This window comes from Pseudophryne corroboree, chromosome 6, assembly GCF_028390025.1.
Source record: "Pseudophryne corroboree isolate aPseCor3 chromosome 6, aPseCor3.hap2, whole genome shotgun sequence".
NCBI lineage: Eukaryota > Metazoa > Chordata > Amphibia > Anura > Myobatrachidae > Pseudophryne > Pseudophryne corroboree.
Genome location: NC_086449.1, coordinates 453,455,909 through 453,527,997, shown reverse-complemented (window position 1 = coordinate 453,527,997; position 72,089 = coordinate 453,455,909).

Genomic DNA, 72,089 nt, shown 5'->3' with positions numbered 1-72,089 from the left:
TAGTACAGGTGTGTTCACAGAACTGCATGCTATGCATAGTTGCAGTTTTACAGATATACAAACAATTTGCACTTGCTAAAGGGTAGGTGCAAGTTCAAAATGATGATGATTATGATGATAATGATGATGATGATAAAGACAAATAGACACCAATATTTGTAGGTGGTTGTTTTCCTAAACTACAGCTGAATGTATTGCTGTCATTAAACAGATCTATAATATTTGAGAAGTGTACAGAGGAGCAAAAGGTTATGCCAAATACTTATGGTCAGAAGTGCAATATAACTTGCCAATTATACTAATAAAATTGACTAATTCCACAAGCAGAAAAAAACACAAATTGCACTCAATGAATTTTCTGGAAATTGGACAAAATACATTTCTATAATGTAGAGTTAGTAAATACATTTAAAGCCGTTTTCGTATAAAGTAATAAACCATTTGCCAAAGACATGCAGTGTATCAAAGGTCTTTTGTCCACAAAGATCTAACACCTCCTTTGGATGTGAGAATGAACAAATTAAATCAATACTCTACTATCAGTCACAAATCCTCTTGAATCTTAACCCCATGTGTATAATTTACTAAGCTAGGATGTTTATTATTAAAACACTTCTACCTAAGCAAGATTTTATTTGTGTGATAACAATGTGGTTGGTTAGGAAGCATCTCTGAAAATAAGCTCTTTGCTGAACAGTGTTTTTCTGTTCTCCAGACTAGATGAAATCCAGGATTTAAGAAGGATTGTTTGTGAACATGAAGTCCCCATTTACACAACAATAAATCAAGAGTAGGGTTACAACTATTGCTATATCTTCCTGACACACCTCCTGCAACAGAGAACATCATGCACTGTTCTGTAAATCATGTTTCCAAATCATACTAGAGTAATGGGCCTATGAACTGTATGGCCAAAACAGCCTGAAAATTAATAATCAGAAATGTGCATTGTTCTATTGTATTAAATAGGGTAAACATCCCATAGGGCATACGTCAGTCCAGTATGTAACAATACCACTCTTTAGTCTTGACCTACTATATGCACTTCTGCCAATAATAAACTAAATCCCAAGATTATTACCTTGTTTGCTGTAAAGAACATTTCTTTCTCATGAAGATAATCTATTAAGTGTGTTTTTAAAGAAGTTTATGCAAATACAGTATTATGGCCCTCATTCCGAGTTGTTCGCTCGCAAGCTGCTTTTAGCAGCATTGCACACGCTAAGCCGCCGCCTACTGGGAGTGAATCTTAGCTTAGCAAAATTGCGAACGAAAGATTCGCAATATTGCGAAAAGACTTCTCTGTGCAGTTTCTGAGTAGCTCGAGACTTACTCTTCCAGTGCGATCAGTTCAGTGCTTGTCGTTCCTGGTTTGACGTCACAAACACACCCAGCGTTCGGCCAGACACTCCTCCGTTTCTCCAGCCACTCCCGCGTTTTTCCCAGAAACGGTAGCGTTTTTTCACACACACCCATAAAACGGCCAGTTTCCGTCCAGAAACACCCACTTCCTGTCAATCACATTATGAACACCAGAACAAGGAAAAAACCTTGTAATGCCGTGAGTAAAATACCAAACTTCATAGCAAATTTACTTGGCGCAGTCGCAGTGTGAACATTGCGCATGCGCAATTAGCGGAAAATCGCTGCGATGCGAAGAAAATTACCGAGCGAACAATTCGGAATGACCACCTATATGCAGAGGTGTAGCTAGATGCCATGGTGCCCGGAGCAAGGGTATGTTTCGGCACCCTCTACTAAATTGGGTGCATGTTGCATTTGAAAAGAAAAAATATGTAAAAATCCTAAATTGGTGACTGGGCCGGTTCTAGACCTTGTAGAGCTCAGTGCAAAAGTTTGCTTTGGGTGCCCCATTTTCAAAATAGGGACAGTGTGTGCAGGAGGCGCACAACATAAATATAGGGGCGTGGCTTCATGGGGAAGGGGTACAGCCACAGAATAGTACCAATTCAGATTACTGCACAGTATTGTCTGTTATTCAAATTACTCCGCACAGTGGGGGTCATTCTGAGTTGATCGCTCGCTAGCAGTTTTTAGCAGCCGTGCAAACGCATAGTCGCCGCCCACTGGGGAGTGTATTTTCGCTATGCAGAAGTGCGAACGCCTGTGCAGCAGAGCGCCTGTAAAAACATTTTGTGCAAAACAAGACCAGCCCTGGACTTACTCTTCGTGTGCGTTGATTCGAACGTTGGAGGGTTGGCTTTTGACGTCTCACACCCGCCCAGCGTTCGCCCAGCCACGCCTGCATTTTCCTGGCACACCTGCGTTTTTCTAAGCACTCCCTGAAAACGGTCAGTTGACACCCAGAAACGCCCCCTTCCTGTCAATCTTCTTGCAGCCGCCAGTGCGAATTAAAACGTTGCTAGAACCTGTGCACAACCACAAAGGACTTTGTACCCATACGTCGCGCGTGCGCATTGCGGAGCATACGCATGTGCAGAAATGCCGATTTTTAGCCTGATCGCTGCGCTGCGAACAATGGCAGCTAGCGATCAACTCGGAATGACCCACAGTATTGTCTGTTATTTACATTACACCACACAGTAGTACCCCTTATACACTTTATGCCACATAACAGAGCCCCTTATACACGTTACAACACAGTAGGGCCGCTTATACACATTACACCACAGTAGAGCCATTTATAAAATTTATGCCACAGTTGAGCCGCTTATAAATGTTACTCTACAGCTTCTAATACAGTCAGAGGTGCTGCAGCAGCAGCTGGGGCAGAGTGAGGTGCTGCAGCATCAATGTAGAGAGAGGTGCTATAGCAGCCGGGGCAGAGAGAGGTGCTCCAGCAGCTGAGGCAAAAAGAGGTGCTGCAGCATTCGGGGCAGAGAGAGGGGCTGCAGAAGCCAGGACACAAAGAGGTGCTGCAGCAGCGGGGGCAGAGAGTCATATAGTAGGACAGAAGTAACCCTGCTGCACAGCTACAAGCAGACAGTGAGACATTTAAAGAGGACGGCAGAGCTTCGACACGATGGCTGTCAGTGTCTCCTGCTGTCGCCTCTGGCCTGCCCTGTTCCCTACCTAGTCTGAGTCAGTGTGCTCCTCCTCCCTTGTAGCTGCCTGTACAGCAGCCCGCAGTATAGTGGGTGGAGGGTGGATGGCAGCGCGCCCTCTAACTTTTCTGGCACGAGGAGCTTGCGCTCCACTGAAGCCACCCATGCTACACCCCTGATTATATGTAGTATATAATGGCAATTCAGAATGATCGCTTCCCCATGAAAACCATGCACTGTACATGTACCACCACTATCCTCTGAGCGCTATTGCCATCTCACTTTCAGGGCCAGATCAATAGGGCGAATGGAGTTCCAGCTGCAGGCCTCCAGATAAAAATGACACCCATCATAATGACAGCATTGTGCCCCTTCTCACCTTTTGTGTTGCTGCTGCTTGTAGCCTGGAGCATGGGCTGCTATAATTGTTTTAGCAGGAAGTATACCAAGTATGGTGGGATTGTGTGCACCTAGTATTAGATGTGATTATTCTCCTGTTCCCATTGTGAGGGTGTCTGCTACTCCACCTCCAAAAAGTGTTCTTCTCTGTCCCATGTCACTGCAAATACTCTTTCCTGGTGACTGTCTTTATTACCTGCCTCCTCAGTATTGCCATGCCATAGATCATTTACACCCAGTTAGTGGAGTTACCCTCTGTTCATCCTCCATTGCCCTGCCAGTAAGATTTCCTTAATATTTATCCCTGACATTGCTTTGTGTCTGTTCAGTGTGTCATTACCTGGTACAACCAACATTACTAACTCTGTTTACATGCATCCTCTAGTGATACCTCATACCTCTCTCACATCACCTCACATTCTGCCTCATATCATGTAATAGCCCCTACCTTTGTCTCATTCACACTCTGCATTTATTCACCTACCACTGGCATCAGTTCGTCATTGGGGTCAGTAACACTCGATGCGCAGGTTTACTGCTGAAAAGCAGTGGCATGATCTCATAGGAAGGTTGTGGCCTTGCGGCCCAACCCTATATTCATCACTCCAGGGTTGTGCCCAGCATTTCTAGAGCTAATGGGCTGCTCTGTAGACTTGTCTGTCTGCACTGCAGGCTTCTACACTGTGACAGGGCCGAGTGCTGCACCTGGGTCCCTGTTACTGAGGAGGCTTCAGCATTTTGGTGTCATCCCTCACATGCCTATTACCTACGCCCTTACTTACACTGTCATAATGACCCCTGTTCTACAGAATCTTGTGGCTGACTCTTGCTAAGCCTACCCAAGACCACCCTCTCTTACTACTGCTAACAACAGTCCACACATCTAAGCCCTGCCACCAACCTATGCATCATACCCCCCCGTCAATCAATTTACTTATATCACCATACTACCCCCTAGCTAGTTTTCATGACCCTCTGGTAGCAATTGACACTGTGACCCTCATTCAGCATTGATCGTATTTGCGGCAGCTTTGCAAATGCGACCACTAAAAATGCAAATGCAATAGGAGGTGTTAAACACCTCCTTGCTGCATTTGCGATCCCAGCACTGTGACCAGCATTGTAACCTGGGATCAACATCATGACCTGTTATCCTTTTCCTTCTGTGCCATGTGTTTGCCTGTGCCCCCCTGTGCTTTGCATTAACCTGTGCCACCTAGTGTTATGTGTTACTCTGTGCCCCCCTGTGCAATGTATTACTCTGTGCCATGTGTTACCCTCTGCCACTCTGTGCTATGCATTACACTGTGCCCTCCTGTGCTATATATTACTCTGTCACATGTGTTACCCTGTACCCCCTTGTGTCATTTGTTACTTCACATGGAACAGGAGAAGAGGTTTCTCAGGTTTGTTGAATTTGTGAGTAATAAATGAGTAAATGCCAGTTGTTGGGTTGTCTTTATTTAATAAAATATTCTGATATTCATTTTTTGTGTCATCTATTTTTTGAAAAAATATTTTAGAAATGGACTACAGGTGCGAGCGGGGTCCTTGATGCCCGGGCATGCTAAGACTTGTGTTTCTCCATGTGACATCAGGCTTGCTGGCACCTACCTGTAAAGAACAATATCACATTATTGCATTATTTATTAACTGTTATTAAAATAATACACACGTATTACACAGCACTTTGTCAATTGGGATGTAGTCAGCATGCAGGCATTTGAGATCTCAGTGGTCAGGATGCCGGCGCTGGAATCACAACACCTGTCGGAATGCCGGCACCAGAATCCTGACCGCTGGGATCGCGAATGTAAGTATGCCGAGGAGGGTTAGGATTAGGCTGTGGGGAGTGGGTTAGGCTGTGGGGGAATGGGGTGGGTGGGTTAGGTTTAGGCTGGGAGGAGGGGAGGGTAAGGCTGCAGAAAGAGAGGGTTAGGGGAGGGGTTAGGATTAGGGTTTCTTTACTGCGTGCCATTGTCGGGATTAAGACAAATCATGATGCCGGGGTCGGTATTCTGCCCACCGACATCTTAACTACCAGTCTTCCATGCCCAACCCTGTTAGTTCATGCCCCAAAGGAAATTACAATGTATATTTTATACCACATATACACTAGGGTGACTGTTTTATCAGAAGTAAACTAACCTACGAGTATGTTTTTAAATTGTGACAGAAACTGGTGTACAGAGAAAATGTATATGAACACCGGTAGATCATACAAAGTTCACACAGGACACTATGCTATAAGGCAGGAAAGCTACCCATTGTGCCACTTTGCAGTCCAAAAAATTATCATTCATGTTTTCTCTATTCTCAATTTCGTTATAGGGACAGTTTATATTTGAAATCATTGAATTATTTAAAAAAAAACTAATTGGCCTAATTAATGCTATGTTCCAAAATAATAATAATAATAATAATAATAATAATAATAATAATAATCCTGCAAGATCCCAATTATTTTGACTTGCAATTGTAGTCATTGCAGTTACTGTAGTAAATCAATTTCTACTAGAGGTTCATTTTTGTGCCATTTTATGAGTCATAGTGCCTAGTAATTATAAAGTGAAACTTCTCAGTTTACTATACTTTTCATTATTATGTGGGAGTGGCATGTTATTGTTGTTGATGCTTGATCTCATATGTACAGGCAATGTCAGGTGTTTTACATATTAGGGCATGTGTGGACTCGGATCCCAGTTTCATACACCCATCCTGTATTAATCATTTGTGTATGTTCATCTTTTACTAGCCAAACAAATTGTTTGCCTATTGCTATATATAGTTGCTGTGTCTTACACAGAAACTAGGAGTAAGGCTAACAACTCCCTTTTCTGTAAAGTAGTTTTAGAGTCATTCATTACAAGCCAAAGCTTGCAGTCTTGTCTTCCTGCCAAAGAATAACTTGTGGGAAATTGCTTGATAAATTGCATAGCAGTAATCATCTAATTTTTTTTGTAAATTAAACTAAAATACTTTATATTTTCTGACCATTTGACACTGAAATAAGTGAGTATAAATACTGGTATCTACTAGTTATACCTGTACTCTCTATGGTTCCGTTTCAACACAAAAATAATCTTATTTGTTGACATTGCACCCTCTAACATGACCTTTTCCATCAGGTACAAAATAGTTCACTCCCACATTTCCCACTTACTGTAGATGAGAATTCAATAAGTCCCGAAAATTTTTCAAAAACTGACTTCTACCGCAATTTTTTGGCCGATGTTTTTTTTTCAGGCAGTTACATTTTCAGGCAAAAACACATAGGAACCGGCATAAGTTCTCGCAAAAACAGGACACTCATGAAGGATTTTTTTTCAGGACCGCAGCAGGTCCCAAAAAAATATCCTGTTAAGTGCTGGCATCAGGCTTCCTTGGTGGCTAATTGGATAGCGCCGGGGGATCAATTAGCCTGCTGTAAATTACAGCAGGCAATTGAATTTCCCCCTTAAGGGGGGTACACACGGAGAGATACGTGCTTAAATTCTAAGCAATCTGACCAGATTGCTTAGAAGTTAAGCACGGATCTCTCCATGTGTATGCCCAGAGCGATAGCGATGCGCGGCCCCGTGCGGCGCTATCGCTGACTCTAGATTTGGCATGCATGCATGCCAAATCTAGTAGATCGCTTACTTCACTGCTGTGTGAAGTGAGTGCCCCCCCCCCCCCCCTCACTCAGCACACATCGCACTGTGCTGTGTGCTGGGCGGGAAGAGAGATGTGTGCTGAGCGGTCTGTGCTAGATCGCTCAGTACACATGTCCCTGTGTGTATGGAGCTTTACTGTGCTAATCAATTTATAAATTATTTACACGTAACTGCAACAGAAAATTAAGTGGGGAGTTTGGAGCAGAGGATTGTGCTAGTTGGAAGGAGTTATATTGGAGGGCCTATGACATTATGGTCAATGCGGTCTAGTTGGCTTATGCATAAAATAGTCACTCCTACGTGAATTATCTTAATATACAGACAGTGCATGTTTCAAAATCTACATTTGTATATTGACTTTAAAAAAAAAAGAAATTAAAGATTTATAAGTTGATTTGAAAACGACCAAGGCAGTTCAGCATACATTTGAAGCAAAGTTCACACATCCAATTTGTTTAAAAATAGTATTTGTGACCTCACAATGTTTTCTATTGTGAGGTCACAGGACAGGACAGGAAAATGTGACACATACATTGTCATTTTACAATTTATGTAAATAAAAAAATACACCTAATGAAAAAGTTGGTTTCATTTAATATGCTCACTCAATTAGCACGGGATATTCCAGACTTAAATGCAGACCAGAGTTTTCCAAATAATAGTAAATTGCATAATGGAGTACTCTATGTTTTATAGTCAGTAATATGAGTGGGACGCAGTTAATTTCCCTACTGTCGGGATCCCAGCGGTCGAAACACCGGCGTCGGAATCCCGATACCTATTGAAATGCCGGCGGTCGGGATTCCACGCCACCACCCGAGGGGGAATAGATTAGTGTCACCACCGTGCCCGAAGCATGGTGAGCGCAGTGAGCCTGCTAGTGGACATGCTGCACTCAAGGTCGGAAACTCCGACTGTCGCGATTCCGGTGTTGGTATTTCGACCGCTGGGATCCTGAAAGTTGGGATTTCATACCGAGTCCATATGAGCGTGACATTTAGATCCTCAGTCACTCAAAATATGACTTTATATAGTTTCATCATTAAACCTTAAGGTTCTGTATACACTTTGAAAAATAGGTGTACTACAAATGGCCGGCTGTCGGGATCCCGGTACCCAGCATACCGGCGCCGGGATCCCTCCAGCCGAAAAGCCGGCAGCAGGGTTAGCACAAAAGAGCCCGTTGCGGGCTCGCTATGCTGCGGGCACAGTGGCGCAAATAGATTCTCCCTCCAGGGGTGTCGTGGACACACCAAGAGGGAGAATAGTTGTCGGTATACCGGTGGTCAGGATCCCGGCGCCGGTATTCTAAGCGCCGGGATCCCGACAGCCGGTATATCGCATACCACCCTTGAAAAACAATGCCTGTTAAGCCTTATCTCTTTGTTCTGACTTTTAACAGAGCATTGAAAGTGTGATTTAGCAAACTGCAGATCCTCTGTGTTTTTAATACTAAAATGGGAAAGGATATGTAGCATGCACCGGCGCTCCGACTTACAGATGCATCCCTTAAATCAATTGGGGATGTATGTACCAACAAGATCAGTAAAACAAATAATTTATTCCATATAAGAATATGTTTATTTTGACAACTGAATTTACTGACATATAACATACATAAAGTGCAATAGTGAACCTGATCGCAATGACCAATGTAAAGTGACCGTGCAGTAGGTAAAACAAGGGTCTCTCACCATATAGTGGAATTGCGGTGGGCTAGCTTTAAACAAAGCATTATGGGTCCGAGGCTGAAATTAGCCCGGCACCACCGCAATAAGCTTTATTCAGCGTGAAAGTCCTTCCACTTGCTCCACTGCTCCATGTCACAACACTCCTCCGTCCAAGAACAACGCGTTTCGGTCATGTAGCTATGACCTTTCTCAAGTATTGGATGGAGGATCCTCTTCCTGGGAGTGTATTTATCCCACTTTAGATGATTCCAATTGTTTACACCTGTTAGTAAAGGGTCCATAGTTACCAGGCGTTCTATCCCGGAAATGCCGCGGTTTGCGTTCCAGCCGCGACCGGAAGTGACATACCGTGCGTTCCAGCGCTAGCCGGAAGTGGGATAGTTTACATTCCATTTCGACGCTGGCATTATAGACATAGCGGTTCTAATTCTAACTACTCCCACTTGATTGGATGTAGGATGCATCCCTCTTTTCATTAGCTCCAAATGTATATTAAGTACATAATAGAGTGGGTGGATCAATCACTCAAACCGAGGCCCTCTCCGCCATCTTTAAAGAGGGAAAAAAGCCATCCAATACTTGAGAAAGGTCATAGCTACATGACCGAAATGCGTTGTTCTTGGACGGAGGAGTGTTGTGACAAGGAGCAGTGGAGCAAGTGGAAGAACTTTCACGCTGAATAAAGCTTATTGCGGTGGTGCCGGGCTAATTTCAGCCTCGGCCCCATATTGCTTTGTTTAAAGCTAGCCCACCGCAATTCCACTATATGGTGAGAGACCCTTGTTTTACCTACTGCACGGTCACTTTACATTGGTCATTGCGATCAGGTTCACTATTGCACTTTATGTATGTTATATGTCAGTAAGTTCAGTTGTCAAAATAAACATATTCTTTTATGGAATAAATTATTTGTTTTACTGATCTTGTTGGTACATACATCCCCAATTGATTTAAGGGATGCATCTGTAAGTCGGAGCGCCGGTGCATGCTACATATCCTTTCCCATATCTGAATTTCAGGGAATTCATGTGTTTTTCCCTTTTTATGTAGAAGCTAGGCTGCCTTGACTTATTTATTGCGCACCTACTGTTGTTGTACACCCTTCATTGCTTTAATACTAAAATGTAAAACACCAAAAATTACGCTATTTTTTTTTGTTTTGTGTTTCTTGTTTAAATATCAATGCCATGTTCAACAATGTGGTAAAACATGCTGAGAAGTTTAGCCTTGCAAAAACCTCCACTTAATAAATTTACCCCCTGATGTCAATGTCCATGTGTGCAAGCCCAAATGGTAATTTTTTATAATGAAACCTCATAGTGGCTTTAGATTAATAACCTTTTATACAACAATGACTTTACCAGTTACTAGAATGTCAAATTCTACATATAGCATGTTGTTTCACAGGTATCACAGGGTTTTCAAATATCCAGTGTGAAATGCTTCAAGGGTGGAAGTCCAGGGGACTTTTCCAAAGGGTGTTGTGCATAAACTAAGTGTCCAGGGGACTTTTCCAAAGGGTGTAGTGCACAAAATAAGGTCTAAACAAATAAAGTGTCACATAGGAAATTAATTTGCACATCAGGATCTCTGAGTCGGCCACATGCCTTGAAATGGAGGAAAGAGAAAAGCACCTACTAGTACCCATCTAAATATACACTGCTCAAAAAAATAAAGGGAACACTAAAATAACACATCCTAGATCTGAATGAATGAAATATTCTTATTAAATACTTTGTTCTTTACATAGTTGAATGTGCTGACAACAAAATCACACAAAAATTATCAATGGAAATCAAATTTATTAACCCATGGAGGTCTGGATTTGGAGTCACCCTCAAAATTAAAGTGGAAAAACACACTACAGGCTAATCCAACTTTGATGTAATGTCCTTAAAACAAGTCAAAATGAGGCTCAGTAGTGTATGTGGCCTCCACGTGCCTGTATGACCTCCCTACAACCCACACAAGTGGCTCAGGTAGTGCAGCTCATCCAGGATGGCACATCAATGCGAGCTGTGGCAAGAAGGTTTGGTGTGTCTGTCAGCGTAGTGTCCAGAGCATGGAGGCGCTACCAGGAGACAGGCCAGTACATCAGGAGATGTGGAGGACGCTGTAGGAGGGCAACAACCCAGCAGCAGGACCGCTACCTCCGCCTTTGTGCAAGAAGGAACAGGAGGAGCACTGCCAGAGCCCTGCAAAATGACCTCCAGCAAGCCACAAATGTGCATGTGTCTACTCAAATTATCAGAAACAGACTCCAGGAGGGTGGTATGAGGGCCCGACGTCCACAGGTGGGGGTTGTGCTTACAGCGCAACACCGTGCAGGACGTTTGGCATTTGCCAGAGAACACCAAGATTGGCAAATTCGCCACTGGTGCCCTGTGCTCTTCACAGATGAAAGCAGGTTCTCACTGAGCACATGTGACAGATGGGATAGAGTCTGGAGACGCCAAGGAGAACGTTCTGCTGCCTGCAACATCCTCCAGCATGACCGGTTTGGCAGTGGGTCAGTAATGGTGTGGGGTGGCATTTCTTCGGGGTGCCGCACAGCACTCCATGTGCTCGCCAGAGGTAGCCTGACTGCCATTAGGTACCGAGATGAGATCCTCAGAACCCTTATGAGACCATATGCTGGTGCGGATGGCCCTGGGTTCCTCCTAATGCAAGACAATGCTAGACCTCATGTGCTGGAGTGTGTCAGCAGTTCCTGCAAGACGAAGGCATTGATGCTATGGACTGGCCCGCCCGTTCCCCAGACCTGAATCCAATTGAGCACATCTGGGACATCATATCTCACTCCATCCACCAATGCCACGTTGTACCACAGACTGTCCAGGAGTTGGCGGATGCTTTAGTCCAGGTCTGGGAGGAGATCCCTCAGGAGACCATCCACCACCTCATCAGGAGCATGCCCAGGCATTGTAGGGAGGTCATACAGGCACGTGGAAGCCACACACACTACTGAGCCTAATTTTGACTTGTTTTAAGGACACTACATCAAAGTTGGATCAGCCTGTAGTGTGTTTTTCCACTTTAAATTTGAGGGTGACTCCAAATCCAGACCTCCATGAGTTAATAAATTTGATTTCCATTGATAATTTTTGTGTGATTTTGTTGTCAGCACATTCAACTATGTAAAGAACAAAGTATTTAATAAGAATATTTCATTCATTCAGATCTAGGATGTGTTATTTTAGTGTTCCCTTTATTTTTTTGAGCAGTGTATATAACCTCTTATACATTTTATGTATTGTGTGTGCAAATTTCCTATTTTTAAATGCAATTAAAATAGTTTTATACACTATCAGCTGTGATATGTATGTTATTTGTAGGATGACTTTAGATTTGTATGGAGGTCATTAATAAGACGTAGCATCAAACAGGAAATAAAAAGCCCCTGTAAAGAGAATATGGATAATAACTTATGTTAACATTTTGGTATGAGATTCATCACTAATGGTCTTTGTAAAAAAGTAATTGGACGCCTGAAACACCCAACCGTGCACACAAGTAATAAGGTGTGGTCCGGCAGCAGGTGCTTATTTGTGAATGTATAAAACGGGTACAAGAGCACTGATTAGATGATTTGCTAATGAAATGGCTTGCCGGAAGGAGTTAAGCGAGTTTGAAAAGGGGATCATCGTGGGATGTACAATGTCATGTTTCCAGGGCAAAGCTGTACTGGTACACAGAAAATTTGGTAACCCAGATGGACTGGCCAGCTCTGAGTCCAGATCTTAACCCCATTGAGAACTTCTGGGATGAATTGGAGCAACAAGTACATTCTATACCTACTCGACCTTCTTAGTGTCGTAGTTGGTCACTGTACTTAAGGTGGAATGGCAAAACATACTACCTGCTGTTGTCTAGGAACTTGTGGACAGTTTGCCAAGAAGGGTGTCTGCAGTAATCGCTACACATGGTGGACCTACAAAGTACTGACGTCAATAAAATCTCGTTGATCTATTTGCTGTCAGTGTTCATTCACTTTTGTCAACACAGTGTATATACATATACAATGTTCAAAGTAGGTCCATAATAATAATTTTGCATTTGTTCTGTCACCAGTTTACCATTGGTTTAGCAGGTACTAAGGAACTATGACACTGAACATTTTTTTTTGTAAATTACAGTCAAATTCCTCTTACTATATTTGTTAGAAACTGATTTATGATTTTTTTTGGGATGTAAATGGAATACCCAGATGATGAAAAAGCTATTCTGTGAAAAAGAAATGTAAAAAAATCTTTTGCACACCATTCTATAGCAAATCTCTTCTATATTTCTATAAACTGTATGCTATTACTTATCCAATGCATTTATATACTCCACCCTCCCCAAATGAAGCTAATCCCAGCACTGTTTAATATCATACATTGCCTGCAGGGATCCACCTGTCTATCATTAAAGATCCTCTATTATGAAAAACAGGAGAGCGGGAATGTGTTGCTAGTAAACAGCATTTAAAGTAGCAGATAATATAGACGTTAAACTTGGTTTATTATGTGACCAATAATGAAAAATGATAACAAAACGTTTATGAGGACATAAATGAAGTTAGGTCAAATCCAATTTATTTGTATTAAACTACAAAAGAGAAGTTTAAGTTCTGGCTAATTTTAAACACTTAAAAAAAACAGTTTGTCTGGACTAAAAAAATGTCAATGGTTCACATAACTTAACAAACAGCAATATTACAATGTTACATTCACCTTCATATTATTTTCCATCAGATATGTAAGAATGCTTGCAGAATTTGCAAGAAAGTATTATCAATGATGATGCAAATTACATTTCTGTATTTCTTTGTGAATGTCTCATTTGGACGCTTTACAGTTAATAAAAAGGCTTGCTTGTTAGTAGCTGACATTTTGTTGTTAACAAACAAACCATGATAGCCAAGAAATACCTCCATGGCAGATTTCATTACCACTCAAAGTACAGTCAAGTATTAACAAACATAGGAAAAATAATGGTATTGTTAGTATAGAACATTAATATGCACTATAAATTACAGAAGTTAAAATAAGAATTTACTTACCGATAATTCTATTTCTCGTAGTCCGTAGTGGATGCTGGGAACTCCGTAAGGACCATGGGGAATAGCGGCTCCGCAGGAGACTGGGCACAAAAGTAAAGCTTTAGGACTACCTGGTGTGCACTGGCTCCTCCCCCTATGACCCTCCTCCAAGCCTCAGTTAGGATACTGTGCCCGGACGAGCGTACACAATAAGGAAGGATTTTGAATCCCGGGTAAGACTCATACCAGCCACACCAATCACACCGTACAACCTGTGATCTGAACCCAGTTAACAGCATGATAACAGCGGAGCCTCTGAAAAGATGTCTCACAACAACAAAAACCCGATTTTTGTAACAGCAACTATGTACAAGTATTGCAGACAATCCGCACTTGGGATGGGCGCCCAGCATCCACTACGGACTACGAGAAATAGAATTATCGGTAAGTAAATTCTTATTTTCTCTGACGTCCTAGTGGATGCTGGGAACTCCGTAAGGACCATGGGGATTATACCAAAGCTCCCAAACGGGCGGGAGAGTGCGGATGACTCTGCAGCACCGAATGAGAGAACTGCAGGTCCTCCTCAGCCAGGGTATCAAATTTGTAGAATTTAGCAAACGTGTTTGCCCCTGACCAAGTAGCTGCTCGGCAAAGTTGTAAAGCCGAGACCCCTCGGGCAGCCGCCCAAGATGAGCCCACCTTCCTTGTGGAATGGGCTTTTACAGATTTAGGCTGTGGCAGGCCTGCCACAGAATGTGCAAGCTGAATTGTACTACAAATCCAACGAGCAATAGTCTGCTTAGAAGCAGGAGCACCCAGCTTGTTGGGTGCATACAGGAACAGCGAGTCAGATTTTCTGACTCCAGCCGTCCTGGAAACATATATTTTCAGGGCCCTGACTACATCCAGCAACTTGGAGTCCTCCAAGTCCCTAGTAGCCGCAGGTACCACAATAGGCTGGTTCAGGTGAAACGCTGAAACAACCTTAGGGAGAAATTGAGGACGAGTCCTCAATTCTGCCCTGTCCGTATGAAAAATTAGGTAAGGGCTTTTATAGGATAAAGCCGCCAATTCTGACACACGCCTGGCCGAAGCCAGGGCCAACAGCATTACCACTTTCCATGTGAGATATTTTAAGTCCACAGTGGTGAGTGGTTCAAACCAATGTGATTTTAGGAACCCCAAAACTACATTGAGATCCCAAGGTGCCACTGGAGGCACAAAAGGAGGCTGTATATGCAGTACCCCCTTGACAAACGTCTGAACTTCAGGAACTGAAGCCAGTTCTTTCTGGAAGAAAATCGACAGGGCTGAAATTTGAACCTTAATGGACCCTAATTTTAGGCCCATAGACAGTCCTGTTTGCAGGAAATGCAGGAAACGACCCAGTTGAAATTCTTCTGTAGGGGCCTTCCTGGCCTCGCACCACGCAACATATTTACGCCAAACACGGTGATAATGTTGTGCGGTTACATCCTTCCTGGCTTTGAGCAGGGTAGGGATGACTTCATCCGGAATGCCTTTTTCCTTCAGGATCCGGCGTTCAACCGCCATGCCGTCAAACGCAGTCGCGGTAAGTCTTGGAACAGACAGGGTCCCTGCTGGAGCAGGTCCCTTCTTAGAGGTAGAGGCCACGGGTCCTCTGTGAGCATCTCTTGAAGTTCCGGGTACCAAGTCCTACTTGGCCAATCCGGAGCCACGAGTATAGTTCTTACTCCTCTCCGTCTTATAATTCTCAGTACCTTGGGTATGAGAGGCAGAGGAGGGAACACATACACTGACTGGTACACCCATGGTGTTACCAGAGCGTCCACAGCTATTGCCTGAGGGTCCCTTGACCTGGCGCAATACCTGTCTAGTTTTTTGTTGAGGCGGGACGCCATCATGTCCACCTTTGGTTTTTCCCAACGGTTCACAATCATGTGGAAGACTTCTGGATGAAGTCCCCACTCTCCCGGGTGGAGGTCGTGCCTGCTGAGGAAGTCTGCTTCCCAGTTGTCCACTCCCGGAATGAACACTGCTGACAGTGCTATCACATGATTTTCCGCCCAGCGAAGAATCCTTGCAGCTTCTGCCATTGCCCTCCTGCTTCTTGTGCCGCCCTGTCTGTTTACGTGGGCGACTGCCGTGATGTTGTCTGACTGGATCAGCACCGGCTGACCTTGAAGCAGAGGTCTTGCTAGGCTTAGAGCATTGTAGATGGCCCTTAGCTCCAGGATATTTATGTGAAGTGATGTCTCCAGGCTTGACCACAAGCCCTGGAAATTTCTTCCCTGTGTGACTGCTCCCCAGCCTCTCAGGCTGGCATCCGTGGTCACCAGGACCCAGTCCTGAATGCCGAATCTGCGGCCCTCTGGAAGATGAGCACGCTGCAACCACCACAGGAGAGACACCCTTGTCTTTGGTGACAAGATTATCCGCTGATGCATCTGAAGATGCGACCCGGACCATTTGTCTAGCAGATCCCACTGGAAGGTTCTTGCGTGGAATCTGCCGAATGGGATTGCTTCGTAGGAAGCCACCATTTTTCCCAGGACCCTTGTGCATTGATGCACTGAGACTTGGCCTGGTTTTAGGAGATTTCTGACTAGCTCGGATAACTCCCTGGCTTTCTCCTCCGGGAGAAAAACCTTTTTCTGGACTGTGTCCAGGATCATCCCTAGGAATAGAAGGCGTGTCGTCGGGATCAGCTGCGATTTTGGAATATTGAGAATCCAACCGTGCTGCCGCAACACTATCTGAGATAGTGCTACCCTGACTTCCAACTGTTCCCTGGATCTTGCCCTTATCAGGAGATCGTCCAAGTAAGGGATAACTAAAACTCCCTTCCTTCGAAGGAGTATCATCATTTCGGCCAATACCTTGGTAAAGACCCGGGGTGCCGTGGACAAGCCAAACGGCAGCGTCTGAAACGGATAGTGACAATTCTGTACCACAAACCTGAGGTACCCTTGGTGAGAAGGGTAAATTGGGACATGTAGGTAAGCATCTTTGATGTCCAGAGACACCATATAATCCCCTTCTTCCAGGTTCGCTATCACTGCTCTGAGTGACTCCATCTTGAATTTGAACCTCTGTATGTAAGTGTTCAAGGATTTTAGATTTAAAATTGGTCTCACCGAGCCGTCCGGCTTCGGTACCACAAACAGTGTGGAATAATACCCCTTTCCCTGTTGCAGGAGGGGTACCTTGATTATCACCTGCTGGGAATACAGCTTGTGAATGGCTTGCAATACTGCCTCCCTGTCTGAGGGAGACGTCGGTAAAGCAGACTTTAGGAAACGGCGAGGGGGAGACGTCTCGAATTCCAATTTGTACCCCTGAGATACCACCTGAAAAATCCAGGGGTCCACTTGCGAGTGGGCCCACTGCGCGCTGAGCTTCTTGAGACGGGCCCCCACCGTGCCTGAGTCCGCTTGTAAAGCCCCAGCGTCATGCTGAGGACTTTGCGGAGGCGGGAGAGGGCTTCTGTTCCTGGGAACTGGCTGTGTGCTGCAGCCTTTTTCCTCTCCCTCTGCCACGGGGCAGAAATGAGGAGCCTTTTGCCCGCTTGCCCTTATGGGGCCGAAAGGACTGCGCCTGATAATACGGCGTCTTCTTATGTTGAGAGGCTACCTGGGGTAAAAATGTGGATTTTCCAGCAGTTGCCGTGGCTACCAGGTCTGATAGACCTACCCCAAATAACTCCTCCCCCTTATAAGGCAATACTTCCATGTGCCTTTTGGAATCCGCATCACCTGACCACTGCTGCGTCCATAACCCTCTTCTTGCAGAAATGGACAGCGCGCTAACTCTTGATGCCAGTCGGCAAATATCCCTCTGCGCATCACGCATATATAAAAATGCATCTTTTAAATGCTCTATAGTCAGTAATATACTGTCCCTATCTAGGGTATCAATATTTTCAGTCAGGGAATCCGACCACGCCACCCCAGCACTGCACATCCAGGCTGAGGCGATTGCCGGTCGCAGTATAACACCCGTGTGAGTGTATATACATTTTAGGATATTCTCCTGCTTTCTGTCGGCAGGTTCCTTTAGGGCGGCCGTATCAGGAGAGGGTAGTGCCACCTGTTTAGACAAGCGTGTGAGCGCTTTATCCACCCTAGGGGGTGTTTCCCAACGTGCCCTATCCTCTGGCAGGAAAGGGTATGATGCCAATAACCTTTTAGGAATTATCAGTTTTTTATCGGGGGAAACCCACGCCTCATCACACACTTCATTTAATTCCTCGGATACAGGAAAAACTACAGGCAGTTTTTTCTCACCAAACATAATACCCTTTTTAGTGGTACTTGTATTATCAGAAATATGCAAAACATTTTTCATTGCCTCAATCATGTAACGTGTGGCCCTACTGGAAGTTACATTTGTCTCATCATCGTCGACACTGGAGTCAGTATCCGTGTCTGTGTCTGCCATCTGAGGTAACGGGCGTTTTAGAGCCCCTGATGGCGTTTGAGACCCCTGGACAGGCACAAGCTGAGTAGCCGGCTGTCTCATATCATCAACTGTCTTTCGTAAAGAGCTGACATTGTCACGCAATTCCTTCCATAAGCTCATCCACTCAGGTGTCGACTCCCTAGGGGGTGACAACTCTATTATAGGCAATTGCTCCGCCTCCATCTCATTTTCCTCCTCAAACATGTCGACACAATCGTACCGACACACCGCACACACACAGGGAATGCTCTGATAGAGGACAGGACCCCACTAGCCCTTTGGGGAGACAGAGGGAGAGTATGCCAGCACACACCAGAGCGCTATATATAGACAGGAATACCACTATATAACGTGCTTTTCCCTTTATAGCTGCTGTTATTATCAAAACTGCGCCAAATTAGTGCCCCCCCTCTCTTTTTTACCCTTTTCTGTAGTGCAGGACTGCAGGGGAGAGTCAGGGAGACGTCCTTCCAGCGGAGCTGTGATGGAAAATGGCGCCCGTGTGCTGAGGAGATAGGCTCCGCCCCCTTCTCGGCGGCCTTTTCTCCCGCTTTTTGGTGAATTCTGGCAGGGGTTAAAATACATCCATATAGCCCTGGGGGTTATATGTGGTGTATTTTCGCCAGCCAAGGTGTTTTACATTGCTGCTCAGGGCGCCCCCCCCCCCTAGCGCCCTACACCCTCAGTGACCGGAGTGTGAAGTGTGCCTGAGGAGCAATGGCGCACAGCTGCAGTGCTATGCGCTACCTTGTTGAAGACTGATGTCTTCTGCCGCCGATTTTTCCGGACCTCTTCTTGCTTTTGGCTCTGTAAGGGGGCCGGCGGCGCGGCTCTGGGACCGGACTCCGAGGCTGGGCCTGTGTTCGGTCCCTCTGGAGCTAATGGTGTCCAGTAGCCTAAGAAGCCCAAGCTGGCTGCAAGCAGGCAGGTTCGCTTCTTCTCCCCTTAGTCCCTCGATGCAGTGAGCCTGTTGCCAGCAGGTCTCACTGAAAATAAAAAACCTAAAACTAAACTTTCACTAAGAAGCTCAGGAGAGCCCCTAGTGTGCACCCTTCTCGGCCGGGCACAAAAATCTAACTGAGGCTTGGAGGAGTGCCATAGGGGGAGGAGCCAGTGCACACCAGGTAGTCCTAAAGCTTTACTTTTGTGCCCAGTCTCCTGCGGAGCCGCTATTCCCCATGGTCCTTACGGAGTTCCCAGCATCCACTAGGACGTCAGAGAAATATAATTATACTTAATATTATTAACTAGTCGTTAATTAGGATATTAATATGTGTATGAAGTCCTGTAAATAATATGCATATAAAGCTGAGCTGTGATGAAATCATTCCAAGAATTATCAGAAAAACACCTGCATTAAAGGGAATAATACATCCCTACATGCAGAGATATTCAGAATATTAGATGTCATCTCAATTTTATGTAATCCATGTATTAGCACCCAGACTACAGCCACATGCTTTTTGATAGAGATGAGCATCCAGATTCCCAGGAATCTGGACCGCTCCGAACTCTGGGATCTGAGTTCACCTGAGCTGCTGCTCGGGTGTTACTGCCAGATTTGGATTCCATCTTGACGCCGAACTTCATCATCATGGCGTTGGATTCTCGAGGGACATGGACTTTATAAAAGGCACCGCGGCCAGGATTCTGCACCATTTCACACTAAAGCATGCTACCGTTTGATGCTGTACTTTGCAGTATTAGCTCTGCTGTGTCCACAAGTGGCTATGCTTTAGTGACTGTATACAGGGGCACACTGACTGTATTCTGCTGTATGCTGCACTATATTCTGCTGTATTAGCTGTGCTGTGTTTCTAAGTGGATGTGTTCTATAGTGACTTTATATAGGGCACACTTTACGTTGCTGTATGCTGCATTGCACTCTGCTGTAAATTGTACTGTTTGGTGTGCTTTACCCTAGTGCGCTTTATTCATGTGCATCTATAAGCCCTGTGAGTCTTTGAACCGATCTGCAAGTAAGAAAAACAGAAAAATAAGAAAATATATATATCTATTGTTCGTACTGTTTGGTGCACTTTGTTCACGTGCATCTATAAGCCCTGTGATCCACGCAGTTTGAACCAAGCTGAGAGTTTAAAAAAGAAAAAGAAAATCTATAGATCTGTTGTTTGTACTGTTCTTCCAGTACGCTGTGGCAAAGTTTCATAGCTGTGTTATAAACTGCAGTGTGTTTGTGCCGCTGCTCTGTCACCTAGTAACCAGTCAGCTTACTGCAGCCTTTAGCAAATATTGGCGAAAACAATATTGTGAGGTGGTGAAAAATTACTGGAAATTAATGTTATTGAGGTTAATAATACTCTAGGAACAAAAAATGCCCATATTATGTGATTTTATCTTTTTTTGTCAATTTTTGAAGACATTTTTTTGTCAATTTTGAAGAAAAAAAAGTGAATCCAAACCAAAACCAGTCACAGCGGTTTAGCATGTCAAAGTCAGAAAAATATCTCTATGCACACTGCCATATTTGCACCTCACACAGGTCTGCGCTGCGCATGCGTGCGCTGTCCCGTGCGTGCGCATACTCGCTGTTGCGGGCACCCGCGGGCGCGCGGTATGTGCATTTACGGTAGAGTTCATGTGTTCGTAGCGTGCGACTCAATCGTTACATATTTTCACCATATAATGTATTTTGTAGATCATGGTCCCTTTGATAGATTCTGAAAGTTTGGTTAATGTAGAATGTTCATGAACAGAGAAATCCCCCTTTGTTTGATACGAAGGGTCAGACAGGAGTAATACAGTGGTGTTTAGTACCCATCGGAAGAGTATTTAATTAGCAATATTCCGGTGTTGGTTTGAAGCGGATTAATCGCTCCTGCGAATAGTTATGGACATAAGAAGTTTATGAACATTTACTGTATTTGCACTTACCTATCCATGCGGCGGGAAACCCAATTTCCCTCCCACCTGAGCTGTTGGAAATAGTCACAGCCCACCTGTATGAATCAACCTATGACCTTTTGTTATAATGCGAGGAGGAATTCCTGTGTCCAATGAACAATGAGATTGTAGGGACCATTGAATTGTATTGTGTGTGGGGCATAAATAGACAAGCCGATCACATCCAGCTCTCACTCTTCAACGGTTATCATTGCTGAAAATCGGGAGCTGGATGTCCAGAGGCGCATGCGATCGTTTCCTTTGTGCGTAAGTGTTTCTCCGCAACCATATTGTTCTTTCTGTTATTGTGGGCCATTTCTCTCTCTCTCTCTTCTCCTCTTTCTCTCTTATTTTCCCTTAAAACGTAATTGTATTGTATTGTATTTCCTGTGTAGTTATCTGGTTAGGTAGTCTATGTTATATTGTAGTGTATGACTTGTATTGTGTTAATTCTTTTGCAAGTATATCATTCATAATATATATATATTAGGCGTTGGACCCTAAGCCCAGGTATCTGTGTATTTCTTATAGTGTTTAGTATTTTCAGAGCGTCGGTGACGCTCAAACAGCTTTTGAGTTAATAAGGTTATACTGTGTTGCATTTACACTCTATCATTACACTAAGGTTTTACTGCACAATACACTGTTTATGGTTTAGATACAAAGGTTTAACATTGTTAGCGTCAGCGCCGCTGGTGATCTCCTCGTGGTCCCGAGCGTCCGCTACGCTATAGCGAATCATTACGTTAGTCGGCAGCCAATAGCGTGCCTGCCCGTGATCTCCTGGCCGTGAGCGAACGTGACGCTTGAGCGTCTCGACTACGGCTAAGCGATTGCTACGCAACGTGCGTACCCTTACGGTACTCCATACGTAAATAGCGTACAGTGTTCTCAGACCTCATAAAGGGTTTTATATAAGATAAATATCTAGCTTTATCAATTGGCGGCTCGTCCTGTCCTTCACATATCTCTGCTAGGTAATTTCAGCAGACATTATCGATCAGCAAAGGGCGGGAGATCATATTCTTCGCAGTGCTGACGGGATAAGCGTCTGCTTCGCTTAGTAAAGGGTGCTGAAGGAATCCGGAACCGGAGGTAAGAACAACACGCTAGTGTCTTTTAAAACTGTTTATTTCTGTCTTGCGTACACACGCACATATCTGCATTTCTTTTTCATTCGTGTATTTTCATATATCACTCTCCTGTTTGCCATTTTATAATTGATAAAACGTGCTAAGAGAGATTTGTCGCTATTTCATAGTTAAAGTGTAAAAGTAATGCGTTAAGGGATAAAGTATAAAGCACACGCAGCTCTACCTAAAGGTAAAAGGAGAGATTGGTGTGTTGCGCGGTAGACGATCGAGGATCATCTACATTGATAAACGTGTTAGTTGTGTTACGGTGAACATTGGCTTTGTGTACACGTGTCTCTAACAAAGGGCTGAGACTCGCGTACGCAAAGGCCGACGCACGCAGCGTAAATTACGCAACGGAGCGTCTGGGTACGCCCACGTAACTCAAGTCACACGATAGTGTTGATTTTTAAATAGCGCAACAGGCGCGATAAGTAGCGCAACAGGCGATAAGTAGCGCAACAGGCGATAAATAGCGCATCAGGCGATAAGTAGCGCAAATCTATTTTAAATCCGAAATTTAAATTAACAGATCCTTCTCCAAATTTACAACACATCTGGTCTAAAGAAAAATTTCTGCGCAGAAATAGAAATAGAAACAAAAGTGTGTATGTGATGAGTGAGTGTTTTTAAGTTTTACAATTTTGGGGATTGAACCACAGAAATCATCGAGTTCTCGTGAAGGTACATACGTGTAAGTGACATACATGGTGGCTAGGGAGGCATCTCTGGTTAAACATATATAAAATTTGAGCATTAGAGTGTAGCAGACCAGGAGGTCATACTGTAACAGACCAGGAGGTCGCATAACAGACCAGGAGGTCCAGGTACAGCAGACAAGGAAGTCCGCTATAGAAACAAGGCACAACACCAAAGAAGGGTTGGTGCGACACCCATATAGGAAAACAAAGCTCAGGCTGAAGGAATTCGCAGCTGCTGAATGTCGATTCCACTGGTCGCTCCGTACATAAGATTAGTTGCTTATGTACTGAACGATTGTACCGCACGTAATTGTGTGCATTAGTTAGTAACCTGACCAGTACCATTTGTGTACAAACCGGGTCATAAACGCTATTTGTACATTCTAACGTGATTTGTGTAATTTTTTATTTTAACCAAAAAGGGAAATTCTCTGGTCACTCAGGAATTATCCGACAACCCCACCTTTGCTGGAAAGGGTTAATGCTCTTCGGATCACACCCACATGTTCCAGTAAACTCAGGTTAATAGGGGCCCTGGGTCGAGTACGCCAGCACTATATCAGTGTGTGGGCATATTGGTCGGCGTGGGCGAGTGAGTGAGTGAGGTGCTCGGTAAACTTCACCGTCAACCTATCTTTGAATATTTTGGTTTTTTAAGGGTTAGCAACACCTGCAAATTATGGGGGCCAGTTGTTCAAGAAGGGGGCGATCAACCTCGGTTCGGGTTGATTCTGTAAACCGACCAGTCGGGTCGGCAAGGTATGTAATGTGTGAAAAATACGGAAGGCACACAGAAATTTTATGTGATGAATGGGAGAAAATGACTGTACATGACGGGGAGAAATTCCCAAGAGTAGGTAGCTTCAGCCCAGAAGTGTTAACGAATTTAAGGAGAAGGATATGTCTCATTAAATCAGCAAAGAGACGAATCCAACATTATGATTATTTGCAGCTATGGCAACAGGAGGGTGAAATACAGAGAGGATTGGCTCAGGCGGCGGGATCTGGCTCGATCAGGAAACTGATAGCCACGGCCCCGCCGCCACCATACATACCAGGAGAGAAATTGGTTGCGGAGAATGACGCATCAGGGGGTAACAAACAGGCACTTAGCAACTGTATAAATGTTAAGGATAATGTTAATAAGTTAACCCATGCAAGTATTAACCCGTGCAAGTTGTACCCTGTTTTGAACTTTCCCCAGGAGTGTGATCAGGAAGACGAATCGGCAACAATATCGGCGCTCTCTCTAGCAGCCACCATATCAGAAACGACAGTAGGCACGGCCCAACCCATAAGATTAGTAACAAAGCCCCCTAGCGGAGGGACAGGTGAGGTCGTATCAACGGGTAAGTACGGCACCATACACTATGCTGAGACTATTTCACCACAGGCTGTAGAACCTACACAGAATGATGTTGTTAGAATTAATCCTGTTAAGGTAATAGTAGTGCCAAATGGGAAAACGGACACTTCAGGAGTCACTCCTGTTAGGAACATTGCCATGTACAGCCCGTTTTCCCGAATGGAATTAAGGACCATAGTGTCTGAATTCCCTGACCCCAGAAAAGACTTAGTTGCTAGCCAAAAATACATCAGAGACCTAGGAAACACTTTAGAGCCCAATAACAAAGATTGGCAGGTATTGCTGAGGGCATGTTTACCCTCCAATGTCGACGCAGCTCAATTTTTAGCTGACTGTGGACTGGATCAGGATGTACCTCTTACAGATGTGTACAACAAAGATAACGTAAAAAGAATAAATTTACAGTTAAAGGAGTATTTCCCAGCTGTAGCCAAATGAAATAGAATTTTTTCCATTAAACAAAAAGAATCAGAAACAGCTGCTGATTATTTTCACCGGGCATTATTAGAAATGGCAAAGTACACTGGCATAGAGGACATTAGGACCAATGCAAATCATCAAGAAGTAGCAGTATCTGTGCTAATGGATGGTTTAAAAGAGGCATTAAAGACTAGGGTACAGACCACACAACCATGTTGGCGAGGTCTGTCGGTGGCTACTTTGAGAGAGGCTGCTATTGATCACGACCGGAATATCACCAGACACAGGGAGTCGCAGGGTGATAAGTTAATGTCAGTAAGTATACAGGCCCTGACCACAAAACAGCCTGTGTTTATATCACCAAACCCTGTGGGTAAGTCAAAGGTGGTAACATGTTATTTTTGTCATAAACAGGGACACATAGCACGAGACTGTAGAGTGAAAAATTCGCAAAGATCATACCAACCCCCTAGACAACGACACGACACACGACATTGGGAGCAAGGTCCGCAGAGACGGAGTTATGAGCCACATACAGGGGAAACAAAAAGATACCCCCCGAACAGAGACTGGCAAGCCACTGGTAGTTCCCATTTCACCCCTTCACAAGTAGTTGCTGCCAGCGGGATTCAGGGAGGTCACCATACCCAATAGGGGTGTGGCCATACCTATAATCTGCAGCCAGTAAAATTGATTGCAAGTCTTGGGAGTGAACCAGAAATTGCAATCAATGTAGCTGGTAAATCATTAAACTTTCTTGTAGATACAGGGGCGGCCAAATCAGTGATAAATTCGACAGTGGGCATGAGAACCACTGGTAAGACAATTCCAGCCATAGGGGTAACGGGAGTAGTCCAGCACTACCCTGTTAGCAAACCAGCCGAGATTACCGTAGGGCCGTTACATACCAAGCATTCCTTTTTGCTGGCTGCATCGGCACCGACTAATCTCCTGGGAAGAGACTTATTGTGCAAAATGGGGTGCGTCATTTATTGTACTCCTGAAGGTGTATTCTTGGACATACCTGAGAATCACGCTCAGGAAGTGCGAGACATGTTAGACTCCCCGTCAAAATTAATGTCACATACCATTATGACAAATAGGACTCCATCCCAAGTAGAGGAAATGACATCCCAGATACCAGAGTCACTTTGGACTAAAGACGGACAAGACACTGGATTGATGGCAAACGTAGCTCCGGTAGTTGTACAAGTAAAAGATGGTAGGATAGCTCCAAAAATCCCACAGTACCCTCTGAAGCCAGAGGTGGAGTTAGGAGTGTACCCCGTAATAGAGCGCTTGCTACAACAGGGCATTCTGGTAAGAACGTCCAGCACTGCCAATAGTCCCATCTTCCCTGTTAAAAAGAGTGGGGGGAGGGGTTACCGGCTAGTGCAGGATCTAAGGGGGATTAACAAAATAGTTGAGAGTCAGTTCCCCGTAGTGCCAAATCCAGCTGTCATCCTTATGCAAATCCCTCCCACTGCGAAATTTTTCACTGTTATTGACCTCTGCTCCGCTTTCTTTTCGGTACCTCTGCACCCTGACAGTCAATATTTGTTTGCATTCACATACAGAGGAGTCCAATATACATGGACTCGATTACCACAAGGGTTCATAGACAGTCCAAGTATATTTTCCCAGGCTTTGCATGATTGTTTACAGTCTTTCCAACCAGAGAGTGGATCAGTATTAATACAGTACGTGGATGATCTACTACTGTGTTCTGATTCATTGGAAGCATCCCTGAAGGATACGAAACTGCTCCTGTTTCATCTTTCAGACACAGGACACAAGGGGGGAAATTTACTAAGCTCCCGATTTTGACCGAGATGCTGTTTTTTCATCAAAGTGTCATCTCGGTAATTTACTAAGCAATAATCACGGCAGTGATGAGGGCATTCGTAATATTTTGAAGTCCTAGGAAAAAAATCACGAATGAATACACCATCGGTCAAAACGCGGCTGTTTAAGTATGAATCTCGGTCATTTACTAAGAAGTGCAAAGCAAAATAAAAACAAACACTGCCGTGAAAAATTACAACTCGTAAAAAAGTGCTAAAAAAAAACAGACCTTTTTTTTTTATTCGTGATTGGATAGGCATGCACGGATCCATGAGATCCGTGCATGTATATCAGTGGGAAGGGGTGGGAAAGTGCTTATTTTTTCAAAAAAAATTGCGTGGGGTCCCCCCTCCTAAGCATAACCAGCCTCGGGCTCTTTGAGCCGATCCTGGTTGCAGAAATATGGGAAAAAAAATGACAGGGGTTCCCCCATATTTAAGCAACCAGCATCGGGCTCTGCGCCTGGTCCTGGTCCCAAAAATACGGGGGACAAAAAGAGTAGGGGTCCCCCGTATTTTTAAAACCAGCACCGGGCTCCACTAGCTGGACAGATAATGCCACAGCCGGGGGTCACTTTTATATAGTGCCCTGCGGCCGTGGCATCAAAAATCCAACTAGTCACTCCTGGCCGGGGTACCCTGGGGGAGTGGGGACCCCTTCAATCAAGGGGTCCCCCCCCAGCAAACCCAAGGGCCAGGGGTGAAGCCCGAGGCTGTCCCCCCCCATCCAATGGGCTGCGGATGGGGAGGCTGATAGCCTTTGTTGTAAAAGAAAAGATATTGTTTTTAGTAGCAGTACTACAAGGCCCAGCAAGCCTCCCCCGCATGCTGGTACTTGGAGAACCACAAGTACCAGCATGCAGAGGAAAAATGGGCCCGCTGGTACCTGTAGTACTACTACTAAAAAAATACCCAAAAAAAGACAAGACACACACACCGTGAAAGTATAATTTTATTACATACATACACACATACATACATACTTACCTTAAGTTCCCACGCAGGTCGGTCCTCTTCTCCAGTAGAATCCAAGGGGTACCTGTTGAAGAAATTATACTCACGAGATCCAGGGGTCCAGGCTCCTCGGGAAATCCAGGGGTAATCCACGTACTTGAAAAAAATAACACAACGGTGTCCCGACCACGAACTGAAAGGGGACCCATGTTTGCACATGGGTCACCTTTCCACGAATGCCAGAAACCCACTTTGACTTCTGTCTAAGTGGGTTTCTTCAGCCAATCAGGGAGCGCCACGTTGTAGCACTCTCCTGATCAGCTGTGTGCTCCTGTCCTCACTGACAGGCAGCACACGGCAGTGTTACAATGTAGCGCCTATGCGCTACATTGTAACCAATGCTGGGAACTTTCTGCTCAGCGGTGACGTCACTTTAGGTCAACCGCAGGGCAGAAAGTTCCCATCATTGGTTACAATGTAGCGCATAGGCGCTACATTGTAACACTGCCGTGTGCCGCCTGTCAGTCAGGACAGGAACACACAGCTGATCAGGAGAGTGCTACAACGTGGCGCTCCCTGATTGGCTGAAGAAACCCACTTAGACAGAAGTCAAAGTGGGTTTCTGGCATTCGTGGAAAGGTGACCCATGTGCAAACATGGGTCCCCTTTCAGTTCGTGGTCGGGACACCGTTTTGTTATTTTTTTCAAGTACGTGGATTACCCCTGGATTTCCCGAGGAGCCTGGACCCCTGGATCTCGTGAGTATAATTTCTTCAACAGGTACCCCTTGGATTCTACTGGAGAAGAGGACCGACCTGCGTGGGAACTTAAGGTAAGTATGTATGTATGTGTGTATGTATGTAATAAAATTATACTTTCACGGTGTGTGTGTCTTGTCTTTTTTTGGGTATTTTTTTAGTAGTAGTACTACAGGTACCAGCGGGCCCGTTTTTCCGCCGCATGCTGGTACTTGTGGTTCTCCAAGTATCAGCATGCGGGGGAGGCTTGCTGGGACTTGTAGTACTGCTACTAAAAACAATATCTTTTCATTTACATCAAAGGCTATCAGCCCCCCCATCCGCAGCCCATTGGATGGGGGGGGACAGCCTCGGGCTTCACCCCTGGCTCTTGGGTGGCTGGGGGGGGGGACCCCTTGATTGAAGGGGTCCCCACTCCCCCAGGGTACCCCGGCCAGGGGTGACTAGTTGGATTTTTGATGCCACGGCCGCAGGGCACTATATAAAAGTGACCCCCGGCTGTGGCATTATCTGTCCAGCTAGTGGAGCCCGGTGCTGGTTTTAAAAATACGGGGGACCCCTACTCTTTTTGTCCCCCGTATTTTTGGAACCAGGACCAGGCGCAGAGCCCGATGCTGGTTGCTTAAATATGGGGAAACCCCTGTCATTTTTTTACCCATATTTTTGCAACCAGGATCGGCTCAAAGAGCCCGAGGCTGGTTATGCTTAGGAGGGGGGACCCCACGCAATTTTTTTTTTACATTTTACAGTGTTTAATTAAAAAAAAAAAAAAAATTGAACCCCAGCACGGATCACACAGATCCGGCCGAGATTAATTGTAAAAAAGTCGGCAGTGTTTTGCTAATCACTGCCGTAAAAAACACAAAAAAAAACACGAATGACATCGACATCGGAAGAAAAGAAAAACCCGAATACGACAGCTTAGTAAATCCATCGTAACAAATTCAAAAAGTTGCAGTTTTACACTTTCGATGTCATTCGTGATTGAACTTTGACCTGAAACGGGAAAACACGAATCTTAGTAAATTTACCCCAAGGTTTCCAAAGACAAGTTGCAATTATGCCAAACTAAGGTAAAATATTTGGGACACTGTCTAACACAAGGACTGAGACACCTGACCGCTGATAGAATTCAAGCAATTAGAGACATGACTCTGCCACAAACCCAGCAACAGATCAGAACATTTTTAGGAATGTGTGGGTATTGCCGTAATTGGATCCCAGGGTTTTCCATTCTAGCGTTACCCTTGCAAGAGATGGTCTCCTCAAACAAACCTGATCGGATTTCGCATACAGACGAGTCTGAGACAGCATTTGAGAGACTTAAACAGTGCCTAACGCAGGCACCAGCATTAGGTATGCCAGACTATGGGGAAACCCTTTGAACTATACGGAACAGAAAGTGCTGGTTGCGCGGCAGGCGTACTAACCCAAAAGCACGGTGATGCCAGCAGGCCAGTAGCATATTACAGCGCTCAGCTAGACACGGTAGCGCGATCCCTCCCCACATGCTTGCGAAGCGTTGCTGCGATAGCATTGCTAGTAACGAAAAGCGAAGATGTCGTGCTAGGTCACAACCTCACAATTCATACACCACATGCAGTGTCAGCCTTGCTGAATTCTGCCCAAACCAGGCACGTCTCATCAGCGCGGTTTACAAGATGGGAATTGGCACTAATGGCCCCCGTAAACATCACCATAAGGAGATGCAGTGCATTAAATCCTGCAACATATCTCCCAGGTGTGCCTGGACAGGCACAAAGGGTGGAGGATGAGAGTGGTGGGGAAGGAGAATTTAACACAAAGGAAGACACACATGATTGTATGGAATATTTGACCCAAAATTTTACCGCAAGGCCTGACATCAGTGACAACCCACTGGAAGATGTAGATCTAACTTTCTACACGGACGGTAGTTGTCACAGACAGTCAGACTCGGGAGACTTGTGTACTGGATACGCAGTCGTAGATGACCAAGGCACCATAGAAGCGGAACCGCTAGGCCCACCTCACTCAGCCCAGGTTGCTGAACTGGTCGCCCTAACCAGAGCATGTGAATTGGCTAAGGGCAAATCAGCCAATATCTACACCGATTCTAGATACGCATTCGGGGTAGTCCATGATTTCGGAGCCCTATGGCGCCTCAGAAATTTCATGACGGCAGCTGGTACACCGGTAGCGCATGCAGCTCACATAAAAAAGCTTCTAACAGCGATACAGGAACCCGACAGAGTGGCTGTTATCAAATGTAAAGCACACACATATAGCCAAGACCCAGTATCACTTGGTAACAGCCGAGCAGATGAAGCTGCTAAGTTAGCAGCTGCTACCCCCAGACAGACAGACACCACACAACTGATGGTATTTAATACCATCAACACACAGAAGTTGTGTGAGATGCAAAATTTGTGTTCCACACAGGAAAAGGCAGTCTGGAAGGCAAAAGGATATGGCCAGGAGTCCTCAGGACTCTGGACGGATGGACACGGTAAACCAGTGGCCCCCAGAGCATACCTTCCATGTTTAGCTGAGGCAGCTCACGGGCTGACTCATCTGGGCAAGGAAGGGATGTGCAAGTTGGTAAGAGCATATTGGTGTGCCCCAGGATTTTCATCTCATGCGAGTAAAAGAGCAATGTCATGCCTTACCTGTTTGAGAAAGAACATCGGAAAGGCAATACCTACAGAACCATCTCATATCCCACCTGCCGGCGGCCCTTTCCAGGTAATACAGATTGACTTTATTCAATTACCCCCTTGTCGAAATTTGAAATATGTACTTGTTTGTATAGATGTTTTCTCAAATTGGGTCGAAGCATTTCCGGCGGCCACAAATACCGCTATGTTTACTGCTAAGAAAATTGTGCAGGAATTTGTATGTAGATATGGTATCCCTAGAATAATTGAAAGTGATAGGGGTACCCATTTTACAGGTGATGTCTTTCAAGGAATGTGTAAGTTGATGGGAATTGATAGCAAGCTGCACACTCCATACCGTCCACAGGCGAGTGCAAAGGTGGAAAGAGTGAACAGCACTATTAAAAATAAACTGAGCAAAGTTATGGCAGAAACAGGATTGACATGGCCAGAAGCTTTACCCATTGTACTGTACAGCATCAGAACCACTCCCAGGTCCCCTCTTAATCTATCTCCCTTTGAAATCTTGTTTGGTCGACAACCGCATGTTATGATTAACCCTCAGGATGATTTGAAGTGTAACAATGAAGTGACTGTAAAATACTTGATTAACATGAGTAAACAGTTAAGGAATCAAAATGATAATCTGAAGCTGGTGATTCCTGATTTACCAGATAGTAATTGTCATGACATTGAACCTGGGGATTATGTAATGATACGGAATTTTCTACGCTCAGGTTGCCTTATTGACAGATGGGAAGGACCATACCAGGTCTTATTGACTAGCACTACAGCATTGAAGGTTGCTGAGAGAGAGACTTGGGTTCATTCGTCCCACTGTAAGAAGGTTGCTGATCCAGAGAGGTCCCGTGATAAGGAACAGACGGTAGAGGTTGTATCACTGGAGTGTCTGTTCCAGGAGGATTGAGGCGGCACCTGAGCATTGAAAATCACAAGACCAAAAGCAGTTGTCGATCCCCCGTTCCCTTTTATTGTTTTTCTCCAACTTCCCATCCCCTCTCCCTCAAATTATTTTTTCCCCCTTCTCATTCTTCTCCGTTTCCTCCTACAAGATGGACTTGCCCCAAGAGACTGTGATCCGGATTTTCCTGTTGACCATGATGTTGACCAGAGCAGTCTGTTCCGGCGAGAGTACCATGGAGGTCGAGAGAGGTTCTGGAATGGGTTCTGATGACAGAGATGGAGGCGTAGTTTTCCAAGAACAACATAATCAACAAGCAAAGGCGAGAATCAGAAAACGATCCGATAGCATTGACCATAGAAGGAATTGTGAAGGATTGTTAGCTGAAGAAAACTGTATCTGTCGGCTCTGTAACAATGTCATTGAGGATGGGTGCATTAAGAAATGCCAATCCAGTTTTAATATCCATATGGACCGGCATCCATTGAGTGACTATCACTCCTTAGTGGGTAGTGTGTTAAATAAAACAGATTGTTGGGTATGCTCTCAAGTACCTCAAGGTCATAGCAAATCAGGGCTAGTACCATTTCCTTTAACGTTAGGGGAGGTACTTGAGTTAAGTGGTGGGAGACCGGTGGACAGGAGGTTTAATATCTCCAGCCCTCCTAGTTTGAAGCTCCACCAATACCATGTGGATAGGTCCCTATTATGTTTTAACATCTCCAATCCCCGAAAGCCGGGAAATTGGGAAGTGTCACGGAGTAATCAAACCATGACCTTTTCACATAGAGCAGATAGAATGCCTACAGATACAGAGCTTATACGCCACATAGCCAGTAGAGGAAAATCTTTCCGATATAGGTATACCTTAGGAAATAGGATTACGAGAGTTGGAGAGGTATCACCAGGATACTGTGCACATATCGTACAACCTGATACGTGTACTAAGCAGATGGAAGAATTAGGGTTAGGAGATTTCACATGGAAGGTGTGTAATATGGTTATGTCCTACTCCGTCCCATATGTTCTCCCCGATGATGCATATTTCATATGCGGGAGAAAGGCGTATAAGTGGCTTGCCCCAAACTCTGAAGGATTGTGTTATATTGGAAAAGTACTGCCTGAAGTAATGACTGTATCACATGACAAAATGAAAGACATACACCGTGTTGCCCAAACTCCTTATACTCACACCCATTACGAGCACGTAGTTAAACGACACCTGATAGAAAGAACAGAGCATCCGGCCTCTGACATGATCCATGAATCCACCGGAATTCAGTTTCTAATCGCGTTAGACATCACTCGCACCGCCAGAGGAGTGTTGAATTATAAATACATATCTGCGCTTGCAAATTTGTTAGATAATATCACTGAAATGTATGATGACACGTTTAGGTATACTGGAAGAGAACTTCAGGCTTATAAAACAGAACTGGTACAGCATAGAATGGTTCTTAATTACCTCACAGCAGTGACAGGCGGATATTGTGTCACACTGGCAACACAATACGGCGTGAAATGTTGCACATATATTACGAATAGCACCGAGGACCCGGTCGAGGTCATAGACCAAAAGATGGACGATATTCTCCAACTGAAGTGGGAATTTCGCAGGAGACACAATCTCACTCTTGTTGCTGTAGGTAATGAGCTGACTGGTTGGGTGTCATGGTTGAACCCGCGAAATTGGTTCTCCGGTTTAGGAGACTGGGCTCAAGGAGTCATAATGGATGTTGGGAAGTTTCTCCTATGTATCTTAGGTGTTATCATAACGATTGGGTTGATATTTAGATGCGGTCAGGCTTTAATGAAGTGCAATCGTCGTACTAGGGTAATGAGTTTAAGGAGTGAGGAAACTGTAATTCCAATGGATTTGATTTATGACCCAAATGTAGAAACAATGATGTGATGAAAATGCGATTTCTACGGTCCGTTTCTTTCACCTGTTTTTCCGTTTTCTCCAAGGTAAAAAGACCCACTTGGACGAGGAATTTGATGAGCCGATATACAGACAACAGATGGATTAAAGAAGAAGTTTTGACAACCTTATACACAGATTTTTTGATGAACTATGCCATGGATCCCCAGTTTCCCTAGAAATTTTAAAATTACGCTAGCCCAACACTTTTGTAAATCTATGGACATTGACAAAGCTTTTGCTCGCACCTTATGGGCAAAAGCACAAAGAAGACTGCATTCAACAGACACCGAACAAGACCTCAATCGACGAATGTACATTTACCTGACATAGAATACCACCGCATTTACCGTAATTATGTCTTTTCTTCATTTCTACAACCCTCAGGTAATGACACACATAGTCGATAGGGAATACAGGCACAGATATCAGCAATCACATATCTCCCCCATTCATGTATCATCAACTAAAATGTGCTCCCCCATTTTGTTACAACCAAAGCCGAAAAGAGCTCGGTAAAGTTTGACAGCCCATCCACAGACCCGTACCACGGGATAAGAAGGAATTCAAATGTATACTTCGCAATACCTCGAAGCTTGATTTAAAACACGTACGGCACGATGATACATGACCCCCAAGCACGGATTCATACACACATGCTTCTGCTATCTCACTAGGTCATACCCTTTTTCCTACCTTCTCCTCTCCTACCCTACCCAACCATGTAAATGTATTAACCCCTGACATATATTTTTCTCCTTTTTGAAATGTTTTAGAAAGTGGCAGTTATTGTTGACTGCCAAAGGGTGGACTGTCAAAGTCAGAAAAATATCTCTATGCACACTGCCATATTTGCACCTCACACAGGTCTGCGCTGCGCATGCGTGCGCTCTCCCGTGCGTGCGCATACTCGCTGTTGCGGGCACCCGCGGGCGTGCGGTATGTGCATTTACGGTAGAGTTCATGTGTTCGTAGCGTGCGACTCAATCGTTACATATTTTCACCATATAATGTATTTTGTAGATCATGGTCCCTTTGATAGATTCTGAAAGTTTGGTTAATGTAGAATGTTCATGAACAGAGAAATCCCCCTTTGTTTGATACGAAGGGTCAGACAGGAGTAATACAGTGGTGTTTAGTACCCATCGGAAGAGTATTTAATTAGCAATATTCCGGTGTTGGTTTGAAGCGGATTAATCGCTCGTGCGAATAGTTATGGACATAAGAAGTTTATGAACATTTACTGTATTTGCACTTACTTATCCATGCGGCGGGAAACCCAGTTTCCCTCCCACCTGAGCTGTTGGAAATAGTCACAGCCCACCTGTATGAATCAACCTATGACCTTTTGTTATAATGCGAGGAGGAATTCCTGTGTCCAATGAACAATGAGATTGTAGGGACCATTGAATTGTATTGTGTGTGGGGCATAAATAGACAAGCCGATCACATCCAGCTCTCACTCTTCAACGGTTATCATTGCTGAAAATCGGGAGCTGGATGTCCAGAGGCGCATGCGATCGTTTCCTTTGTGCGTAAGTGTTTCTCCGCAACCATATTGTTCTTGCTGTTATTGTGGGCCATTTCTCTCTCTCTCTCTCTCTTCTCCTCTTTCTCTCTTATTTTCCCTTAAAACGTAATTGTATTGTATTGTATTTCCTGTGTAGTTATCTGGTTAGGTAGTCTATGTTATATTGTAGTGTATGACTTGTATTGTGTTAATTCTTTTGCAAGTATATCATTCATAATATATATATATTAGGCGTTGGACCCTAAGCCCAGGTATCTGTGTATTTCTTATAGTGTTTAGTATTTTCAGAGCGTCGGTGACGCTCAAACAGCTTTTGAGTTAATAAGGTTATACTGTGTTGCATTTACACTCTATCATTACACTAAGGTTTTACTGCACAATACACTGTTTATGGTTTAGATACAAAGGTTTAACATTGTTAGCGTCAGCGCCGCTGGTGATCTCCTCGTGGTCCCGAGCGTCCGCTACGCTATAGCGAATCATTACGTTAGTCGGCAGCCAATAGCGTGCCTGCCCGTGATCTCCTGGCCGTGAGCGAACGTGACGCTTGAGCGTCTCGACTACGGCTAAGCGATTGCTACGCAACGTGCGTACCCTTACGGTACTCCATACGTAAATAGCGTACAGTGTTCTCAGACCTCATAAAGGGTTTTATATAAGATAAATATCTAGCTTTATCAAGCATATCAAAGCTAAATCCAAATCAGCAAAAATAAGATTTTACTTACCGGTAAATCTATTTCTCGTAGTCCGTAGTGGATGCTGGGGACTCCGTAAGGACCATGGGGAATAGACGGGCTCCGCAGGAGACATGGGCACTTTAAGAAAGAATTTAGATACTGGTGTGCTCTGGCTCCTCCCTCTATGTCCCTCCTCCAGACCTCAGTTAGAGAAACTGTGCCCGGAAGAGCTGACAGTACAAGGAAAGGATTTTGGGAATCCAGGGTAAGACTAATACCAGCCCCACCAATCACACCGTATAACTTGTGATAACTTTACCCAGTTAAGAGTATGAACAATCACAGAGCATCAGATAAACTCTGATGCAACTATAACATAACCCTTATTTAAGCAATAACTATATACAAGCATTGCAGAAGAAGTCCGCACTTGGGACGGGCGCCCAGCATCCACTACGGACTACGAGAAATAGATTTACCGGTAAGTAAAATCTTATTTTCTCTAACGTCCTAGTGGATGCTGGGGACTCCGTAAGGACCATGGGGATTATACCAAAGGTCCCAAACGGGCGGGAGAGTGCGGATGACTCTGCAGCACCGAATGAGCAAACACAAGGTCCTCCTCAGCCAGGGAATCAAACTTGTAGAACTTTGCAAAGGTGTTTGAACCTAACCAAGTAGCCGCTCGGCAAAGCTGTAATGCCGAGACCCCTCGGGCAGCCGCCCAAGAAGAGCCCACCTTCCTTGTGGAATGGGCCTTAACTGATTTAGGCAGCGGCAACCCAGCCGCAGAATGAGCCTGCTGAATCGTGTTACAGATCCAGCGAGCAATAGTTTGCTTTGAAGCAGGCGCCCCAAGCTTGTTGGAAGCATACAGGATAAACAAAGATTCTGTTTTCCTGACCTTAGCCGTTCAAAGCCCCGACTACATCCTTCAAAGCCCCGACTACATCCAGTGACTCGGAATCCTCCAAGTCAGTAGTAGCCACAGGCACCACAATAGGTTGGTTTATATGAAAGGATGAAACCACTTTCGGCAGAAATTGTGGGCGGGTCTGCAATTCTGCTCTATCTGCATGGAAAACCAGATAAGGGCTTTTATGTGACAAAGCCGCCAATTCTGACACATGCCTAGCCGAAGCCAAGGCTAATAGCATGACCACCTTCCACGTGAGATATTTTACTTCCACCGTTTTGAGTGGTTCAAACCAGTGTGATTTCAGGAAACTCAACACCACGTTAAGATCCCAAGGTGCCACTGGAGGCAGAAAAGGGGGCTGAATATGCATCACTCCCTTTACAAACGTCTGAACTTCAGGCAGAGAAGCCAGTTCTTTTTGAAAGAAAATGGATAAGGCCAAAATCTGAACCTTAATGGAACCCAATTTAAGGCCCAAAGTCACTCCCGACTGTAGGAAGTGAAGGAAAAGGCCCAGCTGGAATTCCTCCGTAGGGGCATTCCTGGCCTCACACCAAGCCACATATTTTCGCCATATACGGTGATAATGTTGAGCCGTCACATCCTTCCTAGCCTCTATCAGCGTAGGAATGACCTCATCCGGAATGCCTTTTTCTGCTAGGATCCGGCGTTCAACCGCCATGCTGTCAAACGCAGCCGCTGTAAGTCTTGGAACAGACAGGGCCCCTGTTGCACAAGTCCTGTCCTAGAGGCAGAGGCCACGGGTCCTCTGTGAGCATTTCTTGCAGATCTGGATACCAAGTCCTTCTTGGCCAATCCGGAACAAAGAGTATTGTTCTCACTCCTCTTTTCCTTATGATTCTCAGCACCTTGGGTATGAGAGGCTGAGGAGGAAATACATAGACCGATGGGAACACCCACGGTGTCACCAGTGCATCCATAGCTATCGCCTGAGGGTCTCTTGACCTGGCGCAATATCTCTGCAGCTTTTTGTTGAGGTGGGATGCCATCATGTCCACCTGTGGCAGTTCCCACCGACTTGCAATCTGCATGAAGACTTCTTGATGAAGTCCCCACTCTCCCGGGTGGAGGTCGTGCCTGCTGAGAAAGTCTGCTTCCCAGTTGTCCACTCCCGGAATGAACACTGCTGACAGTGCGCTTACGTGATTCTCCGCCCAGCAAAGAATTCTGGTGGCTTCTACCATCGCCACACTGCTCCTTGTGCCGCCTTGGCGGTTTACATGAGCCACTGCGGTGATATTGTCTGACTGAATCAGAACCGGTTGGTCGCGAAGCAGGGACTCTGTTTGACGTAGGGCGTTGTATATGGCCCTTAGTTCCAGGATGTTGATGTGAAGGCAAGTCTCCTGACTTGACCACAGCCCTTGGAAATTTCTTCCCTGTGTGACTGCCCCCCACCCTCGGAGGCTTGCATCCGTGGTCACCAGGACCCAGTCCTGAATGCTGAATCTGCAACCTTCGAGAAGGTGAGCACTCTGCAGCCACCACAGGAGAGATACCCTGGCCCTAGGGGATAGGGTGATTAACCGATGCATCTGAAGATGTGATCCGGACCACTTGTCCAGTAAGTCCCATTGGAAGGTCCTCGCATGGAACCTGCCAAAGGGAATGGCCTCGTATGATGCCACCATCCTTCCCAGGACTCGAGTGCAGTGATGCACTGACACCTGTTTTGGTTTTAACAGATTCCCGACCAGTGTCACGAGCTCCTGAGCTCTCTCTATCGGGAGATAAACCCTTTTCTGGTCTGTGTCTAGGATCATGCCTAGGAGAGGTAAATGAGCTGTAGGAACCAACTGCGACTTTGGAATATATAGAATCCAGCCGTGTTGCCGTTACACTTCCAGAGAAAGGAGCACCATCATTTCCGCCATTACCTTGGTGAATATTCTCGGGGCCGTGGAGAGACCAAACGGCAACGTCTGAAATTGGTAATGACAATCCCGTACCGCAATTCTGAGGTACGCCTGATGAGGTGGATAAATGGGGACATGAAGGTATGCATCCTTTATGTCCAGAGTCACCATAAAATCTCCCCCTTTCAGGCTTGCAATGACCGCTCTTAGCGACTCCATCTTGAACTTGAACCTTTTCAGGTATATGTTCAGGGATTTTAAATTCAATATGGGTCTGACCGAACCGTCTGGTTTCGGGACTACAACATGGTCGAATAATAACCCCCTCCTTGTTGAAGGAGGGGAAACTTGACCACTACCTGATGAAGATACAATTTGTGAATTGCAGTTAACACTGTTTCCCTCTCTTGGGGGGAAGCTGGCAGGGCCGTCGGTGAGGGGGCATCTTCTCAAAGTCCAGCTTGTATCCCTGAGACACAATATCTATTGCCCAGGGATCTAACAGGGAGTGAACCCACTTGTGGCTGAACTTACAAAGGTGTGACCCCACCGGGCCTAGCTCCGCCTGTGGAGCCCCAGTGACATGCGGTGGATTTTGTAGAGGCCGGGGAGGACTTCTGTTCCTGGGAACTAGCTGTGTTGTGCAGCTTCTTTCCTCTGCCCCCGCCTCTGGCAAGAAAGGACGCACCCCGGACTTTCTTGTTTCTTTGTTCGAAAGGCTGCATTTGATACTGTCGTGCTTTCCTAGGCTGTGCAGGAATATAAGGCAAAATATCAGAATTACCAGCTATAGCTGTGGAGACCAGGTCCGAGAACCCTTCTCCACACAATCCTCAGCCTTCCATATGCCTCTTAAGTCGGCATCATCTGTCCATTGCATATTCTACAGGACACGTCAAGCAGAAATCGACATAGCTTTGACTCTAGGACCCAGTATACTCATGTCTCTTTGGGCATGTTTTTTTATATATATATATATATCTCTTAAGACAACATCTTTAATATATATATATCTCTATATATACATATATATATATATACACATACATACTAGGGTCTCAATCTCTGCTGATAAGGTACCTGTCCACGCTGCCACAGCGCTATAAACCCTTGCCGACACAATCGCCGGTCTGAGTAGTGTACCAGAATGTGCACGCTATCTGCAGGATCCCTGAGAATAGCTGTTACGTCAGGGCTACCTTTTGGGCAAACGTGACACCCTAGGGGAAGATTCCCATCATATCCTGGCCCTAGTGGGGAAAGGATACTGCCTGAGAATTCTTTGTGGGAAACTGCAGTCTCTTGTCTGGAGATTCCCGCTCTTTTTCATCATGAGAGGAGGGAAATTTACCTCAGCTTTCTTCCCCTTAAACATGTGTACCCTTGTGTCAGGGACAAATGAGTCATCAGTGATATGCAAATCATCTTTTATTACAATAATCATATATTGAATACCTTTCTGCCATTTTGGCTGTAACTTTGCATTATCGTAGTCGACACTGGAGTCAAACTCCGTGTCGATATCAGTGTCTATTATTTTGGATAGTGAGCATTGAGAGACTCTGAAGGTCTCTGCGACATAGGGACAGACATGGGCAGATTTCCTGTCTGTTCTCTAATCTTTTGTGCAATAAATTCACCTTAGCACTTAAATACACATATCCAAAGAGGTGTCGGCGTTGTCGACGGAGACACCCTCTCACACACATATTTGCTCCATCTCCTCCTTAGGGGAGCCTTTTACCTCAGAAATGTCGACACACACATACCGACACACCACACACTCAGGGAATGCTCATCTGAAGACAATTCCCCCACAAGGCCCTTTGGAGAGACAGAGAAAGAGTATGCCAGCACACACCCCAGCGCTATTAACCCAGGAATAACACAGTAACTTAATGTTAACCCAGTAGCTGCTGTTTACATTGATTTTTGCGCCTAATTATGTGCCACCCTCTCTTTTTACCCTCTTCTACCGTGTAACTGCAGGGGAGAGACTGGGGAGCTTCCTCTCAGCAGTGCTGTGGAGAAAAAACATGGCGCTGGTGAGTGCTGAGGAAGAAGCACCGCCCCCTCGACGGCGGGCTTCTGTCCCGCTTTCATGTACAATTTTGGCGGGGGCTCATACATATATACAGTGCCCAACTGTATATTATGCTAACTTTTGCCAAAGAGGTCTCTAATTGCTGCCCAGGGTGCCCCCCCCCCCCCCTGCGCCCTGCACCCTTACAGTGACCGGAGTATGTGGGTGTAGCGTGGGAGCAATGGCGCACAGCTGCAGTGCTGTGCGCTACCTCATATGAAGACTGGAGTCTTCTGCCGCCGATTTCGAAGTCTTCTTGCTTCTTTCACCCGGCTTCTGTCTTCCGGCTCTGCGAGGGGGACGGCGGCGCGGCTCCGGGATCGGACAGCAAAGGGTGAGATCCTGTGTACGATCCCTCTGGAGCTAATGGTGTCCAGTAGCCTAAGAAGCAGGACCTATCTTCAGAGAGTAGGGCTGCTTCTCTCCCCTCAGTCCCACGATGCAGGGAGTCTGTTGCCAGCAGAGCTCCCTGAAAATAAAAAACCTAACAAAATACTCTTATAGCAAGCTCAGGAGAGCTCACTAAGTAGCACCCAGCTCGTCCGGGCACAGACTCAAACTGAGGTCTGGAGGAGGGACATAGAGGGAGGAGCCAGAGCATACCAGAATCTAAATTCTTTCTTAAAGTGCCCATGTCTCCTGCGGAGCCCGTCTATTCCCCATGGTCCTTACGGAGTCCCCAGCATCCACTAGGATGTTAGAGAAAATGGTTTGGCGTACATATCTACTTTTTGATGGTCACACCACACAGAAGAATGACTTGTTGTATTCCCATCTCTATTCATTCCGTCAATTGTGAAGTTACAAATACAGTACTGAATTTCAATCTGAAGAATAGAAAAGCAAATACTTAGAAAATGCATTTCTCAAACTTACTGCCTCTGCATATTAGGAAGTGGCCTACTTGTCCAGAGGTTCTCAATCGCGGTCCTTAAGGCCCCCCAATGGTCAGCATCTGAATAACAGCAGAAATGTCAAACATCAACAAAGAAACTGTTAGCAAGTTTTGCATCAAGTTCTTAACATGTACCAATATGGTTAAAAGCTTCTCAGTGCCGAGCAGAAAAAAAATCGAAAGCAAATTTGGACAGACATTTTGAAACAAATCCAAGCAGATTCACATTTTTTTTAGATAAAGTTATTACCTCTGATGAAACATGGATCTCCCAGTTCGATCCTGAGACAAAATGCCAGTACATGCACTGGAAAACACCATCAAAACATGTCAAAGAAAATCCAAATTCAAAGCCATGTTAATTGTTTTCTTTGATATCACAGGTGTTATTTTGGCAGATTGGGCACCAGAGGATGCAACAGTGAATCACTATTGCTACAAAGATGTTCTAGGAACTTTGCAGGAAAGTAATCAGAAGAAAGAGGACAGTGATGTGAAAAAAATGGTTTCATCCTCCATCAAGACAACATACCAGCCCACAAAGCTCTCTGTGAAGCAGTTTTTGGCAGAGATACAGATTACAGTGCTAGAACAACCTCCATACTCGCCAGACCTAGCATCATGTAACTTTTTTTCCCATTAAAGTCAAATCTGTATTCAAGGGAACCCCATTTGAATCAGTTACTGAGGTACACAAGAAAATGACAGAACTGTTGAGACAGCTGACAGATGAGCTACAGCACGGCTTTGACAATGGAAAATAAGAATGCAGAGGTGTGTAGATGCAGAAGGGAAGTACATAGAAAGGGAATGGAGTTAAAATGTACTTAATATAATGAAATGGAAATTATAGCATCAGTATCATTATTTAATAGCCACATTTTTTTCTTTTTTAATAAGTACATAAAAAAATGCATGTGCATCCAATAAAAACTGTAAATTATATTAATATAACATTGTCCATCACCAAATCCGCAGTCAATAAATTCCATTGTAATTCATTTGGTCATTCCCATGGATCTACGGATGCTGACGTCACCAGCCGTGTAGTCCTGCTTCCCACATCCGTACTTGTGACGTCAGACCACAGGCTATACTGCCACTCCTATTACTTCAGCTGTAATACTATCAATTTTCATTCATTTACATTTTCCATACCAGCACTTTTACATTTGTACTTAATAAAATACTGTGAATTTACATCACTATGTTGCGTACCTTTTCCTATCCTACTGTATATAGATTATTGGACTCTCTTGAGGAAGATATAGAAAGATAGCTACATGAAATTCAAAGGCGAGCTACTAAATTGATTAAAGGCCTAGAAGGACTGGACTATAAGGAAAGACTTACTAGGCTGAATATGTATACACTAGAAAAGAGGCACCTAAGAGGTGATATTATTAATATCTTCAAATATGTAAAGGGACATCACAAAGAGTTATCAGAGGAATTATTTATTAATAGAACACAGTTTCGGACATGTGGACACTCGCTGCGACTGGTGGAGAGAAAGTTCCGAACGCAACGGAGGAAAGGGTTCTTCACTTTTAGGGCAATCAGGATGTGGAATTCCCTGCCAGGGAAGGTGGTAATGGCGGACTCTGTAATTGGATTTAAAAAAGGAATGGATAAATTTCTGAATGAAAAAGCTATCCAAGGTTATAATACTTAAAATATCAACGTGGTTAATCCGGGGGTAACATGAGTTATAGTAGCTAACTAGTCATAAAACATTATTCAGCAAGTATGTAGAATCATCACAACTTAAAACAGGTTGAACACGATGGGCAATTTGCCTCTATTCAACCTCAAATACTATGTATGTTACTATGTAAATAGGAATGAGTGTACACTAAACTTTAAGGATCTGATTCTAGTTACTTCTAAATGATTAGCACATAGGAAGGGCAAATACTATTTCCAGGTGTGCAACATCTTAAATATCTAGCAGACAAAAGTGTAATTCCGCACAGAACATTATTCTAAATGAGTAAATCTCATCTATGTAACCAACCAAAAGAGTGCACCACAGAGAAAATAAGATTTTACTTACCGATAAATCTATTTCTCGTAGTCCGTAGTGGATGCTGGGACTCCGTCAGGACCATGGGGATTAGCGGCTCCGCAGGAGACAGGGCACAAAAATAAAGCTTTAGGATCAGGTGGTGTGCACTGGCTCCTCCCCCTATGACCCTCCTCCAAGCCTCAGTTAGGACACTGTGCCCGGACGAGCGTACACAATAAGGAAGGATTTTGAATCCCGGGTAAGACTCATACCAGCCACACCAATCACACCGTACAACTTGTGATCTGAACCCAGTTAACAGTATGACAAACGTAGGAGCCTCTGAACAGACGGCTCACAACAATAACAACCCGATTTTTTTGTAACAATAACTATGTACAAGTATTGCAGACAATCCGCACTTGGGATGGGCGCCCAGCATCCACTACGGACTACGAGAAATAGATTTATCGGTAAGTAAAATCTTATTTTCTCTGACGTCCTAGTGGATGCTGGGACTCCGTCAGGACCATGGGGATTATACCAAAGCTCCCAAACGGGCGGGAGAGTGCGGATGACTCTGCAGCACCGAATGAGAGAACTCCAGGTCCTCTTTAGCCAGGGTATCAAATTTGTAGAATTTTACAAACGTGTTCTCCCCCGACCACGTAGCTGCTCGGCAGAGTTGTAATGCCGAGACCCCTCGGGCAGCCGCCCAGGATGAGCCCACCTTCCTTGTGGAATGGGCCTTGACAGATTTAGGCTGTGGCAGGCCTGCCACAGAATGTGCAAGTTGAATTGTGCTACAAATCCAACGAGCAATCGTCTGCTTAGAAGCAGGAGCACCCAGCTTGTTGGGTGCATACAGTATAAACAGCGAGTCAGATTTTCTGACTCCAGCCGTCCTTGAAATATATATTTTCAATGCCCGGACAACGTCCAGCAACTTGGAATCCTCCAAATCGCTAGTAGCCGCAGGCACCACAATAGGCTGGTTCAGGTGAAACGCTGACACCACCTTAGGCAGAAACTGAGGACGCGTCCGCAGTTCTGCCCTGTCCGAATGGAAAAATAAGAATTTACTTACCGATAATTCTATTTCTCATAGTCCGTAGTGGATGCTGGGACTCCGTCAGGACCATGGGGAATAGCGGGCTCCGCAGGAGACAGGGCACATCTAAAAAAGCTTTTAGGTCACATGGTGCGTACTGGCTCCTCCCCCTATGACCCTCCTCCAAGCCTCAGTTAGGTACTGTGCCCGGACGAGCGTACACAATAAGGAAGGATCTTGAATCCCGGGTAAGACTCATACCAGCCACACCAATCACACCGTACAACTTGTGATCTGAACCCAGTTAACAGTATGATAACACAAACGAAGTAGCCTCTGAACAGATGGCTCACAACAACAGTAATAACCCGATTTTTGTAACAATAACTATGTACAAGCATTGCAGACAATCCGCACTTGGGATGGGCGCCCAGCATCCACTGCGGACTATGAGAAATAGAATTATCGGTAAGTAAATTCTTATTTTCTCTAACGTCCTAGTGGATGCTGGGACTCCGTCAGGACCATGGGGATTATACCAAAGCTCCCAAACGGGCGGGAGAGTGCGGATGACTCTGCAGCACCGAATGAGAGAACTCCAGGTCCTCTTTAGCCAGAGTATCAAATTTGTAAAATTTTACAAACGTGTTCTCCCCTGACCACGTAGCTGCTCGGCAAAGTTGTAATGCCGAGACTCCTCGGGCAGCCGCCCAGGATGAGCCCACTTTCCTTGTGGAATGGGCCTTTACAGATTTAGGCTGTGGCAGGCCTGCCACAGAATGTGCAAGTTGGATTGTACTACATATCCAACGTGCAATCGTCTGTTTAGACGCAGGAGCACCCAACTTGTTGGGTGCATACAATGTAAACAACGAGTCAGATTTTCTGACTCCAGCTGTCCTTGAAATATATATTTTTAATGCTCTGACAACGTCCAGTAACTTGGAGTCCTCCAAGTCGCTAGTAGCCGCAGGCACCACAATAGGCTGGTTCAAGTGAAATGCCGAAACCACCTTAGGGAGAAATTGAGGACGTGTCCTCAATTCTGCCCTGTCCGAATGGAATATCAGATATGGGCTTTTGTATGACAAAGCTGCCAACTCCGAAACTCTCCTGGCTGAAGCCAGGGCCAACAGCATGGTTACCTTCCATGTAAGGTATTTTAAATCTACCGATTTTAAAGGCTCAAACCAATGAGATTTGAGAAAATTTAGAACCACGTTCAAATCCCACGGTGCCACTGGAGGCACTATTGGGGGTTGTATATGTAGTACACCTTTGACAAAAGTTTGTACTTCAGGCACTGACGCCAATTCCTTCTGGAAGAAAATTGATAAGGCCGAAATTTGAACTTTAATGGACCCCAATTTGAGGCCCATAGACAATCCTGCTTGCAGGAAATGTAAGAATCGACCCAATTGAAATTCTTCCGTTGGAGCCTTCTTGGCCTCACACCACGCAACATATTTTCTCCAAATGCGGTGATAATGTTGTGCGGTCACTTCTTTCCTGGCTTTAATTAAAGTAGGAATAACTTCCTCAGGAATGCCCTTCTCTTTTAGAATCCGGCGTTCAACCGCCATGCCGTCAAACGCAGCCGCGGTAAGTCTTGGAACATACAAGGTCCCTGCTGAAGCAGATCCCTTCTTAGAGGTAGAGGCCACGGATCCTCCGTGAGCATCTCTTGAAGTTCCGGATACCAAGTTCTTCTTGGCCAGTCCGGAGCTACCAGTATTGTTCTTACTCCTCTTTTCCGTATAATTCTCAGTACCTTTGGTATGAGAGGCCGAGGAGGGAACACATACACTGACTGGTACACCCACGGTGTTACCAGAGCGTCCACAGCTATTGCCTGAGGGTCTCTTGACCTGGCGCAATACCTGTCCAATTTTTTGTTGAGGCGAGATGCCATCATGTCCACCTTTGGTTTTTCCCAACGGTTCACAATCATGTGGAAAACTTCTGGATGAAGTCCCCACTCTCCCGGGTGAAGGTCGTGTCTGCTGAGGAAATCTGCTTCCCAGTTGTCCACTCCCGGGATGAACACTGCTGACAGTGCTACGACATGATTCTCCGCCCAGCGCAGAATCCTTGCAGCTTCTGCCATTGCACTCCTGCTTCTCGTGCCGCCTTGTCGGTTTACGTGGGCGACTGCCGTGATGTTGTCGGACTGGATCAACACCGGCTGACCCTGAAGCAGCGATTTTGCCAGGCTTAGAGCATTGTAGATCGCTCTTAGCTCCAGTATATTTATGTGAAGAGACGTCTCCAGGTTTGACCACACGCCCTGGAAGTTTCTTCCCTTTGTGACTGCTCCCCAACCTCGTAGGCTGGCATCCGTAGTCACCAGGACCCAGTCCTGTATGCCGAATCTGCGGCCCACTAACAGATGGGCAGTCTGCAACCACCACAGGAGAGACAACCTTGTTCTCGGTGACAGTGTTATCCGCTGATGCATGTGCAGATGCGATCCGGACCATTTGTCCAGCAGATCCCACTGAAATGTTCGTGCATGGAATCTGCCGAATGGAATCGCTTCGTACGAAGCCACCATCTTTCCCAGGACTCTTGTGCATTGATGTACTGACACAGTTCCTGGTTTTAGGAGGTTCTTGACAAGTTCGGATAACTCCCTTGCTTTCTCTTCCGGGAGAAATACCTTTTTCTGAACCGTGTCCAGAATCATGCCCAGGAACAGCAGATGTGTTGTCGGGGTCAATTGAGATTTTGGAAGATTTAGAATCCACCCGTGTTGCTGAAGCACTACTTGTGTTAGCGCTACACCGACTTCCAGCTGTTCTCTGGACTTTGCCCTTATCAGGAGATCGTCCAAGTAAGGGATAATTAATACGCCTTTTCTTCGTAGAAGAACCATCATTTCGGTCATTACCTTGGTAAAGACCCGAGGGGCCGTGGACAACCCAAACGGCAGCGTTTGAAACTGATAATGACAGTCTTGTATCACGAACCTGAGATACCCTTGGTGTGAGGGGTAAATCGGGACATGTAGATAAGCATCTTTTATGTCCAAGGACACCATGAAGTCTCCTTCTTCCAGATTCGCTATCACTGCTCTGAGTGACTCCATCTTGAACTTGAATTTCTTTATGTACAGGTTCAAGGATTTCAGATTTAGAATAGGCCTTACTGAACCGTCCGGTTTCGGTACCACAAATAGTGTGGAATAATACCCCTTTCCCTGTTGTAGGAGGGGTACCTTGACTATCACCTGCTGAGAATACAGCTTGTGAATGGCTTCCAAAACCGACGTCCTTTCTGAGGGAGACGTTGGTAAAGCAGACTTTAGGAACCGGCGAGGGGGAGACCTTTCGAACTCCAGCATGTAACCCTGAGATACTATCTGCAGGACCCACGGGTCCACTTGTGAGTGAACCCATTGATTGCTGAAAATCTTGAGTCGACCCCCCACCGTTCCTGAGTCCGCTTGTAAAGCCCCAGCGTCATGCTGATGGCTTTGTAGAAGCCGGGGCGGGCTTCTGTTCCTGGGCAGGGGCTGCTTGCTGCCCTTTCTTACCCTTTCCTCTGCCTCGCGGCAGATAAGACTGTCCTTTTGGTCGCTTTTTATAGGAGCGAAAGGACTGCGGCTGAAAAGACGGTGTCTTTTTCTGTTGGGAGGGGGTCTGAGGTAAAAAAGTGGATTTGCCGGCAGTTGCCGTGGCCACCAGGTCCGAAAGACCGACCCCAAACAATTCCTCTCCTTTATATGGCAATACTTCCATATGCCTCTTGGAATCCGCATCACCTGACCACTGTCGCGTCCATAAACTTCTTCTGGCAGATATGGACATCGCGCTTACTCTTGATGCTAGAGTACAAACATCCCTCTGAGCATCTCGCATATAAAGGAAAGCATCCTTTAATTGCTCTAGAGTCAATAAAATACTGTCCCTATCCAGGGTATCAATATTTTCAGTCAGAGAATCCAACCACACTACCCCAGCACTGCACATCCAGGCTGAGGCTATTGCCGGTCGCAGTATAACACCAGTATGTGTGTATATACTCTTCAGTGTAGTTTCCAGCCTCCTATCTGCTGGATCCTTGAGGGCGGCCGTATCAGGAGACGGCAACGCCACTTGCTTTGATAAACGTGTGAGCGCCTTATCCACCCTAGGGGGTGTTTCCCAGCGCGCCCTAACCTCTGGTGGGAAAGGGTATAATGCCAATAACTTCTTGGAAATTAGCAGTTTTCTATCGGGGTTAACCCACGCTTCATCACACACGTCATTCAATTCCTCTGATTCTGGAAAAAATACAGGTAGTTTTTTCACCCCCCACATAATAACCCTTTTTGAGGTACCAGCAGTATCAGAGATCTGCAAAGCCTCCTTCATTGCCGTGATCATATAACGTGTGGCCCTATTGGAAAATACGTTTGTTTCTTCACCGTCGACACTAGATTCATCTGTGTCGGTACCCGTGTCGACTGACTGAGGTAAAGGACGTTTTACAGCCCCTGACGGTGTCTGAGACGCCTGAACCGGTACTAACTGGTTTGCCGGGCGTCTTATTTCGTCAACTGACTTTTGTAATGTGCTGACATTATCACGTAATTCCATAACTAAAGCCATCCATTCCGGTGTCGACTCCCTAGGGGGTGACATTACCATCATCGGCAATTGCTCTGCCTCCACACCAACATCGTCCTCATACATGTCGACACACACGTACCGACACACAGCAGCCACACAGGGAATGCTCTAATCGAAGACAGGACCCCCTAGCCCTTTGGGGAGACAGAGGGAGAGTTTGCCAGCACACACCAAAAGCGCTATAAATGTATATAAACAACCCTAGAAGGTGTTGTTTACTATATATGCGCTCTTAATATATAAATATCGCCAATTTATGCCCCCCTTCTCTTTGTTACCCTGTTTCTGTAGTGCAGTGCAGGGGAGAGACCTGGGAGCCTTCCTCACCAGCGGAGCTGAGCAGGAAAATGGCGCTGAGTGCTGAGGAGAATAAGCTCCGCCCCTTTTTCGGCGGGCTTTTCCCCGGTTTTTAAGAAACTGGCCTGGGTTAAAATACATACATATAGCCTTAATGGCTATATGTGATGTATTTATTTTGCCACTAAAGGTAATTATATTGCTGCCCAGGGCGCCCCCAGCAGCGCCCTGCACCCTCCGTGACTGAGTCAGTGAGCCGTGTGACAACAATGGCGCACAGCTGCCGTGCTGTGCGCTACCTTCAAGAAGACTGAGGAGTCTTCTGCCGCCTGCTTTCCGGACCTCCGTTCTGCCGTCTCTTCAGCGTCTGTAAGGGGGATCGGCGGCGCGGCTCCGGGACGAACCCCAGGCTGACCTGTGTTCCGACTCCCTCTGGAGCTAAGTGTCCAGTAGCCTAAGACTCCAATCCATCCTGCACGCAGGTGAGTTGGAAATCTCTCCCCTAAGTCCCTCGATGCAGTGATCCTGTTGCCAGCAGGAATCACTGAGATTGAAACCTAAAAAAAAACTTTTCTAAACAGCTCTTTAGGAGAGCCACCTAGATTGCACCCTCTCGGACGGGCACAAAAACCTAACTGAGGCTTGGAGGAGGGTCATAGGGGGAGGAGCCAGTACGCACCATGTGACCTAAAAGCTTTTTTAGATGTGCCCTGTCTCCTGCGGAGCCCGCTATTCCCCATGGTCCTGACGGAGTCCCAGCATCCACTAGGACGTTAGAGAAATCAGATATGGGCTTTTATACGATAAAGCCGCCAATTCTGATACTCTCCTGGCTGAAGCCAGGGCCAGTAGCATGGTTACTTTCCACGTAAGATATTTCAAATCCACCGATTTGAGTGGCTCAAACCAATGGGATTTGAGAAAATCCAAAACTACATTAAGGTCCCACGGAGCCACTGGGGGCACAACCGGGGGCTGTATATGTAGTACTCCTTTTACAAAAGTCTGGACTTCAGGAACTGAAGCCAATTCTTTCTGGAAGAAAATCGACAGGGCCGAAATTTGAACCTTAATGGACCCCAATTTGAGGCCCATAGACAATCCTGTTTGCAGGAAATGTAGGAATCGACCCAGTTGAAATTCCTCCATGGGGGCCTTCCTGGCCTCACACCACGCAACATATTTTCTCCAAATGCGGTGATAATGTTGTGCAGTCACCTCCTTCCTGGCTTTTACCAGTGTAGGAATGACCTCTTCCGGAATGCCTTTTTCCCTTAGAATTCGGTGTTCAACCGCCATGCCGTCAAACGCAGCCGCGGTAAGTCTTGGAATAGACACGGTCCCTGCTGAAGCAGGTCCCGTCTTAGAGGTAGAGGCCACGGATCTTCCGTGAGCATCTCCTGAAGTTCCGGGTACCAAGTTCTTCTTGGCCAATCCGGAGCCACGAGTATCGTTCTTACTCCCCTTTGCCGTATAATTCTCAGTACTTTTGGTATGAGAGGCAGAGGAGGAAACACATACACTGACTGGAACACCCACGGTGTTACCAGAGCGTCCACAGCTATTGCTTGAGGGTCTCTTGACCTGGCGCAATACCTGTCCAGTTTTTCTGCTGACAGTGCTATCACATGATCTTCCGCCCAGCGAAGAATCCTTGCAGCTTCTGCCATTGCTCTCCTGCTTCTTGTGCCGCCCTGTCTGTTTACGTGGGCGACTGCCGTGATGTTGTCCGACTGGATCAACACCGGCTGACCCTGAAGCAGGGGTTTTGCCAGGCTTAGAGCATTGTAAATCGCTCTTAGCTCCAGTATATTTATGTGAAGAGACATCTCCAGGCTTGACCATACTCCCTGGAAGTTTCTTCCCTGTGTGACCGCTCCCCAGCCTCTCAGACTGGCATCCGTGGTCACCAGGACCCAGTCCTGTATGCCGAATCTGCGGCCCTCTAACAGATGAGCACTCTGCAACCACCACAGAAGAGACACCCTTGTCCGTGGCGATAAGGTTATCCGCTGATGCATCTGCAGATGCGATCCGGACCATTTGTCCAGCAGATCCCACTGAAAAGTTTGTGCGTGGAATCTGCCGAATGGAATCGCTTCGTAAGAAGCCACCATCTTTCCCAGGACTCTTGTGCATTGATGCACAGACACTTTTCCTGGTTTTAGGAGGTTCCTGACAATTTCGGATAACTCCCTGGCTTTCTCCTCCGGAAGAAACACCTTTTTCTGAACCGTGTCCAGAATCATTCCCAGGAACAGCAGACGTGTCGTCGGGTTCAATTGAGATTTTGGAAAATTCAGAATCCACCCGTGCTGTTGCAGCACTACTTGGGTTAGTGCTACTACGTCTTCCAGCTGTTCTCTGGACCTTGCCCTTATCAGGAGATCGTCCAAGTAAGGGATAATTAATACGCCTTTTCTTCGCAGAAGAAACATCATCTCGGCCATTACCTTGGTAAAGACCCGAGGTGCCGTGGACAATCCAAACGGCAGCGTCTGAAACTGATAATGACAGTTTTGCACCACGAACCTGAGGTACCCTTGGTGTGAAGGGCAAATTGGGACATGCAGGTAAGCATCCTTGATGTCCAGGGACACCATAAAGTCCCCTTCTTCCAGATTCGCTATCACTGCTCTGAGTGACTCCATCTTGAACTTGAATTTTTGTATGTACAGGTTCAAAGATTTCAGATTTAGAATAGGTCTTACCGAGCCGTCCGGCTTCGGTACCACAAATAGCGTGGAGTAATACCCCTTTCCCTGTTGTAGGAGGGGTACCTTGACTATCACCTGCTGAGAAAACAGCTTGTGAATGGCTTCCAATACCGTCGCCCTGTCTGAGGGAGACGTTGGCAAAGCAGACTTTAGGAACCGGCGAGGGGGAGACTTCTCGAATTCCAACCTGTAACCCTGAGATACTACCTGCAGGACCCACGGGTCCACTTGTGAGTGAACCCATTGATTGCTGAAATTCTTGAGTCGACCCCCCACCGCTCCTGAGTCCGCTTGTAAAGCCCCAGCGTCATGCTGAGGGCTTTGCAGAACCCGGGGAGGGCTTCTGTTCCTGGGAAGGAGCTGCTTGCTGCCCTCTCTTACCCTTTCCTCTGCCTCGGGCAGATATGACTGTCCTTTTGCCCGCTTGTTCTTATAGGACCGAAAGGACTGCGGCTGAAAAGACGGTGTCTTTTTCTGTTGGGAGGGGGTCTGAGGTAAAAAGGTGGATTTCCCGGCAGTTGCCGTGGCCACCAGATCCGATAGACCCACGCCAAATAATTCCTCCCCTTTATACGGCAATACTTCCATATGCCGTTTGGAATCCGCATCACCTGACCACTGTCGCGTCCATAAACTTCTTCTGGCAGATATGGACATCGCACTTACTCTCGATGCCAGAGTGCAAATATCCCTCTGAGCATCTCGCATATAAAGAAAAGCATCCTTTAATTGCTCTAAAGTCAATAAAATACTGTCCCTATCCAGGGTATCAATATTTTCAGTCAGGGAATCCGACCAGACCACCCCAGCACTGCACATCCAGGCTGAGGCGATGGCTGGTCGCAGTATAACACCAGTATGTGTGTATATACTTTTTAGGGTAGTTTCCAGCCTCCTATCAGCTGGATCCTTGAGGGCGGCCGTATCAGGAGACGGTAACGCCACTTGTTTTGATAAGCGTGTGAGCGCCTTATCCACCCTAGGGGGTGTTTCCCAGCGCGCCCTAACCTCTGGCGGGAAAGGGTATAATGCCAATAACTTTTTTGAAATTAGCACTTTTCTATCTGGGTTAACCCACGCTTCATCACATACATCATTCAATTCCTCTGATTCAGGAAAAACTACAGGTAGTTTTTTCACACCCCACATAATACCCCTTTTTGTGGTACTTGCAGTATCAGAGATATGTAAAGCCTCCTTCATTGCCGTGATCATATAACGTGTGGCCCTACTGGAAAATACGTTTTTTTCTTCACCGTCGACACTAGATTCAGTGTCCGTGTCTGGGTCTGTGTCGACCGACTGAGGTAAAGGGCGTTTTACAGCCCCTGACGGTGTCTGAGACGCCTGGGCAGGTACTAACTGGTTTGCCGGCCGTCTCATGTCGTCAACTGATTTTTGTAATGTGCTGACATTATCACGTAATTCCATAAACAAAGCCATCCATTCCGGTGTCGACTCCCTGGGGGGTGACATCACCATTACCGGCAATTGCTCTGCCTCCACACCAACATCGTCCTCATACATGTCGACACACACGTACCGACACACAGCAGACACACAGGGAATGCTCTATTGAAGACAGGACCCCACTAGCCCTTTGGGGAGACAGAGGGAGAGTTTGCCAGCACACACCCAAGCGCTATAATATATATGGGAACAACCCTATATAAGTGTTGTATCCTTATAGCAGCTTAAATATAGTAATATCGCCAAAAAAAGTGCCCCCCCTCTCTGTTTTACCCTGTTTCTGTAGTGCAGTGCAGGGGAGAGTCCTGGGAGCCTTCCTCACAGCGGAGCTGAGCAGGAAAATGGCGCTGTGTGCTGAGGAGAATAAGCCCCGCCCCCTATTTCGGCGGGCTCTTCTCCCGGAGTTTGTGAGATCTGGCAGGGGTTAAATACATCCATATAGCCTCAAGGGCTATATGTGATGTATTTTTAGCCATAAGAAAGGTATTATACATTGCTGCCCAGGGCGCCCCCCCCAGCGCCCTGCACCCTCAGTGACCGCTGTGTGAAGTGTGCTGACAACAATGGCGCACAGCTGCAGTGCTGTGCGCTACCTCATGAAGACTGAAAAGTCTTCTGCCGCCTGTTTCTGGACCTCTTCAATCTTCGGCATCTGCAAGGGGGGTCGGCGGCGCGGCTCCGGGACCGAACTCCATGGCTGGGCCTGTGTTCGATCCCTCTGGAGCTAATGGTGTCCAGTAGCCTAAGAAGCCAATCCATCCTGCACGCAGGTGAGTTCACTTCTCTCCCCTAAGTCCCTCGATGCAGTGAGCCTGTTGCCAGCAGGACTCACTGAAAATAAAAAAACTAAAAACTTTTTCTAAGCAGCTCTTTAGGAGAGCCACCTAGATTGCACCCTGCTCGGACGGGCACAAAAACCTAACTGAGGCTTGGAGGAGGGTCATAGGGGGAGGAGCCAGTGCACACCACCTGATCCTAAAGCTTTATTTTTGTGCCCTGTCTCCTGCGGAGCCGCTAATCCCCGTGGTCCTGACGGAGTCCCAGCATCCCCTAGGACGTCAGAGAAACTATTATTTTTTGATCTCCTTGGATCAACCCCTTTTAAGTAAACATCTACAATATATCTACTTTAAAATATACCCTTGCCATCAGAACTAGCCTACTTCTGTTGAACCATCTCTGACCTGCCACTACCTGCACCTGCATGGATCAGTGTATTTGCAAGAAACCATAAGAATTGATTCCTGGAATTTGGGGTATGATGGACTACTTTGTGGTCACAACTGCATTTCAGCTTTCGCCATTGTCATGTCATGACAGTGGTTTCATTACAAAAGATTATATATATTAATAACTTTGCATATTCTAAACATGCGCCAGGATGATTCTAAATCTAAAAACCTATTATTAAAGTTATTATTACTATTAATATTTTATTTAGAAGCCACCATAAAGTGATCAATCTCCCTTTGAATTTAACATGATGAAAGGGGTATTTGATCTGATGTTTTTCTAGCGCATCAGATAGACAGTTTGGAGACATCTGGAGTGTCATTATATTCTAGTTAATCAGTAACTGCTGAGTATTTATCCACTTTAAAATAAATTTTCTGCAAAAGAGATTAATTAAGTCACCAGTCCAGTTGTTTAAAGGAGAGTTAAGTTAGAGAGAGGGTTGTCAGGACAGGGGTATGATCTGACCAAGTGTTTGGGTTAATATTAGCATCCCAGAGAAGAGGATGTTTATGGCTTTAAAATAGTCTAACCAAAAGTACATGTTGTGTGGGTGTGAATAGAAGGAATAATCATGGCCTGTGGCATTCAGAGTCCTCCATGAGTCGGCCTACTGATGATCATGAAAAATGCATCTCAACTGATGGTAAAGTTTATAGGTAAACATTGGAGAACTATTGGAGGTATCAGTATTAGGGTCCAATGTACAATTAAGGCTGCCACTAAAGACAATAATTCCCTTTACAAAAGGTTCAGTTCTATCTAATATATCTCTGACAGTGGGTTGGTTCTGATTGCGAGCGTAAATGGTATGGAATGTGAATTGTCAGTTAAGAATCTGTCAGGTTATCCAAAAGAGATTACACATCACCAAGTTTATGGTCAAAGACATCTGTCACAGAAAGTGTCTTAGAAAACAAAACTGTTAATCCCTTGGACATCCCCACCATACTATTACTAAACACGGCAATGGAAAAATGGTGGTCCCCAAGAGAAGGAACTTGTAGTCCATGTTTATAATGTGTTTACTGGACAAGGGCACAATGGACCCCATCTACATATATACATATAACTGGGAAGTTTAGACCATTTTTTGGCTAGGTTTAGGCCCCGGCATTAATTGAGACTATAATAATATTTTCTGTAGCAGACGTCATTGAGGAACAGTCTGGAGATGATTCAGTGAGAGGGTATGGCATGGATGGATACAAGGTGGAGACATTTTACACATGATTTCCAGGGTAAAATAAGGCGGGTAGGAAATAAAAAAAAATGGAGGAGAAGAAGGGAAGGGAACAGTAAAAGAATAGAACGAACAAGACACAAGACAATAACGTGTGAAGGACCTGACAAGAACACTACCAGTGCCAATAGGCTGAGGACCTAGGGGCCAAAGCAAAGACTAACAATTTAAAAGAAAACATAAAAAGCCTGCAGTAAAGCAATAAGACTTAGTACAGGGGTACACAGTCCAACAAGAAAAGATATGGCATTTCCATAGCATAAAGAAAGTAGTATGGTGTTTCTTTTGGGTTAGGAAGGGCTGACAGATCTTCTAGCCTGTTGTAAGCACCTGGTGCAGGGGGAGGTAAGCCCGAGGATGTGACTCGGGCCCAATAGCAGTTGCACCACATGTAATCACAGGCCACAATCAAGATATTGCAGTTGTAAATGGTCATCAACACTTGCACGCACCCCCTGCCATAATTTAAAATGAGGTTTCAAACTAAATAACTGGTATAACCCCAGAAAATGCAACTGGATGTAGCAGCAACCAGGGTTCCAGCAAGTTGTGCAGCTTTAAGGGCAACACATTGTAAATTAAATCATATACAGTATGTTAGAGAAATGTTTACATGTGAATATAACACAAAAAACACTTCTTCCCATTGCAATCTGGCTGGACCAACATACAATCTGTAGTACTAAAAGGTATATTTATAAACCAATTCGTGGCGTACCTGCTGTGAAACCCCTGGCAACGAGCATGAAACCCTTGGCAATGAACATGAAACCCCTTGAAATGAGTATGAAACCAAGAGCATGAAACCCCTGGCAACGAGCGGGAAACTCAGAGCATGAAACCTCTGCCAATGAGCATGAAACCCAGAGCAACTAGCATGAAACCCCTGACAATAAGCATGAGACCCCTGACAGCGAGCAGGTAATTTAAAAGTAATTTGAAGTCTTACTGTGGGTCATTATTTGTAAGGGGTAATACTGTGTGTGGGGCATAAAATGGTGTCAGGAGCATAACTGTGTGTAGCATAATGTGTAATGGGCATTACAGTGTGTGACATATTGTGTCATGTACATTTTACGTGTGGCATATTGTGTCATGGGCATTACGGTGTGGCATATTGTGTAATGGCATTACGGTATGTGGCATAATGTTTAAGGGGCATTACTATAAGAGGAAAAATGAGAAATAATGTAAGGGGCATGAATCAGGATTTTTCTTTTCCCTCTGGTGGCTAATGATTGAGCATGCAGGTTGCAAAACTGGGGTATAAGGTAGTGTTTTCCTTGCAGTGAGGCCATGACCCTGCAAATTCTTTAAAAAAATGTGTGGGGCAAGGGTGCATTTTTATCTATTCACACTTGGAGCCAAGTTGCCTAAAAAAGTCCATGTTTGTTTTACCAAAATGCCATGAGATGGGAGGGAGGGAGGTCGCCTGAAACTATTTTGGAGGGGGGAGGAAAATGTATAGTTACGCCATGGACACCAATGATAAGATTAAAGCTCTTTTCCTACTTCACTCGTGATTGCAAAAGGAAAAAATTAAAGTGAATATTTTTGCGCAGACCCCTGAATAAAGCTTCTTAAAAAATGTGTAGCCAAACTTCCGGTGTAAAGGGGGGTACACAATTTATTACATAAAACAGGAAATGATTCACAAGGTTTACAGACTTATGTGAACAGCCTTATGTGAACATTGTCTCCAAATATAATACACATACATAAATACTTTGGCAAGTACCACATAAAAACATAAATAAAATGTGAAGCGAGAAGGGATGTAAGTCCGAGGTCATACCATTTTTGGCTGGTGGTGTGCGCCCATGGAAAGGGTTATCCAGGTCAGCAATGTGACAACACACCACCAGACTTTGCCTCAAGGAGAATCCCTTCTGTCTACTGCATGTAGAAGCGGCATCTACTTCACTCGTGATGACAATTTTTGTCAACCAGCACACCAATGAATTAATGCAAATAATTTACTGTAATAAAGTTATTAAACCTATGTAGCATCAGGGCATTAAAATATCAATCTTGAGTAATGAGAATTGCTGTAAAAAAAAAAACCTGACACCTGTTTTTAGTGTGATCCTTAGCACCTTTCTCAAGGATTATATATTACATATGCATCATTACATCATTATATGCATCATTTAAAAGGGTGCGGTATGAAATACCGGTGTACGGGATGCCCATGGTCAGTCATGTGACATCACAACACTGAAGATCCCAACATCGGAGGGGGTAAGTATTTTTACACTCCCCTACCATAATCTTCCGGGGGGTGGTGGCAAGAGCTAACCACCCCCTATGGTGCCTAGCCCTAACCCCCCCCCCCCCCGCCCCCTCCCAGTGCCTTCCCCTCCCCTCTCCCCCAGGCCCTAACCTCGATACTTACCTGGATGGGTTATATTATGATAAATGTTAGAAATGCACTCACTGGACTGGACATACAGATGTAGCCATGTTCAGCTTTGCTGCAATGCGGCATCCTAGATCATGGCTTGCTGCATGGTGCACTAGGCTGCGACTATTCTCAGCCAGTGATCGCTTCATTAATTGAATTGGGTTTGTATATGGCCCTACTACTTTAGCTGTAGTACTACCAACTTCCATTCACTTACTGAACGTTTTTCAAAACAGCACTTAAAAATTTGCGCTTCAATCACTATATATATCAGAAAATGTTAATACTGCTGGAAAATAAAACCAAAACCATTTGCTAATGATGATACATGAGATAAATGTGCAAATGGTGATGCTTGAAAATACTGCAAAGTAACAAGATGCTTCTCTGGAGTAATACTATGCCTGAGCAGAGTATTTTTTGCTAGGTAACCTTACAAAAATTGTCCTTGTGTTTCAGATAAAAATACAGAAATTAGAAATGGACTTTGGTCAGTATATATTGTCATTACCTTTTCCTTCTCTGTTTGGGTTGTGCTGGCCTGGGGGGTCCCATGTTCTGGACTTGAACCTTAGAAATGTTACGGATCCACCTGATGAAGTCACCTGGCTGTGGTAGGAGGGCCCATATTTTGGACAAAAATTATGCTAAGAACCTCAATTTTACTCCATTTTAAATTTCAGAGTTTATTATAACTGTTCTTTTTACCAATTTTCTTAGTGCTTAGAATGTGCACCTGCATTTTCTCCTTTTTTTTTCTATGTGGCACTATAAGTCCCAGCATGGTAGCACCTCTTATTATGTTTAAAATGAGGGTGTGCAGTCCAGGTCTCCCATATATTCACTTGAAGGCGGAGACTCCTTCAGCCTGGATTAGCAGCCTTTCCCACCTGTCATTGGTTGTTTCCAAATAGTATGAATCTTTCCATTTTCAGTCTGCATATTGGAATAGGCACTATAAAAGGTAAGTCCTGGATGCATTTATATATGTCAATATTGGGAATAAGTTCAGGGTGTGGGGCACCCTGGGTTGGTGTGTCTGGGCTGCTTTGGTTCATTATTATTGTAACACTTTTTAGCAATAAAACTGCTTTTTACTAATGTAACACTTTTTCAAATTTGAATAGCTACTTCTCACCTATTGTATGTAACATTTCTAGCACTTAAGCTGCTACTTCATATTAATGTAACATTTTTTAACAGGTAAACTGCTACTTTTTACTAGAGATGAGCGGGTTCGGTTCCTCGGAATCCGAACCCGCCCGAACTTCATGTTTTTTTTCACGGGTCCGAGCGACTCGGATCTTCCCGCCTTGCTCGGTTAACCCGAGCGCGCCCGAACGTCATCATGACGCTGTCGGATTCTCGCGAGGCTCGGATTCTATCGCGAGACTCGGATTCTATATAAGGAGCCGCGCGTCGCCGCCATTTTCACTCGTGCATTGAGATTGATAGGGAGAGGACGTGTCTGGCGTCCTCTCCATTAGAATAGAGATAGATTAGATAGAGAGAGAGAGATTGTGCAGAGTCGCAGACAGAGTTAGTTTACCACAGTCAGTGACCAGTGCAGTTGCTAGTTAACTTTTATTTAATATAATATATCCGTTCACTTCTCTCTGCTATATCCGTTCTCTGCCTGAAAAAAAAAACGATACACAGCACAGTCAGTCACACAGTGTGACTCAGTCTGTGTGCACTCAGCTCAGCCCAGTGTGCTGCACAGTCATCAATGTATAAATTAAAAGCTTATAATTAATTGTGGGGGAGACTGGGGAGCACTGCAGGTTGTTAGCAGGAGCCAGGAGTACAATTATATTAATTAACAGTGCACACTTTTGCTGCAGGAGTGGTGACCAGTGCCTGACCACCAGTATAGTATTGTTGTATACTACTAATATCTCTTTAAATATCAACCAGTCTATATTAGCAGCAGACACAGTACAGTGCGGTAGTTCACGGCTGTGGCTACCTCTGTGTCGGCACACGGCAGGCAGTCCGTCCGACCAGAATTGTATTATTTATTATTATATACCTACCACCTAACCGTGGTTTTTTTTTCATTCTTTATACCGTCATAGTGTCATCCTAATTGTTACGAGTATACTACTATCTCTTTATCAACCAGTGTACAGTGCGGTAGTTCACGGCTGTGGCTACCTCTGTGTCGGCACACGGCAGGCAGTCCGTCCGACCAGAATTGTATTATTTATTATTATATACCTACCACCTAACCGTGGTTTTTTTTTCATTCTTTATACCGTCATAGTGTCATCCTAATTGTTACGAGTATACTACTATCTCTTTATCAACCAGTGTACAGTGCGGTAGTTCACGGCTGTGGCTACCTCTGTGTCGGCACACGGCAGGCAGTCCGTCCGACCAGAATTGTATTATTTATTATTATATACCTACCACCTAACCGTGGTTTTTTTTTTCATTCTTTATACCGTCATAGTGTCATCCTAATTGTTACGAGTATACTACTATCTCTTTATCAACCAGTGTACAGTGCGGTAGTTCACGGCTGTGGCTACCTCTGTGTCGGCACACGGCAGGCAGTCCGTCCGACCAGAATTGTATTATTTATTATTATATACCTACCACCTAACCGTGGTTTTTTTTTTCATTCTTTATACCGTCATAGTGTCATCCTAATTGTTACGAGTATACTACTATCTCTTTATCAACCAGTGTACAGTGCGGTAGTTCACGGCTGTGGCTACCTCTGTGTCGGCACACGGCAGGCAGTCCGTCCGACCAGAATTGTATTATTTATTATTATATACCTACCACCTAACCGTGGTTTTTTTTTCATTCTTTATACCGTCATAGTGTCATCCTAATTGTTACGAGTATACTACTATCTCTTTATCAACCAGTGTACAGTGCGGTAGTTCACGGCTGTGGCTACCTCTGTGTCGGCACACGGCAGGCAGTCCGTCCGACCAGAATTGTATTATTTATTATTATATACCTACCACCTAACCGTGTTTTTTTTTTCATTCTTTATACCGTCATAGTGTCATCCTAATTGTTACGAGTATACTACTATCTCTTTATCAACCAGTGTACAGTGCGGTAGTTCACGGCTGTGGCTACCTCTGTGTCGGCACACGGCAGGCAGTCCGTCCGACCAGAATTGTATTATTTATTATTATATACCTACCACCTAACCGTGGTTTTTTTTTCATTCTTTATACCGTCATAGTGTCATCCTAATTGTTACGAGTATACTACTATCTCTTTATCAACCAGTGTACAGTGCGGTAGTTCACGGCTGTGGCTACCTCTGTGTCGGCACACGGCAGGCAGTCCGTCCGACCAGAATTGTATTATTTATTATTATATACCTACCACCTAACCGTGGTTTTTTTTTTCATTCTTTATACCGTCATAGTGTCATCCTAATTGTTACGAGTATACTACTATCTCTTTATCAACCAGTGTACAGTGCGGTAGTTCACGGCTGTGGCTACCTCTGTGTCGGCACACGGCAGGCAGTCCGTCCGACCAGAATTGTATTATTTATTATTATATACCTACCACCTAACCGTGGTTTTTTTTTCATTCTTTATACCGTCATAGTGTCATCCTAATTGTTACGAGTATACTACTATCTCTTTATCAACCAGTGTACAGTGCGGTAGTTCACGGCTGTGGCTACCTCTGTGTCGGCAGTCGGCAGGCAGTCCGTCCATCCATAATTGTATTATTATTATAATATATACCACCTAACCGTGGTTTTTTTATACCACCTAACCGTGGCAGTCCGTCCATAATTGTATACTAGTATCCAATCCATCCATCTCCATTGTTTACCTGAGGTGCCTTTTAGTTCTGCCTATAAAATATGGAGAACAAAAAAGTTGAGGTTCCAAAATTAGGGAAAGATCAAGATCCACTTCCACCTCGTGCTGAAGCTGCTGCCACTAGTCATGGCCGAGACGATGAAATGCCAGCAACGTCGTCTGCCAAGGCCGATGCCCAATGTCATAGTACAGAGCATGTCAAATCCAAAACACCAAATATCAGAAAAAAAAGGACTCCAAAACCTAAAATAAAATTGTCGGAGGAGAAGCGTAAACTTGCCAATATGCCATTTACCACACGGAGTGGCAAGGAACGGCTGAGGCCCTGGCCTATGTTCATGGCTAGTGGTTCAGCTTCACATGAGGATGGAAGCACTCAGCCTCTCGCTAGAAAACTGAAAAGACTCAAGCTGGCAAAAGCACCGCAAAGAACTGTGCGTTCTTTGAAATCCCAAATCCACAAGGAGAGTCCAATTGTGTCGTTTGCGATGCCTGACCTTCCCAACACTGGACGTGAAGAGCATGCGCCTTCCACTATTTGCATGCCCCCTGCAAGTGCTGGAAGGAGCACCCGCAGTCCAGTTCCTGATAGTCAGATTGAAGATGTCAGTGTTGAAGTACACCAGGATGAGGAGGATATGGGTGTTGCTGGCGCTGGGGAGGAAATTGACCAGGAGGATTCTGATGGTGAGGTGGTTTGTTTAAGTCAGGCACCCGGGGAGACACCTGTTGTCCGTGGGAGGAATATGGCCGTTGACATGCCAGGTGAAAATACCAAAAAAATCAGCTCTTCGGTGTGGAGGTATTTCACCACAAATGCGGACAACAGGTGTCAAGCCGTGTGTTCCCTTTGTCAAGCTGTAATAAGTAGGGGTAAGGACGTTAACCACCTCGGAACATCCTCCCTTATACGTCACCTGCAGCGCATTCATAATAAGTCAGTGACAAGTTCAAAAACTTTGGGTGACAGCGGAAGCAGTCCACTGACCAGTAAATCCCTTCCTCTTGTAACCAAGCTCACGCAAACCACCCCACCAACTCCCTCAGTGTCAATTTCCTCCTTCCCCAGGAATGCCAATAGTCCTGCAGGCCATGTCACTGGCAAGTCTGACGAGTCCTCTCCTGCCTGGGATTCCTCCGATGCATCCTTGCGTGTAACGCCTACTGCTGCTGGCGCTGCTGTTGTTGCCGCTGGGAGTCGATGGTCATCCCAGAGGGGAAGTCGTAAGCCCACTTGTACTACTTCCAGTAAGTAATTGACTGTTCAACAGTCCTTTGCGAGGAAGATGAAATATCACAGCAGTCATCCTACTGCAAAGCGGATAACTGAGGCCTTGGCATCCTGGGTGGTGAGAAACGTGGTTCCGGTATCCATCATTACTGCAGAGCCAAGTAGAGACTTGTTGGAGGTACTGTGTCCCCGGTACCAAATACCATCTAGGTTCCATTTCTCTAGGCAGGCGATACCGAAAATGTACACAGACCTCAGAAAAAGAGTCACCAGTGTCCTAAAAAATGCAGCTGTACCCAATGTCCACTTAACCACGGACATGTGGACAAGTGGAGCAGGGCAGGGTCAGGACTATATGACTGTGACAGCCCACTGGGTAGATGTATGGACTCCCGCCGCAAGAACAGCAGCGGCGGCACCAGTAGCAGCATCTCGCAAACGCCAACTCTTTCCTAGGCAGGCTACGCTTTGTATCACCGCTTTCCAGAATACGCACACAGCTGAAAACCTCTTACGGCAACTGAGGAAGATCATCGCGGAATGGCTTACCCCAATTGGACTCTCCTGTGGATTTGTGGCATCGGACAACGCCAGCAATATTGTGTGTGCATTAAATCTGGGCCAATTCCAGCACGTCCCATGTTTTGCACATACCTTGAATTTGGTGGTGCAGAATTTTTTAAAAAACGACAGGGCCGTGCAAGAGATGCTGTCGGTGGCCAGAAGAATTGCGGGACACTTTCGGCGTACAGGCACCACGTACAGAAAACTGGAGCACCACCAAAAACTACTGAACCTGCCCTGCCATCATCTGAAGCAAGAAGTGGTAACGAGGTGGAATTCAACCCTCTATATGCTTCAGAGGTTGGAGGAGCAGCAAAAGGCCATTCAAGCCTATACAATTGAGCACGATATAGTAGGTGGAATGCACCTGTCTCAAGTGCAGTGGAGAATGATTTCAACGTTGTGCAAGGTTCTGATGCCCTTTGAACTTGCCACACGTGAAGTCAGTTCAGACACTGCCAGCCTGAGTCAGGTCATTCCCCTCATCAGGCTTTTGCAGAAGAAGCTGGAGGCATTGAAGGAGGAGCTAACACGGAGCGATTCCGCTAGGCATGTGGGACTTGTGGATGCAGCCCTTAATTCGCTTAACAAGGATTCACGGGTGGTCAATCTGTTGAAATCAGAGCACTACATTTTGGCCACCGTGCTCGATCCTAGATTTAAAGCCTACCTTGGATCTCTCTTTCCGGCAGACACAGGTCTGCTGGGGTTGAAAGACCTGCTGGTGACAAAATTGTCAAGTCAAGCGGAACGCGACCTGTCAACATCTCCTCCTTCACATTCTCCCGCAACTGGGGGTGCGAGGAAAAGGCTCAGAATTCCGAGCCCACCCGCTGGCGGTGATGCAGGGCAGTCTGGAGCGACTGCTGATGCTGACATCTGGTCCGGACTGAAGGACCTGACAACGATTACGGACATGTCGTCTACTGTCACTGCATATGATTCTCTCAACATTGATAGAATGGTGGAGGATTATATGAGTGACCGCATCCAAGTAGGCACGTCACACAGTCCGTACTTATACTGGCAGGAAAAAGAGGCAATTTGGAGGCCCTTGCACAAACTGGCTTTATTCTACCTAAGTTGCCCTCCCACAAGTGTGTACTCCGAAAGAGTGTTTAGTGCCGCCGCTCACCTTGTCAGCAATCGGCGTACGAGGTTACATCCAGAAAATGTGGAGAAGATGATGTTCATTAAAATGAATTATAATCAATTCCTCCGCGGAGACATTGACCAGCAGCAATTGCCTCCACAAAGTACACAGGGAGCTGAGATGGTGGATTCCAGTGGGGACGAATTGATAATCTGTGAGGAGGGGGATGTACACGGTGATATATCGGAGGGTGAAGATGAGGTGGACATCTTGCCTCTGTAGAGCCAGTTTGTGCAAGGAGAGATTAATTGCTTCTTTTTTGGGGGGGGTCCAAACCAACCCGTCATATCAGTCACAGTCGTGTGGCAGACCCTGTCACTGAAATGATGGGTTGGTTAAAGTGTGCATGTCCTGTTTTGTTTATACAACATAAGGGTGGGTGGGAGGGCCCAAGGATAATTCCATCTTGCACCTCTTTTTTCTTTTCTTTTTCTTTGCATCATGTGCTGATTGGGGTGGGTTTTTTGGAAGGGACACCCTGCGTGACACTGCAGTGCCACTCCTAGATGGGCCCGGTGTTTGTGTCGGCCACTAGGGTCGCTAATCTTACTCACACAGCTACCTCATTGCGCCTCTTTTTTTCTTTGCGTCATGTGCTGTTTGGGGAGGGTTTTTTGGAAGGGACATCCTGCGTGACACTGCAGTGCCACTCCTAGATGTGCCCGGTGTTTGTGTCGGCCACTAGGGTCGCTAATCTTACTCACACAGTCAGCTACCTCATTGCGCCTCTTTTTTTCTTTGCGTCATGTGCTGTTTGGGGAGGGTTTTTTGGAAGGGCCATCCTGCGTGACACTGCAGTGCCACTCCTAGATGGGCCCGGTGTTTGTGTCGGCCACTAGGGTCGCTAATCTTACTCACACAGCTACCTCATTGCGCCTCTTTTTTTCTTTGCGTCATGTGCTGTTTGGGGAGGGTTTTTTGGAAGGGACATCCTGCGTGACACTGCAGTGCCACTCCTAGATGGGCCCGGTGTTTGTGTCGGCCACTAGGGTCGCTTATCTTACTCACACAGCGACCTCGGTGCAAATTTTAGGACTAAAAATAATATTGTGAGGTGTGAGGTATTCAGAATAGACTGAAAATGAGTGTAAATTATGGTTTTTGAGGTTAATAATACTTTGGGATCAAAATGACCCCCAAATTCTATGATTTAAGCTGTTTTTTAGTGTTTTTTGAAAAAAACACCCGAATCCAAAACACACCCGAATCCGACAAAAAAAATTCGGTGAGGTTTTGCCAAAACGCGTTCGAACCCAAAACACGGCCGCGGAACCGAACCCAAAACCAAAACACAAAACCCGAAAAATTTCAGGCGCTCATCTCTACTTTTTACTAGTGTGATGCCTTAGGGTGTTTGCATTGTGCTGGCCTGCGGAGTTCTCTGTTCTGGACTGGAGCCTTAGGAATGTTAAGGACCCACTTGATGAGGTCACCTGGTTGTGGTAGGTGGGCCCATAGTGCATAAATTTTACTCCATGTTAAATTGGAGATTTTATTATACTTGTTCTGATTATCAGTGTTCTTAGTGCTTAGAGTGTGCACCTGGATTTTTCCTTTTTTTCTGTGTTGCACTACAAGTCTCAGCATGGCAGAACCTCTTAATATATTTAGGGGGTGTGGTCCAGCACCCCTAATATATGTATGTTGCCTTGTCAAAGTTACATGGGGATGTCTGATGCCATGTAAGGGGTATGTGGGGATGTCTGGCACAATAGTTTTTAATGATCTTGAACATATCTTACGGCAAGCAAGTAGTTTAAGAGATACTGAAGGAGGAAAGGAGACAAAAAAATCAAGTTGGTATAGCTAGTGCTAGGCTGAGCACAAGATGCTGAAGAGTTTACATTCTAATGGAAGTGGGTGAACTGTGAAATGAACTGTAAAGGAGACAAGATGGAGGATTTTTCAGGAGTAAGAGCAGTTAAGAAAAGGAAGTCATTGCAGGAGAAATCTTTGAGGTGGATGTGAGAGGCAGTGAACGGAATTGATGTGAGGTGGTGATCAAAAGAGAAGTGAAGAGAACTGAAGGGATTGTGCACAACAATGAGGTTGGAGATGTGTGTTAGAAGTAATTAAAGGCCTTAAATTTGAGGATGAGGAGTTTGAACTAGACTGTGGGAAATTTCCGAGCTAGTGCAGGAGGTGGTAGAAAGGGAGGCAGACAATGCATGGTGAGAGAGGAAGATGAGATGTGCAGCATTGTTAAGAATAGGTTGAAGTCAGGGTCAGACAATGGACCTGGAGAGCCAAGTAATTCCCTGGTGAGTCCCACTGCTTCAAGTCCACACCCCTTTCTGCCGGGAGGGTTTAGTGGGCTACGATCTGGGGCAGAGGAGGATGTTCTGGCTGTGTCAACACAACGGTCTGGCTGGGCCAGGTGGCAGGCTATCATATGCACCCTGGTATATTTGTTTGAGTGAGTGCCACAGGTGGAAGGCGCTACTGGCTACGCATACATGACTAACAGCTGTGGACAGGTGCAGAGTGATCTACATTCCCTCCCATTGTGTTTATAGCACCATCAGCATGGTTGGGCAGTGGGTAGCATTCTCTGCCTGTACCAACTGTCAGTCACATCCATGCCGCTTCTGTCCTTTCAGGTCTGCACTTCCTGGGTCAGAACCAGCTGCATGAGCTGCTGAATCAGATGCCCAAGTAATCACTCAGTAGTCCCATTACCCTGTCTCCGCTTTCTCCACTATCCTGTCTGACTATTCTAACCTGCTTCCTATAGTCCCTAGCTAAGAGCCCATGCCCTCGACGCAAGTCCCCACTTCCTGCACTACCCTGTCTAGTCAAATATACTTTCTCCTGCCCCTAACAAGACTATACCCCTCACCCCAAGTTCCCACCCCCTCCTCCTCTACCCTGTTGGTATATTCTAATCTACTCCATCCTGTCCCTGGCCCCGACCCCACCCCTTCACCCGAGTCTCCCTCCCATCTTCAGTCTATAATAGTTCCAGTTATGTCTCTGTATTCTGTTCTTGCTCCCTGTAGCTTGGCAGGTGCCAAGATAGAACCTCCTTCTGACCAGGTAAGTGCCAGTGGGCATGTGTAGGGGGGTGGTTTACTTATGCAAAGGGGTGTATTTATTATTTTCTACTTTTAATACTGTCTGGCTTAGGGTGGTGTATTAATGTGTTTGGTGCGTATTATTATTGTATGTATTTGTGGGGGCGGGGTGTATTCATATTATGTTATATGTGGGTCACTGATAGACCATTACATTATCTGGCCGTCACAGCAACACTCTGCATTATATGACATGCACTTCAATGCTCTCTGCTTTTAATCACAGGCACTGCAATGCTCTCTGTATTATATAGCGGTGCTGGGGTGGTGTATTAATGTGTGTTTGTGGGGGGTAGTATTATTATTATTATGTGTGTGGGGGGGCATTCATATTATGTCATATCTAAAAAGTCTCTCTAAACAGTCATATTTCAAGAACTTTAGCTCCTCCCTGTTGTCACACCCCAGCCTCTCTTTGCCACTTTCAACTTCCTCCTCTGCCCACCCTCTCCTTACTCTCTGCCCTTGACTTTGTCACCTATTTAACATCTAAAATTTGCTCCATACATAAGAACACCACATCTCACCTGTTCCTCAGAATCCCATCCCATCTTTTCCAGATCACCACTGCCCATCCATCTTGCCAATTCGGACTTATTTTTATCTTCTGTATCTGGAGATGAGGTCATGACCCTCATCCAGTCCGCCCCCCAACCACCTCCTCCCTTGATCCTATCCCCTCCTGACTCCTCCACTACCTCTCTCATTCTTCCTGTTCCGATCCTGCACACTATCTTCAACTACTGACTCATCCTTTCCTTCCCTTTTGCCTCCAAACTCCTTAAGCATATTGTCTACAAATGCCTTAACACCTTTCTTTACTCACATTCACTGCTTAACCCATTTCAGTCTTGTTTCCATTCTCTCCACTCCACTGAAACTGCCCTCAGAAAAGCCTGGAATGACCTCCTTGCTGCTAAATACAAGGGCCACTGCTCTCTGCTCATTCTCTTCAACCTCTATGTTGCTTTTGATACTGTGGACCATCATTTTCTCCTGTAAATGATCCACTCCTTTGGTCTGAGTGATACTGCTTTCTCCTGGCTGCCCACCTATCTCTCTAACTATTCCTTTTGTCTCCCCTGATGATTTCACACACACCCACTTCCACTAACAGTAGATGTCCCCTAATATTCTGTTCTTGGACCTTTCATATTCTCCCTCTATATGTCCTCTTAAGGTTAGTTCATCAGCTCTACTTGCCTCCATATCATCTCTATGCTGATGATACTCAAATCTACTTTTCCTCCCCTGACTTCTCCTTGTCTGTCCTCATTCATATCTCCAACTTACTCTCTGGATGAGACTGAGCTAACCATCTTCCCACCCTCATGCATAACCTCAAATACCACAACTTAATTATCTATTAACAGCACAACCACCTCCTCTAGCTCCAATGTGCTCTTGGAGTAAAACTTGACTCTTCCTTCTCCTTCAAGCCACACATTCAGTACCTTTCACAGTCCTGCCATTTTCATCTCAAAAATATTTCCAGGATCAGACTCCCACCATGGATGCTACTAAGACCTTTATCCACTCATTGGGCATCTCCCAATCGGGCTACTGTAATCTCCTCTTGTCTGGCCTCGCTGACACCCACCTCTCTCCAGTGTAATCTATCCTCAATGCTGCTGCCCAGGTCATCTTTGCATTGTCGCTGTATTATATGGCGGTCACTGCATGGTCTCTGTATTATATGGTGGTCACTGTGTTGCTCTCCGTATAATATGTGAGGCATTATGATGCTCCCTGCATTATACAGTGGTCACTGCGATGTTCATTGTATAATATAGCAGGTATTGCAACGCTCTCTGCCACACCCCTTCAATCAGCTGGCAACACCTCTTTAGCTTTGCTCCGACTGCCTTTAGTGGGCCACTACAATTGCATTCCCCCTGTGGGCCCCAGTTCAACACAGGTGGAAGTGGGGAGAAGCGAAAGTGAAGGTATTTAGATTTAAAAAAAAAAATAAGTTAACATAAATTAAGTATAATAATAATAATAATAATAATAATAATAACTAGCATATGTGCCTGGTATCAACTGAGCAAAGGTTTTCTGGTGGAACATTTTACCCATTTCACCTCCTTAGGAGTTGAATTTTGAAAAATCCCTGGTCATGTAAAGTTGTGCATACAGTACGTGTAATTACACCTGTTTTCAGATGTTTTGCACCATGGATAAGGCTGCTGCAAGTGCAAACTGATAATGATTACAGCTATGGAAACAAACGTAATTAATGATGGATGCGGTCCAACTGCAGACATCTGTACAACTCAACATATGGGCACATATCCCCATTTGGTTCAGTGCATGCATGCAGAAGCATTAATGGATGAGTTGCTTTCAACTCTGCATCGACCCTTTGATCTAAATGTATTGTTCATGTACAAAAAAATTACTAGTACTGTATGGGTTTATAGAAATGTAATATTCTTAGTCCTTATCTGTGATCAATGGAAAGGATCAATTTTATAATTAACAAGAGTGTCTTTACAATTTAAATTTTAGTACACTTGCTTGGATGAAACTATCAAGAGTATTGCTGTGTTTATATACTGCATGTTTTACAGGATACTGATTTGACAAACATGAAACGCTTCTGCTACACTCATTATCACATGGTCATTCTTACATTCTATCAGAGACTGAAACATTACGCACATGCAGCTCATAATTTCTATTTATGGAGCAAGGTCATCAATTGATCTTTAGTCACTGTAACTAAGGCACATGACATTTTATGGTTCTGAAAAAAATGTCCATGACAGTTCAAGATAAACAACTTCATATTCAAAAGAAATTATTTCACATACCTAAACAAAGACAACACAAAAGGATTATGCTTACAATATATACACAATACATCACATGAAACTCTACATCTATTATATTTTTATATTAACAGATCAGATAAGAAAATCTGTTTATGTTGGTGGAATTCAAAGTTACTGATGCTGGCCAGAATATGCTGTGACAGTAGGGACAGCCTTAATGAGAAGCACTTACATTTCGGCCATGAGCACATACATCCTGGCCATAAAAAGGTACAGCTATTTAATATTACAGGTTTTGTTGGATGCACATAATGCAGGGCCGAAACTAGGATTTTTGTCACCCGGGGCAAGGTAGTCATTTGACACCCCCCCCCCCCGGCAAAAAAAATAATAATATTTTACAATAATTAAATAAAAATAATAATAAAAAAAATTAAAATAAATAAATACATGAATAAAAATATTATATATATATATATATATATATATATATATCTCTTTCAGAACTTTTTTACCTGAAAAATTGCCTTTTCTAACATGAATTTCATATCCAGGAAAAAGTGTCCCCATTTTACACAGTACGACAGGCAAGTGTCCCCATTCCCCATTTTACACATTGCGGCAGACAGGTGACCCCATTTTACACATTGCGGCAGACAG